This window comes from Lampetra fluviatilis, chromosome 9, assembly GCF_964198595.1.
Source record: "Lampetra fluviatilis chromosome 9, kcLamFluv1.1, whole genome shotgun sequence".
NCBI lineage: Eukaryota > Metazoa > Chordata > Hyperoartia > Petromyzontiformes > Petromyzontidae > Lampetra > Lampetra fluviatilis.
Window position 1 is genome coordinate 12,930,072 of NC_136283.1, and position 60,948 is coordinate 12,991,019.

General features: G+C 49.4%; 3 protein-coding genes across 8 annotated transcripts; 2 read left to right on the plus strand and 1 right to left on the minus strand.

Moving 5' to 3' along the window:
• Positions 1 to 447: 447 nt before the first annotated feature.
• Positions 448 to 21,094, plus strand: LOC144934223 (cGMP-dependent protein kinase 2-like). Of its 3 annotated transcripts, none has more exons than XM_078859830.1 (20): positions 448 to 607; positions 1,391 to 1,453; positions 1,551 to 1,792; positions 3,260 to 3,426; positions 4,521 to 4,634; positions 5,693 to 5,798; positions 7,135 to 7,198; positions 10,143 to 10,220; positions 11,143 to 11,237; positions 12,928 to 12,996; positions 13,231 to 13,317; positions 14,256 to 14,406; positions 14,735 to 14,871; positions 15,690 to 15,779; positions 16,156 to 16,327; positions 16,624 to 16,787; positions 18,108 to 18,230; positions 19,069 to 19,131; positions 19,641 to 19,707; positions 19,849 to 21,094. In XM_078859830.1, the coding sequence occupies exons 1-20, from the start codon at positions 455 to 457 to the stop codon at positions 19,942 to 19,944; spliced, it is 2,301 nt and encodes a 766-aa protein (XP_078715956.1). In that variant the 5' UTR covers positions 448 to 454; the 3' UTR covers positions 19,945 to 21,094. The 3 variants fall into 3 exon arrangements, with proteins under 3 accessions (XP_078715956.1, XP_078715957.1, XP_078715958.1); XM_078859831.1 differs by having other exon boundaries at positions 16,186 to 16,327; XM_078859832.1 differs by lacking the exons at positions 18,108 to 18,230; positions 19,069 to 19,131; positions 19,641 to 19,707; positions 19,849 to 21,094 and having other exon boundaries at positions 16,628 to 16,806.
• Positions 21,095 to 25,785: 4,691 nt separating this feature from the next.
• LIN54 (lin-54 DREAM MuvB core complex component) lies at positions 25,786 to 46,096 on the plus strand. The gene is made up of 15 exons (XM_078859833.1): positions 25,786 to 25,900; positions 27,245 to 28,496; positions 29,696 to 29,801; positions 31,400 to 31,527; positions 31,947 to 32,090; positions 33,549 to 33,693; positions 34,958 to 35,022; positions 38,402 to 38,620; positions 39,258 to 39,361; positions 39,981 to 40,052; positions 40,687 to 40,789; positions 41,948 to 42,085; positions 42,579 to 42,775; positions 43,575 to 43,750; positions 44,232 to 46,096. Exons 2-15 carry the CDS (start codon positions 27,336 to 27,338, stop codon positions 44,240 to 44,242), a joined length of 2,769 nt encoding a protein of 922 aa, XP_078715959.1. The 5' UTR covers positions 25,786 to 25,900; positions 27,245 to 27,335; the 3' UTR covers positions 44,243 to 46,096.
• Positions 46,097 to 46,640: 544 nt separating this feature from the next.
• PRXL2A (peroxiredoxin like 2A) lies at positions 46,641 to 60,425 on the minus strand. Of its 4 annotated transcripts, none has more exons than XM_078859835.1 (6): positions 60,311 to 60,425; positions 50,774 to 50,929; positions 50,005 to 50,096; positions 48,941 to 49,081; positions 48,052 to 48,216; positions 46,641 to 47,514 (listed from the first exon to the last, which is right to left on the minus strand). In XM_078859835.1, the coding sequence occupies exons 2-6, from the start codon at positions 50,922 to 50,924 to the stop codon at positions 47,407 to 47,409; spliced, it is 657 nt and encodes a 218-aa protein (XP_078715961.1). In that variant the 5' UTR covers positions 50,925 to 50,929; positions 60,311 to 60,425; the 3' UTR covers positions 46,641 to 47,406. The 4 variants fall into 4 exon arrangements, with proteins under 4 accessions (XP_078715961.1, XP_078715960.1, XP_078715963.1 ...); XM_078859834.1 differs by having other exon boundaries at positions 50,774 to 50,934; positions 60,311 to 60,422; XM_078859837.1 differs by lacking the exon at positions 60,311 to 60,425 and adding an exon at positions 59,538 to 59,557 and having other exon boundaries at positions 50,774 to 50,934.
• Positions 60,426 to 60,948: the final 523 nt, after the last annotated feature.

Sequence of the window (60,948 nt, forward strand, 5' to 3'; positions counted from 1 at the left end):
TCAGCCCGTTGTGTGCGCCCTTAATAGGCGCTCGCTAACAGCACTCGCCGCAGCAGTCTGTTAAACAGTGTAACACGTAGCAGGCTTTCGCGACCAATGTCATCCACAATAAAGGTATTTTTTTTTTGAGTTAGATCGCCTAAGTATATAAATGTGTCGTTAAGCCCGCCACCACCCGACACAGCCAATCAGTCAGGCTTGACACGTAATCGGAACGTGCCAATCCGTCACTCGTAGAGCACGAGTGTAGTGTATAGTGTAGCATACTCGTACAGCACAGCGGTTGTGTTTGAGAGGCAAGCCACAACATTCACAACCTGACCACTCGGGTGACGTTTGTGTGTTTAGGTGTGGCTGTGTCTCACCGGGACCCCCACAACCCACGTCAACCCACGAGAAGGGGGGATTGGGGGGGCGGGGCTTATCCCGTTGGGGGTGGAGGGGAAGAGGACCAATGGGGAACGGCAGCATGAAGACGCATCCCCTCCGTGACCCCGACGCGGCCTCCATGGCCCCCTCTGGACCCCCGCCGCAGCCCCCCACTGGGGGGCCCGGGAGCCCACAGGGGACGCTGCTGCGTGCCGAGCTGCGACAAAGAGAGGCACAGGTGACCCCCCCCCCCGCCCCCCCTAACGTTTCGGGTTTTATTTTAGTTTTTCTTTTCTGCCACGCGTGAATCCTCATTCGCCACGGCACTCCGAGGTTGTTCTCTGGCTGGAGTCAGTGCCGGATTATCCTCGCAGCAAAAGTAGCTACATATGCAATGGGAACCGCACTTTCAAGGGCCTCACGCTAAATGCGTTCAAGCTATCAATTCCGGTTCAGTGATTCTGCACTTGCTCTATTACTGTAGTACTATACTGCCTTCAACGTTTATGGACGACTGGGTGTTTAAGGTTAACGGTTTGTCGTATTATCTGGCTGTATAGCAAATGAAAAAATACAATTACTTTACTATGCAAGTAAAAAATTAATGTGTTTTAATATTTACGTGTTTTTTTTTATTCAGGGCCCCTTTATAACACCATTGTACAGGCCCCCCGCTAGCTTAGTCCGGCACTGGGCTGGGCCGCTGCTGCAACTGCCTTTGTGGGCGCTTATTCAAAAGTCAAGAAAACAACGAAGCCGAGCATCGTGCTTTAGTTACTTTATACACCCCTGTGCTGTTCGGTTACATCATTGCCCTCCGTGCCACTCTCTCCCTTTGCCGCTCATCTGCTTGCACCCCACACATCGGATCGTTCCCCTGCAGCGTTGGGGCAGTGAGCCCAAGTAGCTCTAGACGGCACCCCCCTCCCACATTTCCAGGCTGTGTTGTTCCCGCTCGTCATGTACTCCCTCTGTGATCTCTGCTGTACAGTGACAAACGAATTGCATTTTATATTTACAGGTGCGGGACCTAGAAGTGCGAGTCCTGGGATTGGAGGCTGAGCTCAGACACCGTACGGTACAGGTGAGCCGAGCGAGACGGCGTCTCCAGGAAGCAGTACGGCACCAAGGTTCCTGACCTACGCCTACGAACGTAACCGTGACCCTTGACCCTTCCACAGGTGCGCAAGCTGCAGGAGGCGATCGGCCACACGTCCGGGGCCCCGACAGGTCCCCTCGGACCCCCGTCATTGCTCCCGGGGTCGGGTTGCCTCCCCAGCCTCCTGCACGCGGTACAGAGGGAGCCGGGCCCCCGGCCGCTGGCCAAAGCCGGAGTCTCGGCGGAGCCGGCGTCCAGTTCCAGCCTCCCGCGGCAGCAGCTGGGGGGCGCCGCTTGCTGGGCCCGCGTCCACAAGAACCCCTGGTGAGGCCCCACGCGAGCCTCTGGGTTGGGCTCTCATCCGTTCGTCCCTCTGTCAATCACTCCAACTGTCGCTTCATCGCCTTGTCCAATCGATGCCTGTTCCTCCCATCAATTTTCATGGCTCTCCATCCATCCCTCGTCTCTCGATCCGTTCATCTTTCTGTTCGTTTGTCCGTCTCTCCGTGCATTTGTCCATCTCCCCATACGTCCATGAGTCCCTCTTCCTGCCATCAGTCCTAAATTCCATACGATTGTCCATAAATCTATCCGTCCGTCTTTCTCTCTGTCTGTCTGCCTGTTCTCCCATTCCTTCGTCCATCAGTTGTGACCATACATACCGCCCGAACGCCACCAGATTTTCCTCGTTTCGCTGCAGGCCACTTCTGTCACTTAAGGAGTTTCCAGTGCCCAGTGCTTTGATGTTGGCTCGCCAGCAGAGGTCGCCGCTTCAGCCAATGGAACCTCAGCACTCGAGCTGAACGATTCAGGGAAAATATCTAATTGCGATTTTTCTAACAGATATTGCGATTTGATTTGCGATTACATTTTTTTAAGTCAAGCTTCAGTTCAATATTCACTGTGTATTAGATTTAAAACATGTGATGGAGCGTTACCACATGATACCATCAAAATATTAACTGCTCGAAATATTCTAATGCAAGGATGAGAACTTAAAAGCTATGAATTGCTTCCAACATGTATTTAGTAAAATGTTTTAATTGAAATAGAACAATAAAACATAGAACAATTGTTAAGTTCAATAACTAAAGTTTTAATAATTAAAAATTCCAATAAGAAAGTAAAAGGCCTTTTCAAATCTCAAAAAATCGCAGCCTTTGCGATTTACTAATCGCATTGTTTCAAATTGCGATTTCGATGGGAAATCGATTAATCGTTCAGCCCTACTCAGCACTCAGCTACTTCACGCTTAATTAGACCCAGCCATACGTGTACAGTTCTTGGGATGTAGTGGTTGTTGCTGTAGCCCTCTCTCGGATGTGGGTCCAGGTTGTACCACGTGTTGTTCAACACAATGTCGGACGTTTCTCTCCACGTGCTGCGAGCTACTTCTGGAAATGAATCCAGTGAAGCACACATTGATGTCAAGGTGACTTCCTGCCCAAATGATAATTTCAGCATTGGTGGCTGAGATCTCCTGTTTATAGCCATGAGCCAGCGGTGGACATATCCACATGCATAAGACAGAGGGGCAAGTCCACCCATATGCCAACCAGCCGTTGACTTCGCCACAAGTTGGTACATATTTGATCAACCCCGGAGGGACGATGGGCTGAGTCAACCACCACAACCAGGATTTGAACTCACGACCTTCCGATTGCGGGCCGCTCGCTCTCGCGATGAAGGCACCGGGCCGGGTAGGCAACACGCACACGGGAGAGAGCTCCCGTCATCGTCACGATTGTCGCGATCGCTGCGATGTCGTCCGTGCGCTACTGTCTCGTGCAGCTCGCAGAGGCTCATCAAAGCCGCGCTGGCCAAGAACGAGTTCCTGCGGCGGCTGGAGGACGGGCGTGTGACCCGCATGGTGGAGTGCATGTACGAGCGCGCGTACTCGCCCGAGCAGGCCGTCGTCCGGGAGGGCGAGGCGGGCAACCACCTGTACGTCCTCGCAGGTACCGCACCCACCGAGACGTCACGCTCTCCTCCGCACCACACACACCGCCATGCTCGCCATACCATGCCGTCACACTCTCCTCACCACACACCGCCATGCTCGCCATACCACGCTGTCACACTCTCCTCCGCAAACGAGAGTTGAGTTGCACGATTTTGAGAGCGATTGGTGGTGCAACCACCGATCGCCCAGCCTAGCGATCCTACTCATTCTAGCAGCCTCGGTCAGACACACAGACTACGATCCCCCGTGTAGCCTGTAACAGACTGTAGGGGCAAGTGCTGTTAGCGAGCACCTATGAAGGCCGGCACGGCACGCGAGGGGGTGGGTGGCCAACACCACGCCCGACCGCCTTTTTCTCCCCTGTGGCGATGTTTACACTCCGCACCAAATACTCATTTGAGGCTGAATCGACCTAGGGGAGACCCAGGACCGGTTGCGATCATCGCCACTGGTGTTGGCCGTGAGCGGGACTTAGACCGCCATATTTGATGATGATGCTGATGAAACATGTTGGTGACACTGCTGATGATGATGATGGTGCTGCTGGTTAATGGCATTTCAAAACTTACTGACCATGATTCTGATGATGATGTTGATGATGAGGATAAGTGATTAGGATGCTTCGGTGACTACTGCTGCTGCAGCTTTTGGTGGTGATGCCTGAGATAAATTATATAAATACCGTTGCTGCTACTGATGATGATGATGATACAAATACTGGTGATGCTAAATGCTGCAGTTCCTGAAGATGCTAATGATGATGCTCCTGCTGCAGTTGCTGACGACGCTGACGATGATGCTGATGCTAATGACGATGCTTATGATGCTAATCAAGTTGATAATGATGAATCTGCTAATGATGCTGCTGCTGCTAATGATGATGCCAATGACGCTGCTGCTAATGATGATGCTAATAACGATGCTGATGATGCTAGCGACGATGCTGATGATGCTAACGACGATGCTAATGACGATGCTAATGAGTATGCAGATGCAAATGATGATGATGCTGATGAGGATGCTGATAATGCTAATGATGATGCTGCTGACGCTGCTGATGATGATGCTAATGACGATGCTAATGGCCAGAGGGTGTGGTGGAGATGCAGCAGAGGGGCACCTGCCTGGGCCACATGCACCCCGGCACCGTGTTTGGGGAACTTGCCATCCTCTACAACTGCAAGCGCACCGCCACCGTCAAAGGTGCCGTCCCCACCAACGCGTGCTCGTCTCTTGCTGCTATTCAGCAGCCCTCTTGCAATCCACTGCTGGATGAATGCCTCCGCATGCCAAGTTGGTAACAGGGTGGTGGGGGGGGGGGGCGGGGGTTGTTTGACTGTACTTCACCACACCGGTTAATGCGGGTTGATGAAGTGCGCTAACTATTGCTCCACTGTTCTACTGTTTATCTCGCCAGTGGCGAGATGTTAACTACCTCGCCTGATATGCAGGAGGTCGTGGGTTCGATTCCGACCCTGACGCCTGCTGCTGTATATTTGGAGTTTGCGTCTCTCACCCCGTGGAGATGTTGACTACCTCGCCTGGTGTGCAGGAGGTCGTGGGTTCGATCCCGACCCTGACGCCTGCTGCTGTATATTTGGAGTTTGCGTGTCTCTCTCCCCGTGAAAAGAGCGACGAGTTTTTACCTCCACAAGTAGAATGAACATCACGCGCTTAGAGTATTTGGCTGCTATCAATTTGCACGTGATAAGCCGCTTCGTGGAGCTGTCGTTTGTGGCCAGGTCGCTTCTAAACAAAGAGCTGTACAGCTCGGTGGGTCTCACCTGGTAATATATATATATTGTTTTTTTAATAGTTTAGTTTATTCCTCGCGAGCTGCCGCACAACGGTCGTGCACTCCTGTGAGAGCCATCGCTTTGGAGGCAAGGGTTGGCGGACCGTGTGTCTTCAAGATGAGCGCTGTCTGTTTTTGCGTGGAGCATCTTCACATCGGCGTTGGTGCACGAAGCAGCACGTAAGACACCGGAGCATGTAGTGCAGTCGCGTACAACGCTTGGCGCCGCTGCACTTGCTCCTGCTGGTGACATCTCCCGCAGCAGCCTGCTCGGTGCTTGGCGGTCGCCCATCGGAGCTCTGTCCAGGCTCAAATGTTGCATCCCAGGTCACCTTCATGTGCTCTCTTAAGTGCCCGGTCTTAAATCAATAACAAATAAAACCCTTGAATGGAAGTGACTGCCCCCCCCCCCCGCCCGCCACCGTCCCGTCCCACCGTTCCGCCCCGCCCCCCCCGCCAACCGCAGCGGTGACGGCGGTGCGCGTCTGGGTGCTCGACCGCCTCACGTTCCAGGCGATCGTCATCCGGGAGGAGCAGGCGCGGCACCAGGAGCACGTGTGCTTCCTGCGCAGGTGTGACGCGTGCCGCGGTGCCGCCGTAGCACACGCCGCCTCCGCCACGCCGCACTTCTTCGCACCGAACCCACGCGCGCGTAACCACACTGCGTATTGTCGCGCTGCTGCCCCCGCACCGAGCCTCCTTGCACCGCACCGCACGGCGCCGCGCCGCCATCGCGCCACGTCACGCTCCAGCGCTACCACGCCGTGCTTCACTCTGACGCACCGCACGGCACCGCGCTCGTAACCGCTCCGTGCTGCTTTTGCAACGCACCGCACCGTGGCCACGCGGCACCGTGAACCACACCGCACGGATACCAGACCGCCACCGCCACGCCGCTACCACATCACGCCATATTACGCAGCGACGCATCAAAGCGTACTGCAACGTGGGGCACTGCTGCTAAACCACGTGGCTCCCAACACCCCTGTTACACCGCATGGCACTACCTCGTGGCACGGGTGTTTCTCTTCACCGACACCGCACGCACGGTGCCGCTTTCAACACAGGCACCAAACCCATCCCTCTGTGCCCGAGCCACAAAGGATCCTCCCGTATTTACCCCGATAGGGCATTGGAGGCAAGTGCTGCCCTTGAGCGCCTACTGAAAGCCGGCATGGCGCACGAGAAAGCGATGTAGTCAAACGCCACGGGATGCCCCACAGCCTCCTTTGTCTCCCCCCCACCCCCGTGCGAGCGGTGGCACGCATTGCGCATGGGCCACTTGATAATTGTTTTTTTACCCTTCTATCTGGCAACAAAACTGACACCTTTTTTTACAAGGAGTCATGTTTACATAGACCACAATACCTGCAGTCATAATGCAAACCAATTATCATATTTTTACTGGCAAATGAGGTTCCAATGGTGTAAACATGGGCCACTTGTTTATTCCGATTAGAATTGAACGAGACGCAGGGCCAGGTTCAGGTTCTTTTTAGTTGCCACTGACGGAGGGCACCGTCGCACCACCTTCCTGCCTCGCCACAAGTTGGCGGTGGGATTCGTACGACGGCGCCGACGTTTGTTCGTTAGTTTGGTTGTTTTTTTTCACTTTCAGAAATAAAAATATTTTGCGGAAAAAAATTGTGGAATGTTTGAAACCTCTACAACCCTCACTTGTCAACATTCGAATTAAATTAGAATGGATGCGATTCGTTCGTTTAATTTGTGGTTTGACAACTCCGGGCATGGCCCACCGTCCCCACCAGTCGATCAGCTAAATGATGAGGTTCTCGCGCGTCTGGCAATGGAAGGCCTGGAGTTCACAGCTTATTGGCTCGGACTCTTTAATTCTCCCATCAATCACTCCCTCCTTCCTCTCTGCACCCCCCCCCACCGTTCCCCCAGCGTGTCTCTGCTCAGACAGCTGCCCGAGGAGAAGCTCGCACGCATCGTGGACTGCATGGAGGTGGTGAGCAGCAATACCCATCTCACACCGCCTCCTCCCCCAACCACATCCCGGATTAAACCCTCATCTGAAGTCCCGTAAATCACGTGGCCCCCTGCCCACCGTCCATGGGTCAGCAAAGTCGATTCAATCGACCGGCCCATCAGTCAAGGAGCAAACTGGCGGTCTCGTGGGCTTCAAACGCACGAGCCGGCAGAGTTGAGAGCCGGCCGCCCTTACAGCGGGAAGCTGCCGTGGTGGAATGGTCAGAACAGTGGTTCGGTTTCATCTCCCGGCACGGCAGCGGAAACAAGTGGCGTGAGTTTCTTGAATCTCCCCCGCTACCCATTGGTAGAAACGGGTATGCCACAATTAATTAAGGTGAAGGTTGCGTTTAATGGGGTAAGTAAAAATGTTGAACTTCTTTCACATCGTACGTAGCCAACCGTGCTAATCGGAGGTGTGGGTACTCACCCCCGCCTCTTCGAAGACATCTGGCCAGTGAGGAAGAGAAGAGCCAAAATACCCTCTAGCGGGGGCTCTGGGTCTCGTGGAGGCCCTTCCGTCAGCAATTACGAAAGAAAAAGAGCCGGGCTGCGCCTATACCCTTTAACCTTCAGCCAGGCGATGTGACCTCCACAGCCGCCAAACCGACAAACTGAAGCCATCTGATGTTGCGGGGCGCATTTTAGTGAAGGAGTTCATTTCTTTCCGTGGTGGGATTGTCACATCGCGTGAAGCATTGACGAGAATTGACAGCGACTTGGAGGTAGAGGACACCGCCTCTTGGTCTGACGAGCCATGGGAGGCAGTCTCCCCACTGATTTCGATAAGTGGAAAATAATTAGAGGTGTTCATGAAACACATCTGCACAATCTCGTGCTTGACACCGTTGCAGCAATTATCCCTCACACGAAGACGCTGGTAAATATATATTTATTTATTTTAAAGAAAAGTTGGTGACTTCATAATTCCAGTGCAATTCATTGTTTTTACTCTTCCATATTACAGAGCCACATTGGTAAAGTCTGTGACTGCGAATTTGCTTACTCTAACAAAACCATTAAATTGAGAATCTAAATATTTCTCTTCATGTGTGGCTCAGAAACACTAATGCGCACATCCCCCGTAAGTGGTATGGATTTTAAAACGTGCCAATTTGAATCCTTTTAAGTCACGGCCGCTGGAGGCGTGAACAATTTCCACCGGCATTCTCTCTCCTCCGGAGCCTCGCGAGAGCCGGGGGTCACCGAGTCCTTGAGTGCCGCTCGGTTTATCTCTGAGCTATTTTTATCCTCCGCTTAGCACGGTGTCACCACCTACCCGCGGTGTGTGCACGTGCGGCTGTCTGCCCGTCTCCTGACTCTGTGGCCACTTCGTATTGCACACGCACACACACGCGCACACACGCGCACACACGCACACACGCGCACACACGCACACGTGCACACGCACACACACACGCGCACACACACGCACACACGCACACACGCGCACACACGCGCACACACGCGCACACACGCACACGTGCACACGCGCACACACGCACACGCACACACACACGCACACACACACGCGCACACACACGCACACACACGTGTGTTTATGTGGGGAGCGGTAGTATAGTGGTTAGCATGCTGCGCTACGAACCCAGCGACCCGGGTTCGATTCCCGCTCACGGCCAACACCACCAGTCACAAATATCTGAACCAGTCCTGGGCCTCCCCTAGGTTGACTCGGCATACCTGGCTTACAATGTGGGGGAGACAAAGGCGGTCGGGCCTGGTGCGGGCTACCCACCCCTCGTGTGCCGTGCCGACCTTAATAGGTACTCGCTAACAGGCACTTTCCCCAACAGTCTATTCAGGCTCTCTGAGTCTTTGTGTCTGACCGAGGCTGCGAGAATGAGTCGATCCGCTGGGCTGGGCTGGGCTGGTCGGGAACCCGAAGGCGGCTCCACACACCTGAGCGATCGCTCTGCGCCACCAATCGCTCTCAAAATCGTGCAACTTCAACGCTCCTTTCGTGACTGCAGGGATTCATCTTCTTGGTTCTTTCGGTAAAGTCACGTAGAATGGAAATAAATAAAATAATAAAAATAAAACATAATAAAATAATTCTCACGACGTTTCGGCCACAACGCAAGCAGCCGTCCTCAGGTGGAGAGCAGGTCTGTCTACTCGACACTTCAGACTCTGTCTACTCGACAGACCTGCTCTCCACCTGAGGACGGCTGCTTGCGTTGTGGCCGAAACGTCGTGAGAATTATTTTATTATGTTTTATTTTTATTATTTTATTATTTCCATTCTATGTGACTTTACCGAAAGAACCAAGAAGATTCAACACTCCTGTGAATGCCTCGGGTTGCAACAAGGCCGTAGCCATGGAGTCAACATTGGGGGGGACCAAATCTTGCGGGGGGGTCTGGGGGTCCCCTCACCAGAAAAAAAATCTAAATTTGAAAACGAATTTCCTGCCATTTCCTGCCTAAAATATTTAAAAAAATTCACGAGCACATAGGATGAACTTTTTATTTATGTTTTACAATAATGTCTAATAGTGTATTGTATTACATTGCTCTGTTTTTTCTTTTTACCTTTTCTTGTTTCATTGTATGTAATGGCACAGATTAGGGATTCATAAAGTACAACCATAACCACAATCATATAAACAGAAATCAATTTTATTGCAATATATTGGGGGGGACATTTTGAGCATATTTCAATATTGGGGGGGGGGGGATGTGTCTCCCCCAATATATATTACAAGTACGGCCTCGTGTTGCACACAGCCGATTCACTCGCAACGCAGTCAAGTTGCCCGACCGATGGCTCAGGTGTGTGGGACCCGTCTCTGGAGCGTCGCAGCTCCCCGATTGTTTTTTGCCCCCCACCCGCCTCGCTTCCGAACCCCCCAAAAACTGTCCTCTCTCCCCGTCACCTCTGCCCTGACTCTTCCCAACGCCAGGAGAGCTACGTCAAGGGCGAGTACATCATCCGACAGGGCGAGGAGGGAAGCACTTTCTTCATCATTGCCCGTGGCTCGGTGAGTGTGTGCGCACGCGCGCCAATGCCTCACGCGCGCGTGCGTGTGTCCGTGTGTGGCCAGCACCACGGCCCGACCGCCTTTGTCCCCCCCAGTAGCGATGTTTTTACACACCGCACCAGGTACTCATTTGAGGCTGAGTCGACCTAGGGGAGGCCCAGGAGCGGTTCATATAATCGTCAACGGTGTTGGCCGTGAGTGAGAATCAATCGAACTCGGGTGACTGGGTTCGTAGCGCAGCGTGCTCACCACTGCCTTTCCGCCCCCCACACACAGACACATTCTCTTGTCTGCTGATGTTACTGTGAATCCACATCGCATTGGATGCGGCTCACAAGTCCCACGATCATCCCATCTCCTACAAAAGCCCCTTCTAGCCTGGCTCTAATTGACCTTCCTGCTTTCACCTCCACCTCCACAATGTCTCCTGTCTCCCTCCACGGACACAGCACTGTCTTCCATCCTGAGCCCCAATTACTGAGCTCCCAAGGCCTCTGCGGTGACGTTAACTACCTCGCCTGATAGGCCCGATCCTGGCCCATCTGGCTCAACACTTGATAAACACGATGAAAATGCGAGCAGCTGATGGGCTAATTTGTTCAGGTTAGGGTCATCGCTAGGGCCAGCATGCTGTGCCCCACACCAGTTTGCCGCTCGCCCGTTTGCCAGGGTTGGCCTTTCCACTTTTCCGTTTGCCCGTCACTTCTGGTGTTCAACGTCTCCCCCTCGTGCCTCTTCTGCCCCTCACCTCTGGTTGTACCCCTCCTCGCAGCTGCCTGTGCGATCGAGTGTCCGACAACTAACGCCCTAACCCTAACGCCCGTGATTCCTCGCGACTCTGCTCCTTTCAAACCTCCCCCCCCCCCACCACCCATCTCGCCAAACATCGGCTCCGCTCCCCCTCACGTCTGGCGGCCTCAAGGTGCGAGTGACGCAGGCCGAGGAGGGACGCGACGAGCCGCGGGACATTGAGGTGTTGGGGGTGGGACGGTACTTTGGGGAGAAGGCCCTCATCAGGTGACGGACGACGGGGCAGACGCTGCCGCCGGCACGCGGACAGTCCGCCGCTGTCGTCACAGAGTGCCCAGTCTCAGATTGCCGTTCTATCGTAGCCCTCTGGGCTTCTTGTTTTATTCGTAATCATCGTTGTTGTCATCGTCATCATCAGCCGTTTCTATCCGATGTAATCTTGTCGATATGGTCATCGGCTGCGTGTCCTCTGGTTGTCCAACATCTGTCCACAGCACCGTACGTAGTCGACCGTGCTCACCTCCGATTAGCACGGTCGACTACGTACGGTGCAAAAGAAGTTCAACATACATACTGTACATACAAAGAGAGTTAAAGGTCCATCTTCTTGGTTCTTTCGGTAAAGTCACGTGACTTTACCGAAAGAACCAAGAAGATGATTCCCTGCAGTCACGAAAGCTTTAAATCGAAATTTGAGTTAAAGGTCCTTAAAATGACAGCAAAGCACCTCGTAAGAGCGCTCCAGTGTCATCGCTCCCGACGTCACATTTTTTAATGTGCACAAACAACATAAATGTTAGGGTCCTCTGTTGCTCATTCATGAAGCCCCTGACTTGTGTAAGTCGGAGCAGGTGACACAGTCCCAGTCATTATCGGTGACATTTCGGGCAATAGCCCGTGTCCCTAGACGCGTGAAGAACGGCCATTGTTCTCGAAATGTCACCTTTTAGAAAATGTTTCCTTTTAACGCCACGGTGTTGTTCGGGTTTTTTTTTACCGTCATTGTCAGTTTGCTGCCTGTGCCTGTAACCCAGCTGACCCACGTGCGTGTGTGTGTGTGTCCGTGTCTCGTAACGCATGTCTCCTCTCGGGTTGTTCCCCCACGTATGATTTCATCCCTTGGTTTCCTTTGCCCTGACTGTTTTACACAACGTCGCATTATTATACCGGAGGTGAGAATGTTTACAATTACTGTGGCTATCGCTGTTACAATCAAGGATTAATTTCAACGAGGTCTGTCTGGGATGGAGCGCATACCCGGCCACACAACATCCAATCCCCTTCATGTCTTGCTCTCTCAATTTGGTGCATTGACGAGCAATAAATGTCGTAGTTGATGTCAACTGAACTGCTTTTCGTGTTTAGTTTGTTGTCCTTCCCCCACGCCTCCGATTAGCACGGTTGGCTACGTACATTGCAAGTTCAAACATGCATACAAATACATACACACATAATACATACAAACATAACTACAGCCACATTGCCACTGCGACTGTGAGTCGACATCTGTAATTTTGAAAGTGTCATTTTATCCTTTCTCTGTCTGATTCGTTTGCATTATTGCTGTTTTGTCTTACTTTCTTCTGTGGTTCTCTTCGACTTCACGCACAATTGCTTAATCTAACCTACCTATTCAACTTCCTTTGTGATGTTTCCGCCATTGTCAACCCCAGCTTGGGGCTGGACAAAGATCTTCATGGCTCATGGGTCCTTCCAGATTAAATCAAACATCAGTGCCTGCGGCTACCCAGTAGCCCTCTCACTATGGCTGTGGCCACTGTGGTCACGTACCGACTACTCCTCACTTAAGCCCTGGTCATCATCATTTTCTTGTACAGAATTGGCTCATCGCTATGATAAAAATATACACACACGAACGTGTCTTCTTTTTGGTTTGTGTTGTGAACGTCGCTCCTGCTGCTGCTGCTGCTCCTGCTGCTGTTGTTGCGTTTAACAGCAAAGACGTCCGCTCGGCGAACATCATCGCGGCGGATGACGCGGTCGAATGCCTCGTCATCGACCACCAGTAAGTGCCCCCCCCACACCCCCCCCGCCCCCCCGCCCCCCCAGCGACTCGGAACTCTTTCCAGCCCCCCCCCCGGACCACATCCCTACTCCCGCACCGGCCGTAACGACTCACGTGGCTGAGCGGGAATCGCGCTCGCCCCCCACCCGCCCCCCCCCAATTTGCATGAAGTCCAGAATTCGATTCCTGCTGCAGCCACCCGCGGTGTTGTCCCCCCCCCCCCCCCCCCCGCAGGACATTTGTGCAGACGGTGGGGACGATGGAGGAGCTGCAGGAGTACGTGGCCCTGCTGGCGCAGAGAGACCAGCAGCGGAGTGCCCCGTGAGCCCCTGTCCGCCGGACCCTGACCCTAACCTCGCTCCAACCTTCACCCGAACCCTGACCCTAACCTCGCTCCAACCTTTACCCTAACCCTGACCCTAACCTCGCTCCAACCTTTATCCTAACCCTGACCTTTACCCTAACCCTGACCCTAACCTCGCTCCAACCTTTACCCTAACCCTGACCCTAACCTCGCTCCAACCTTTACCCGGACCCTGACCCTAACCTCGCTCCAACCTTCACCCGAACCCTGACCCTAACCTCGCTCCAACCTTTACCCTAACCCTGACCCTAACCTCGCTCCAACCTTTACCCGAACCCTGACCTTTACCCTAACCCTGATCCTAACCCTGACTCGTACTCTGAACCTAAGCTGACCTTGACTGTGACCTTGACTTTGACCTTGATCTCAACCCTAACCCTCACTATGACCCTAACCCTCATTTTTATCCTGGCCCTAATGCTGATGTGAAGCCTAACCCTGACTCATAACTTCTCCTTTTCCAGTCCAGCAGACACTCCACACCGATAACAATGCCCAGTCCTGACCACAAAACTAACCCTGACCATGTGTTAGATCCTCAGATTGACCCTCACTCTAACCCGAGCAGTATCCTCTCTGCCAAGCAATATACACCCATGATATTCCTAGCCCTTGGTTTGATCCTAACCCTGACCCTAACACTGACCCTAACTCTATCCCAAACCCGTAACTCGGGGTCTATTCCCCAACCTAAATGAACAATTATCCCTAAACGCTCTTTCTGTCCCTAAACCTTAACCCCTTACCACGAGAAGCCCTGACCCTTATCCTCCCCTTCACTCTATTACCAACAATAGCCCTGACCCCTTGACCTCTCATCCCAATGCTCACCCGTGCTCTCAATGCTAACGCTGTCCCTGACGCGCGTCCCGTGCGCACGTCGCCGTGTTGCTAGGCGACCCCAGTCCCAGCTGAGCCCGGCCACTCTGGACGAGGAGACAACGCGGCTCATGGAGCTGCTCTCCGCCCTGCCGACCTCTGACCCCCGCACCCACATGGACGTCATCGCCACCCTCGGCGTCGGCGGGTTCGGCCGCGTGCAGCTGGTGAGCGCCGCGTTCGGCCGGTCCAATCGTCTCCCGGCTTAACGGCGCACACACACACGCGCGCACGCGTGTGTGTGCGCGCCGTGCGGCCAGGGCTTAATAATCTCACTCAATATTTTCCGCGGGTCACCCAGTGGACTGGAGTAGTGCGGCGTGTGGCCGATAGTCACGCCGTAGAGGTGCGCCGGATGCGTTGCGCCCCGGGTGGCCGACCCAGACAAACGCGGCTGAAATTAATCCTCCGCGTAGATGGTTTGCGCTGCGCCGTCATCGCCGTAACTGTCGCTGTTAATTTGTCACCGTCGGCGGCTGTTGCCGAGTGACGCAGGTGAAGCTGAAGGAGAGCGACGTGACGTTCGCGCTCAAGTGTCTGAAGAAGAAGTTTGTGGTGGAGTCAAAGCAGCAGGAGCACGTGTACTCGGAGAAGCGCATCCTGCAGGAGTGCAGCTCCCCCTTCATCGTGCGGTAAGCGCCCGGGGGGAGGCGTGGGCGGTGGTATTGTTTGAGTGAATAATTTCAACATCATTCTTCTTCTTCTTTCGTACGACTGATGTAGATGCAGAGCAACAACATCATTTTCACATTCTGGTGGTCAAGCCAGATAATAACTGCGTCAGGAGCAGTGTGGTGTGTCGCTGCGATGCCAACTTCGTATTTGTGGATCGGGTATTGCGTCGTTATACGTTGTACGTTCTGTTCGGAATGACCACAGTCACAGATTAATGGGGAGTTTTACATTTTCCATTTGCGCATCAGGTATCCGCATCTGCCATGATTTTTGCAGATGCAGTTTAGGCTGTACCATGAGGATCTTCTGCGTTGGGTCTTTTGATTCATTGCAAACAAACTCTGGACCAGTTTCGATATTCGGTCTCTGCATGGTAAAGTCCGGCTCGCTCAGACCAATGCTGGTGAACTGCCAGATGTTGAGAGGCAAGCAACCCCTTTGTTGGATACGGGTCCTATTGCGACTGAAAACTCTTGCAAACACAATACTAGTAAAATAAAAAATAAAATAAAAATCACGACGTTTCGGAGGCAACACAAGCTTCCGTCTTCAGGTGGAACTGTCACAGCACGAAACGTCGTGATTTTTATTTTATTTTTTATTAATTTACATTTTTTACCTACGTGACTTTACCGACAAAACCTACGAATACGAGAGAGAGCCCAGAGGTGATGATCCTGGCCACCCGCGTAGATGGAGACCGTCGCGTAGCGTAGCGTCACATTGCGTCGTGCGGCCATGGCTGCGGCCGGCTGATCCCTGTGCGCCCCGCCAGGTTCTACCGCACGTTCCGCGACCAAAAGTTCGTGTTCCTGCTCATGGAGGCGTGTCTCGGCGGTGAGCTGTGGAGCGTACTGCGGGACAGGTGAGCACGCACACACGTGGTGTAGCGGTCAGCGCGCCATGAACCCAGCGACCCGCGTTCGATTTCCGCTCACGGTCAACACCAGTGACAAAGTTTAACACGTAGGCTTTCGCGACCAATATCATTCATAATCAACGTTTTTGGGTTAGATCGCGTTATTTATAAATGTGTCGTAACCCTCCACCACCCGACATGGCCAATCATGGGTCTCCCCTAGATCGACTCGGCCTTAAATCAGTACCTGGTGCAGTGTGACAACATCAGCGCCGGGGAAGACAATGGCGGTCGGCCGTGGCACTGGCACCACCCCACCCTCGCGTGCCGCATACCACTAACCGCACTTGCTTCCCGACGGCCTGTGTTGGCTCCACGGCAGGGGGACGTTGTCTCTGTGCGTGTTGTGCAGCGGCGGGTTCCAGGAGGTGAGTGCGCGGTTCTGCGTGGCGTGTGTGGTGGAGGCGCTCGCCTACCTGCATGCCCGCGGGATCCTCTACCGCGACCTCAAGCCCGAGAACCTGCTCCTCGACGCGCGAGGCTACGTCAAAATGGTGAACACGGCCGCCACGCGCCGGCCACCCGGGCTGACGCCGGCGTTGGCACGCACATGCCGCCGAACATTTCTGCTCTTTAATCAACTCCCAAAGATGCCCGCAGTAGTGCGTGACAAAAGCTTGAGGGAATAAATGCTGAACGCTGGGCCCGACCCGGACAGCTTTGATTACAAGCGGTTGCGCAAATGTACGCGTAAAATGAGCCTTACTTCTCGCTGTGAGCCAGGAGTGGGTAACCTTTTTCCTTGCTCTGGGCCGAATGTGACTTTCGGATTGCTTTGGCGTCCCTGCAGGCAGACTTCGGCTTTGCCAAGAAGCTGGCTTGCGGGCGCAAGGCGTGGACGTTCTGCGGCACGCCCGAGTACGTGTGCCCAGAGATGATCGTGAACCGGGGACACGACCGCGGCGCCGACTGCTGGGCGCTGGGGGTACTCGTCTACGAGCTGCTCGCCGGCGTGTGGGTCACACGTGACGGCGCTCGCTCGCTCGCTCGATCGCACTCGATCGCTCGCTCGCTCACGGGGCACTCGCCCGCCCAGCCACCAACGCGCCGGCACAACGCCACGCACCGTCCAGTAAATCCACGCACCGTTTGACCGACGTTGGCATGAGGTTGTGGGAATATTGGACCAACGTTGGCCCAAGGTTCCATGTCGACTGGGCGACTACCCTAAATTCTTTTAAAAAACACAACTATACCTTACGATCATCATTCGTGTCATTTGTGGAGGATTTAAGTATAAAAATAAATAGGCAAACAATACGCCTCCTACCAATGTTTGCCTTTCCAGCTTTCACAGTTGATGCTGTTCTACCATGGATCTCAATGCGCTCGATCTGCCTTTATAGTGTCATAACTCAATAATTGTTTGAACACCGATTAGTTCAGATTTGACTTTGAAGGCTAAACCTTTGATGGGCGCTGGAGTGGCGAGATATTAACTACCTCGCCTGGTATACAGGAGGTCGTGGGTTCGATCCTGACCCTGATGGATTTTTCATCGGGTCCTCCGTTTTTTCCGACATTTAGAAACATCCGTTTAGAGTGCTATAAATTTCCACATTCATTGGGCTATCATTTGTGGCCAGGTCGCTTCTGAAAAATAGCTAATAGCTCAGTGGGCCTTACCTGCTAAAATAACAACAGTTTAGTTTGATACAGTTTAGTTTAGATTCCACTGTGTGGGTTACACGTATCAGCGTTATCCCCACGCTCGCTCACTCACGTCCCCCCACTAAAAGGCACCTGCAAAACTTGGCTCACAAATCACCTAGCAGCTCATATTATTATCATTACTCTTGTGTACCCAGGCAAGTCTCACTGAGCTTCAAATATTTTTTCAGGAGGGTCCTCATTTGTTTTCAGTAGGGGCGATGATTGCTGTGTTTCCCAATGAATTTACCATCTTTGGGAGTGAATTTTCCAAACTTGGCAAATTCTGACCATGATGCCGGCACAGCGTGGCCTACGCTTCTTATTTAATGTCCACTGTTGAAACGGACAGCACATTTTATACGGTTAACACGCACGCAGTATTAACCAGGGCAGCCTGCCGGATTCGACCCGCGAACTTCTGCAACAAGCTGCCAAAGACCTACCGCTGGGCCACCACGTCACAGTCCCGGAGATTCTTAAGCGTGCGCAAGCGAAGTGAAGTCACTCGCACCATTCTGTTGCCACCCCCGTCTGTCATCCACCCTGCACACAAACTCGACCCCCCCCCCCCCCGCTTCACGAGTTCCCCTCTCCGTGTCGTCCACCGTCGCCCTCGCCCAGTCCCCCATTCTCAGGCACAGACCCCATGAAGACGTACAACGCCATCCTGTGGGGCATGGAGAGGGTGCACTTCCCCAATGAGGTGGGGAAGAGGGCCGAGGACATCATCCGCAGGCTGTGCAGGTGGAGGAGGCTCTTTCGCTCTGTCGTACACTCCGTTCGCTCATCCACGCTCACCCGTCCACGCTCAACCATGCGCACCCACCCATCCATCCATGCTCACCCGTCCACACTCACTCGTTCTTGCTGACCCATCCACGCTCACCCATCCAACACGGCGTTGTATGTCTGCTTGTTTGTTATCGGTTTCATATTGGTCGTTTTTTTAAAGAGCTTTGAAACACACACCAAAACAACACCGCCACGCATCGTCATCATCATCATCTTCGTTTATTATTTCTGCATCCTTGTGATGTACAAAGAAATTTGTGAAATATTTTTTTTTATTTCAATTTCAAATATCGCCATTTAAATTCCATGTAAAAAAAACACGTACAATGCGATATAATCAGGCAGAAGATATGAGAGTTTAGTGACGACAGGGGAAGGGAAGGGGGACAGAGAAGCAAAGAGAAGAGAGATTGGTGCTGAACACCCTGATCTGTACCTTTGCAAAAAGAAGAAAGATAATCGGACGCTTTGTCTCCTTTACATATCCATCCCTCCACAAAAAAATAAAAGTATATTTTACACCTCCCGTCAACCACCATTTGGCAGTACATCATTTCAGCAGCATTGGTTCAATGCAAGAAAAGGCTTGACTGGTTTCAACATACATTTTATTATGCATTCCCAGTAGGCCTTGTAGTTGATGGAATATGTAAAAAAATATTTAACTTATTTGGAGGGACAGATAAATTAAGGAGCTATTGTGTCTGATTATTTATCTCGTTGCTTGTATTCTCCACGACAATGCTAACGATTATATTGTGTTGCGTACCTTTTACTGTTGCCTTCCCAGACAGAACCCGTCGGAGAGACTGGGAAACCAAAAGCACGGCGTAGGGGACGTGAGGAAGCACAAGTGAGTCCCTGCAACGTGATCCATCGCCCACATCGCAGTGCCATGCTCCCCACAACGTTTTGTCCATCCGACGACCGCAAACTCGTTTGTATTCCGAACTCTCAATCTACAAGAAGCTGGCATAAATTAGTCACAAACTCCAACGACCTCGCAGCCCTCAACCTGATGGGCACACACACCCCCAGACAACATCATGTGCTACGTCTACCAGGCCTCCCATCGCCAATCTGGCAACATGAAATGGCCCTCATGGAGTATTTCTGTCAAGGTGCCATCCATACTCTCTCCGCCTTAGATGTCACATTTCTCTACATGTTTACAGTGATTTCTACTCGGACAATGTGCATAATTTGTTGGCTCGTCGTATATGACATGTGAGACTTTGTTGGACAAATATATTACTTTATTATCACATGTTGAGACAACTCCTAACCCTGTGGTGTAAAAATGTTCTTTACACTGCACCACTCAATTTCTGAGCTGGTTTACTGCTGTGCCTTTCTCTGCAGGTGGTTCCAGGGGTTTGACTGGGAAGGCCTCCGAGCTAATCAGCTGGCCTCCCCGCTAAAGAGAGAGGCAGGTTCTTGCATTTAGTCAGTTTATGTGGGCAACTCGGCTGACGCTCACGCTAGGAAGTCCACTGTTTTTGTGCAGCATCTCGTGGTGTGGTCGCATTTAGACATAAATGTGGGGTCGTCTGCCTGGTGCTGTATGCAGGTGTCAGGGCCCACAGACTTCAAGAACTTTGACTGGTTTCCTGAAGACCTGGACGTACCCCCAGATGAAACATCGGGCTGGGATCACGACTTCTGACCTCAGGATCGTGTCCAACTCGCACAAACGTTGCGCACACGCTCGCATTACCGCCACGCGCAGCATCAGATTGAGGGCAATGTGACCTGGGCTGCCGGGTTTTTTTCCAACCTTCAACCTTTGCTCGGTGCGAAGTCATTCAATCTCCTCTCCTGCCTCTATTGTCTGTAACTTCCTTCCCCCAGAAATGCATGCTGTCAACACTCTGCCCTGTTCAAGTCTGCCTATGACTGACTGCCATTGTCCATAAAATAAATATGCAGTGATTTTGTACAGCGGGTTCATATGCAGTTGCATTTAAATGCTATAAAATCCAAGTTATATTTTTATGTAAATAAACTAAACTCAAAAGTGCCCCATTTGTTAAAGTGGAGTTCACAAAAGAGCACAATTATTTAAGAGGTTTTTTTTTCTGAATCACATTCCACAACGGCTTACGTAAACGTCCAATTAGTCACAAACTCGCCGAATCTCGCAGCCCTCAACACGATGGGCGCGCACACTCCCAGAGACGGCATCGCGTGCCACGTCTCCCAGGCCAATCTGACAACGTGAAATGGCCCCCATGGAAATTCGTGACAGAGCATTTCTGTCAAAGTGCCATCCATACTCTCTCTGCCAATGAAGACCGATGCCAATGTTGCCATTTGCCCAGGACTTGCCAAGAACACCATGCCATTTGGATCCCATCTATGCCATTGAGATTGTTACGCCACCATCCGAACAAACGCACAGTTTGTCGTTGTATAATCTCGTACATTTGTTCAGTAAAACATTCCATAACGAGCTGTCCCAGTTTGTAGAATGTTGTCGCTGTGTAGTGTCCGCTGTATGGTCCTCTTTGATGTAATACTTTGTTTCTGCTGGCGGTGCAAGTTTTATAATCTCTGTACATTCCCCTGGGTGAGAATGAGATTTACAATTAGAATATACTGTACTGCGCGGTGCTGTGTAAGCTCCCGTTCTTTGTGCCATCGTCAGACGCTATGGGGTTGTCATCGTTTCACTGTCAACAAAACGCCGCGTTTCATCTGTACTGTGAATGTATTTATGATTTTTTTTGTGAAGCTATTTCATACGTGGAAATTCATAATAAAATGTCATCTAAGTCAAGCATATGTTGCCATATTTTTCCAGATGTTAGCGAACTCAAAGGAGATTTTTATAAAAAGCTGTGTCAGGTAAAGGGTGCCTTATCGATCGCTACATCTCATTAAACGTGCAACATTGACCCAACATTTGATGTTTACTGGGGTACTTGTTTTCTGAGAAAGATATGGATGACCACATTAGTTAGGCAATTATATTCACCTATTCCCCCGCAGATTCCAAGGATTATACATTTTCATTCATGATGCAATTCAATGTTTTTTTTTATATCTCCCCTTTGTAGTCCTTTATGTCTCCATGCTTTAAATTATTCCAACAACTCGCCAAAATAAAACAATTGCAGACATTTCATTATTCAAAAATGCAGGCACACCCAAGTTTATACCCAGGATGCGTTCCCCGAAAACCAGGACGTAAAATCGAAGCACAGAGATGGAATGGTGGATCGTAACGTGATACACTACCAAAACAGAAGCTGATCAATATCCCATTGGGCATCTATACTGTACAACCATCAGTGTGAAAAGTAAGTGTATCTTATTGTCTATTATATTACATGTATTATTATTAGTTACTTAAAAAATAGTTTACACCTGCATAAAAAATATAGTTGACATAAATATGGTATGTGGGGAAAAATATATTCATAGAGTATGTGTACACATGAGATTACCGTAGTCTCTTTCATGGCTGGCCATTGAACAAAGACGGTCACTGCTTCACGCGCTTTCAGATGCGCTTCTGTGTCCGTCTGGAACGCTCTTCGTTCCAACATAAGGAATCCACTGGAGCTATGCACTTTGAAATCTAGATTGGAAACTCATTTCTTTAGAACTGCTTTTGTGTTTAATTTCACCTTCCCCCGCACCTCCGATTAGCACGGTTGGCTACGTACGGTGCGAAAGAAGTTCAACATACCGTACAGTACAGTCAGGAATGCTAACGTTTCGGGGCCATCTGGCGTTTGAATGTCGCCGTGCAACGTAAACATTGTGGTCTTCATGGTGAAGCTCGTACGTCTCGAGTACGTGAAGCCGAGGTACCACGGTACGTAAAACGGATTTGGGTATCAATAGTTCAATACGTTGAGTACGTCATAGTGGAAATACGTAAAACGGATTTGGGTATCAATAAATTGAGTACGTCATAGCAGAAGTACGTAAAATGGTATTGGGTATCAATAAGTTGAGTACGTCATAGCAGAAGTACGTAAAATGGTATTGGGTATCAATAAGTTGAGTACGTCATAGCGGAAGTACGCAAACCGGATTGGGTATAAATAAGTTGAGTACGTTATAGCGAAAGTGCATAAAACGGTATTGAGTATCAATAAGTTGAGCACGTTATAGCGGAAGTACGTAAAACGGGATTGGGTGTACATCGGGGTATTATTACTGTCATCGATTCTCATGCATTACACCGAAAAGAGCACACGGATTCGCGATAATTCGACATCAATATGGACTTAAGAGAAGTGGGCTTGGGCAATACACGCCATGGCTAGAAGGGATGATGACTGGTTGAGACTAAGGATGGAGCAGCAGCCAAAGGTGGGAAAGCGCACGCCGCACGCGCCTTGAGTGTTAAAAAGTGCAAGTTACCTGGGGCAGTGGACTGCCAATAGGGGGCGATGTTTGCTGCTATTTGTAATCCCGATTTGTGGTATCACATTTCGTCATTTGTTGTTTCCACTTCCCTCTCTGTCTTGGAGTGCCAACATGCTCAAGTAGTGGACACATCTTTCTGGCACCAATCTCTTTCAGTCGTCATGAAGCCACTCTCTGTTAGGTCTTCCTCTTTCCAGTTCCTTCCATTTTTCCGAACAACAAGACGATGTTGTCCAAATAGTGTCCAATTTGAGGTGTAGTGTTCTCATGCCTGTCAACCCAACACGGTTTACCCCGTATTCTTGTACATGTGTAGTGAGTCCAACCGAGTCGCAGACTTTGTCTTGGGAGCAACACTATTTATTCACCAACTCAACATAACATAACACAACCTACACTTGGGTGTTGAATGCCCATCTAGCTACGCTACGGCAGAACTAGACACGCTTCACTATCCCGGCCCGGACCTCAAGCTGGGTCCCGTGTGGCTAGACCGCTAGAGGCTTCTTTAACCCGACGTGGATCTTCATCACCAGCAACACCGAACCCCCCCCCCCCCCCTTATATTGGCCTGGGCTGGGGCTGGCTCCGCCCCTCGCCCCGCCCACCTTCTAGATCTCTCGAGCTCCTTCCCAAAGGCTCCCGAGAGCTCTTTTAGACCACGTGACCGCCGAGCGGCCCCCGTCCACCGGTGCCCCCCCCCTCCAATATCATCCGGCCACGTGTCAGCAGGTCAACCAGCGTATCATGCCCCAACGTCACCCTGGCTGGCTGACACTCGCTCCCTCACCAGGAGCTCGCACCGCACACTGTACATGGTGCCTCCGCACTGACCAGCGCTCACCCAAGCCCCGCTAGGGCTGCTACTACGCCCAGTAAGCGGGCTACACATAATGCCAACACATTATCCGCCGTGGCTTCATAAGCCCGGCACCACAGTGACATTCAGTCACTACACATGGAAATTTAGTTTTCAGGTCCATACGGCGTACAGCCTTTCAATACGGGCAAATATTTGTTTATTTCTCCCTTTTGATGGGATTTTGTAGGATGGACGTTGAGGTTTATAAGGGCAGGGGGCGACCAATAATGTCTAAATAGGTCTGTAATAAGGTAGGCACTGATAAGGGGTGACAGGTATGTAGTAGTGTATAGTGTAGTGTATAGTGTATAGCACAGTGTATAAAAGTGGATAGCGTAGTGTATAGAAGTGTAAAGAATAAACGTTGAGATTTATAAGGGGCAAGGGGTGACACACGAAGTCTGCATTGGTCTGTAATAAGGTAGGCGCTGATAAGTGGTTGACAGGTGTAATGATCAACTTTGTCAAATTTGGACCCTGACGCCAGCACATAATGGCCTCTAGAGAATGACGTAGTATCATTGTGGTTAGTTTAACACGTCGACTTTCGCCTACATCTAATTACCGGCTAAACGTTGTACTCGAATTGTAAATGTTGTGGGTTTACTCTCCAACACACCGGTGTGTTGAACTCGTACCGAATTGGCTCTTTTTCTTTGCGTGACAAACCTTACCGATTGGCTGTGTCGGGTGGCGGCGGATTTAACGACACATTTATATTCACGCGATCTAACCCAAAAGCCTCGACGGTATGATGGATCATTGTGGTTATTAATGCACCCACGGTAATAACCAGGGCGCCCGCTGGATTTGAACCGGCGAATTGCGCGCTATGGCCAGGTCACCGCCAACATGACAGCCGCGGAGATGGAGCACATCAGCTCGTGTGAGTTAGGCAACAACCTTGGATTCGTTTGCATCGCCAAAAACCGTGGGGATGGAGACGGCCAAAACGTTCCCAAGCTGAGAGAATTTGCCCCCGCAAATTGCTCGAGTGTCGTCGTCCGGCAGTGGCTCGAACGTGGCTGCCGATCACGATATGCTGACCACACGTCAGTCAAAATTCAACCATTTCAATCTGGGCCTCTTTGCAGCCACTGCACCACAAGGGTGGAAAAAAACCGATTTTTTTGCACATTTTATTGGCTTATTGGTTTTATTTTTTTTTATGATTTTGTCGAAAAAAAACATGGTTTTAATCCAAGTCAAGTTGTCGTCAATCGGCGCCAGAGTCATCGGATTCGCTGTCCTCTTCGATCATCTCAATGTTGCTCTTGATGCAGACGACCTTCTCCAACGACTCCACGCTCGGGCTGTTCCTCAGCTTGGAGTGAATGAAGGTCGTGGAGGAGAAGAAGTTCCTCTCGGATGTGGCACTGGACATGGCAATGCTGAACAGCTTGCAGCTCGGGCCACTCACTGCCATGGGACAACCAAGACTCAATCGGCGTCTTGTGACCTTTGACCATCATCTTGTAGCGGAACGTGTTTTTTCGTCTTCTCTTTGGTGGGGGCTATAATTATAGGGATTAACAGGCAATAAAACCGAATAAACCAGGATTTTTGGCCATCTGAGATTATCGTTTTTTTAAATTAAAACCATGAAAAACCCGATGGGAGAAACCCGATGATGCCAGCCTTGCTGCACCATCATCACCCCCAAAAAATCGGAATAATTATTAATATGTTACTTTAAAATTCAACAACTTGTTAAACCTTATATCTGCGTTGGCCACGATGCATAAGCACAATTAAGAAAAATAAAGTCAAAACATCTGTCAATAACACTGGCTTAATTTTTTTTATTATGTACAATAGGCGACGTTTCGGGGAGTCGCCCGTATTCAGAGCGCCTAAAATGTTCCACTCATTTCGCAGTTCACATAAGCGCGGCGGGTTTTATATGCCAGGGCGGAAAGGCGACGTGATGACGTCATGTCACGGTTTGTTCACCGCGCGGAAGAGAAGGTGCGTGACGTCATCGTGCCAGAAGTGTCCAGATGCGGCTTGCCCCCCCTCTCCCATCCCGGCAGAATGACGTAACGCGCCGTGACGTAACGCGCCGTGACGTCACAGCGCGGAACGAGCGAGGACGTGACGCCATCGCGCCACAAGAACCCATCCGCGTTTTGCCCCGCTCTCCCGTCAGGATGACGTTCCGCGCCGTGACGTCCCGCGCGGGAATAACCGATGACGTGACGTCATCGCGCCAGAGCCCAGACGCGCTCGGCAGGATGACGTCACACGCAACGCGGTCACGTGCCTGCGCCGTGACGTCACCGCGCGGGAGAGCGAGGCGCTCCGCCCGCGCGGGAATTTTTCAACAGAAGTCGGCGGCGGCTGCGGCGACGGCGGCGGCGGCGAAGCGGAGCGCTGGGTAAGCCGCCCTCAGTTCCCGCGGCCTCTGCCTCCCGTTGCTACTTTAGAACCTCGCACTCCCTTCGGTTTCTTGTTCGCAGCGGACGCTTCGTAAAGACGGCGCGCCAGGCCGCCGCTGCCGCGGTATCGTTCGCGCTCCCAGTTTATTGAGGTCGTCTCTCCGCCGTTACTCGGCAACCGCGGTACCGCGCGCTGTGTTGCAAGCTCGCGTCTTCTTGTTTATTACACTTCTTGTTCAGAGCGCGGGGCTTAAACCCCAAAAAAATTCTCTCGGTAAAAAAAAACGCGGAGTCAAAAAATCGGGCGGGCGCAGGGGGTTTGTTTTGGAAGTGCGAGACGCCCTGGGGGCGGATCGCGACGCTTGGCTCGCAGAGGCCGTCCGTGTCGGAGGCGCCCCCGGGGCGACTGCGAGAAGCGAAAGTGGCGAGTCTCTCCCCGCCTTTACCTGAACATGGAGGACGGCAGGGGTCGGGCCGAGTAGGCTCCTCCACTGCCAACACTCATCACCAGCAGCAGCAGCGGCAGGGTCAACCACGGCATCTCCACTGCTGGATGAAGGCCCGTGGACTCGTGTCTGCTGTGCCCCCATTTGCCCGCCTAGCCCCTTCAACTAGCCCATGTATACGTTTACGCCAAACTATCTTCCCGGTTGTGGTATGCGTTTCAGATTTCATTTTTTCCTCTCTCCCCATATTTTTGCCACACTTTCGCGACATCTCTTTTTGTTTTTCAATCCAAAACGAACACGTTTTTTCCCGGGTCATCAGAAATGTAATGTCCAGGCCCGATTTGACAATTCGGCACATTAATCTGAAAAGTAGCAAAACCACTCGCACGTGTCTTGTACACCACGAACCCTGCCCCATGTACCTGGCCCTACTACGAGGCCTATATTTTACACCTAATCGAAGTCGCCCAGGAATACACGTTACCCGCTATCGTATGCGCCTTCAGCTGGGGAGAGCTGCTTGGCAAGGTCAGGGGATAATGCCAGACCCCGTGCCGCGAACACCCAAATCTGCAAAGCGAAAACGAGCTCTGACAACAATGTGAAAGATCGGTTTAAGGTTATGGTTAATGCCAATAAGTAGGTTGGTATTATTGGCTAGTTGGCTGTGACTAGTCGCTGATTGGCTAGTACACTGCCATGTGACTAGATGGCTATGCCAGGTAGTGGCTGTTGGCTAGCTAGTGGTAACTACGGGCTGATTGGCTAGTTAATTAGGGCTATGGTTTTTATGTCTGGCGTGCTCACCTCCAAACTGTTTGCCCCTCTTTCCCACTACAAGGTACAGGCGGCCTTAACAGTTTCCCGGCGTGCCTGTCGTTGGTGTGTTCACAGCGCCCCGAGGCCGCACCGTCCTCTCTAATCATCGCGACAACCAACGCAGGACCTCGACCCGAAGCGGAGGGAGTGACCAACAGCCGTCACCATGGACACAGAGGTGGACGGGCTGCTCCCGGATGAGATTATGGAGGTACGACTGGCGGGTGATGACGAGGAAGACGAGGAAGAGCCCATGGCTGTCCCGCAGCACGAGGAGATGATGCTAACGATGGAGCCTGAGGACCACGTGGCCATCATTTCGGTGCAACTCGCTGGCCCTGCGGAGGAGGCAGCGACGGCTCCGGTCGAGGTGATGACGCGGCAGATCGCGGCGCTGTCGGGGAAACCGGCGGCTGTCGAGGCTCCCTCTCGAGCCTCGCTCGCCACCGTTGTTGCTGCAGCTGCTGAACCCACGCCGACCGTTGCGACGCAGACACTTGGGCAGCCACGTTCCTTGGACACTGCACAAGTGCCCGCACGAGTGGCGATCTCTCGCACTGTTACCACTCTTGTAAGCACGGCTACCACGAGCGCTGCCGTGACCACCAGGCCCGTCTCGACGGTGTCGTTTGCCACGAGGCCCGTAACCAGGACAACAGAGCCCGTCATCACCATGACGACTCCCAGCGGTCAGCCCATCACGGCGGTGGCACTGTCGGCCAATCACAAGGGTATGTCAGAAGGAAGCGGTCAGGTGAGTGGAATGGCTCTGGGTGGAGGGCAGCAGGTGCTGCTGGCGATGCTGCCTGGCAGCGACCAGCCCATCCTGCTGACGGTGCAGCCGCGGTCGGAGGCCGTGCAGCAGACGTCGGTGCCGCAGGGCGGAGGCACGTCCACCCCAAGCTTAGCCGCCTCCAAGTCAGAGCCAGCGCCCATGATGCTGACGCTGCAGCAGGGCCACGGGCAGACAGTGCAGAGCTCGCCGGGGCAGGGGAAGCTGGAGCAGGCGGTGCTGTTCAGCACGCAAGGCGGGCGCACGGTAGCGCAGGTGCAGAGTCGGACACAGGTGCGCGGCTTGACCGCCGGCGGGGGGAAAGGTTCCGAACAGCCCATCTTCCTCACGGTGCAGGGTGCACAGGGCAAGGGCAGCGGCGGCGGGGAAGGTCAGCAGATGCTGCTGGCCATGCCCCCCGGCATGACCTCAGCACAGGGCAAAGCCGGGGAGGGACAGTCGGTGGTGCTGGCGATGCATTCTGTGGGCAAGACGGGCACGACGCAGACACCGGCCTCCAGCAGCAGCCTGCCAGGGCAGCTCGGCTCGATGCAGGTAGGTGTGCGCGGCTGATTGGTTGCATACGTTGGCATGGAATAGTGTGGACAGACGTACTGGCTGGCAGCTCGTACACAAATGCATATTGACAATAACTGACGTGTTTAGTAGATATAATGATTCGCATGGGAGCAGTGGTGCAGTGGTTAGCGTACTGCACTGCACTGTGAATTCAAGGACATGGAGTTTGATTTCTGGCCAGGCCACAGCTTGGTGATATCTGAACCGGTCTTGGTACCTCCTCTCCCCTTTACCAACCTGAACTGACCAGCATGGTGAAATGTGGTCCAACAACTCCCTTGACCTACGTGGCGTGGAAAGACCTTTAATCCAGCATGATTTAATTGACGTAAATTATATATGTTTTGCCTTGTGATGCATGTAGGATTTATAGTGGTGTGAATCTATAGAATCTACAGTTGTGTTAAGATAGTGTTATGAACGTAAAGAAATTATAAATAATGGATTCATACATGCATGCATACATTATTCTCATGCTTGTGTTGTAAGCGTAAGAATTTTAAACCATTGTTGCATTCTTGGTACTCAGCATGTCCAGACCTCTGCCACGCACACAAAGCGGTAAATTCAAACGTCAAATTCTTGGCTTTCCTTTAACTGCGACGACGTTGAAAGTTACTTCTGGGAGCATTCCTAAGTTGATTGTGTAAAAAATGTTATGCTGATTTCGTTCTTATTTCTATTTGGCTCGTTATACCATTTCAGGTGAGAAATTATAAATAATTGTTATTGTCTTCGTGTGTGCAGATTTATAAAATAACAAAATAAATAAGAAATGTCTCCTTCAAATTAAATATGTAATATTTAATGCTATTACATTAGTTTTAATTAGCATCAAAACCAATTTGGCCTTTACAAACCAGTATATATAGAACACAATACTTTTTTTACACGAGGAAAACTAACAGATTTTGAACAATACATTTTATTTAAATTTTTCATGTAAAACCAGGTGTATATGACACGTTGAAAAATTGTAACTCACCTATCAGGAGCATTGTTAGTTGTGTGTGTTGAATTTTTTTTAGCGCCATACATATCCAACCGTGCTAAGCACCTGCGACATAGAAAAAACTAAAAAGAGGTGCAACCTAATATTTTTTATGTAAAAAAAGGACTACAAATGGCGCAGTGTGCATATGTTCAAATGAGGCCTGGGGTTTTGCTGCGTGCAGGTGACCAAGATGGCTGGGCCGTCTCACTCGGGGGGCAGTGGGCCTATCATCACCAAGTTCATCATCAAGCCCATGCCCAGCACGGGCCGGGGGACACTGATCAGCGGTAGCCACACACACACATGCGTGCGTGTGCACACAAAAACAAAGATCCACCCCTAAGTCTTAACAGACTCTTGGGGCAGGTGCTGTTTAGTGAGCACCTGTGAAGGCCGGCACGGCACCCAAGCACCATGCCGAGCCACCTTAGTCTCCTGAGTGGCGATGTTTACACACCACACCAGGTGCTCATTTGAGGCGACCTAGGATAGGCCCATAACTGGTTGAGATAATTGTTAGGGTGTTGGCCATGAGTGGGAATTTAATTTGGGTTGCTGGGTTTGTAACGCAGTACGCTAACCACTGCGCTACTACTCCCCACACACGCGCATGTGCACACATACGCACACATGCACTCTTTGCACGTTCTACATGAGCAATCTCCCACCCCTAGCTAATCTGCGGCATGCATGTGCGTGTTTCTACTCTTACAAGGGTTGTGCAGTGCACCATTATGATTAATTGCAGGCATCAAGGAAAATGACTCTCCATACTTAAATGAGAAATTGAGCAATGCATATCTCTTTTGGTGACCTGAAGCCAGTGGTGTCAATTCCACATTCCCACGGCGTGGGCAATCTATACAAAGCCGATTTCGCAGAAAAGGGTATACAATTTACCAAGCCTGAAGGGATGATGGACTGAGTGAAATTCTGCCCGACTGTTGAACTCCCAACCTGATATCGAGTCTAAGTGCCCATGCAGCTACAGGAGATCTATTCGCACATGTATGTCTCGCGTATACACGGTATATCCTCCCTTAACATGTGTTCACGCAACGCGTATTCGCTCGAATTTGGGAACACTTTTTGCACAATGCAGAACACGCCCATTATGACCTGACTCCTGAGCGGTCGGTGAGGAATTACTTTCTTGAGCTGCGTCGCTGAGCGTTGTAGGAATTCTGGGTATACGCCCAAAATTATCGAGTGTGACGGCGTACCCTCAACTCAGTTCTTTGTCCCGCTATGGGATGAATGCAGCTGATTTTACATGGCAAATGTGGTTCAAATTTGCATTATATTTGTTTTTGCCCTGTAATGTATATAGAGTAATTCATTGCTTAACGCTGAACTTATAGGGAACGTATCTACCTCGTTAAACGAGGGATTACTGTAAATGTATATCTGTACAGCATCATCCTCATAACTGATGGTTAATGCCTATTTCTGATTATTTCTACCTGATGTGATCTTCAACATATTTAATTGAGAGTCCTGTACAGCTGAGGGTTGATTATTTAAGACAATATTAAGTTGCAATGCAGATGCGGTGAGCACACCCGTGCATGTAGTGGTGGCGAGATCTTGGTATGCAGGAGGTCGTGGGTTCAATCCTGACCCTGACGCCTGCGGTATATTTGGAGTTTGCATGTTCTCCCCATGGTCGCGTGGATTTTTCAACAGGTCCTCCAGATTTTCCCTCCACATTGAGAAACACGCGTTTAGAGTATTTGGCTGTTATAAATGTCCACGTGATAAGCCACTTTGTTGAACTATTATTTGTGGCCAGGTCGCTTCCAAAAAATAGTTAATAGCTCAGTGGGCCTTACCTGGTAAAATAAAAATTTAGGCTCATCTCTAACCCCATGCCTGGTTTGCATAGGTTCAGGCAGTGCCCCCGGAACGCCCACCAAGACCTTCACCCTGTCCCACGTGACGACCGAGGGCTCTCCTGGGAGACCCCAGCTTGGAGGCAAGATCGCCATCTCCCCACTGAAGTCCCCTTCTAAGGTGTGGTATTATACGTGCACAGCTCGAATTGCCAATGTACGCTGCTGCATGAGGGCTTCCCGACACAATGTGAGTCGTGGGAGTTGTTTGGCCGTAAGCACATTGGTCAGTGCAGGTTGGTGAAGGCAGAGGGCATAGTCATACACTGCAACAATGAATGTTACTACATTGCCCCCTGCTCGTATACTATCTCTGCAGCAGCTTATAAAACCATCAACAGGCTTCAGTCTTGCTTAGCTTCTGAGATCTTGAGGAGATGGGGTGCTTTCCATGTGATTTGTTCATGGGCTAAGGTACATTGTCCACACATGAACAGGAATTCTATATTATGCTGTTCCGATTGCTTGAGCATGTGTGGTTACCAGACTTTGGCTGCGCGCTCCGTGCTCGTTTAAAACATGACCGCGGTGGCTTTGCAGATGACGGTGATGCCCATGTCGCCGGGGCCGGTGAACTCGCCCCAGAAACGCGTCGTCACCGCCATGCCGCTCCCACTGGCGGTCGCTCAGCAGATCCTGCAGCAGCAGCAGCAGGCCGGCTCCCCTGGCAAGCTGTTGACCCAGGTATTCTATTGGTGATAAGTCGCAATGCAGCGCAGCACGGTTAGAATTTTTCTGAACAAATTACGTGGTGATACCACATTGGCAGTGGTGCACAAGCACAATTAACAAAAGAGCTCAATACATTTGTCAGTCACGCTGCCTTAAAGGGAAACGGGCGGTGTTTTTTGGGCAATGAAAGAGAGCAATTTCCCAAAACGTTGCCAAATATATATTTCCTTTTAAGTTAGCGTTATTTTTGAATGCAAGTTTCTCTTAAATGTATTAATGTACAGTGAAGAATATAGGGGTGGTGAGGTGACGCAATGGGTCATGAACTATGCTATGAATCCCAGTGATTTGAGTTTGATTGCCACGGTCAAGGTTAACACGATAGGTGAGTATCTGAATCCGTCCTGAACCTCCCAACCCCCCCCGCCCTCTTCACCAACCCTTGCTGACAAGCTTGGTGAATTATGGTTAAACACCCACCATGGCAAACACAGCGTGGGGGGGGAGCTTTCATCCGCAGTGGATTGACAGAAGACTAAATCTCTCGATTTATGAAAGGAATGCATTCTTTAAAAAAACACGCAAAGAACGACATTTCATCCACCGGAATGGCTTTTCCCATCAATTTAATACAAAAAATTCCGACTTATAAACTAAAAATATACGGTTGGCTACATTTTGTGCAAAATAAGTTGAACATACATAAAATACAAAAATAATAACAAGGAACAAAGAGTAAAACGATTGAATAATAATTTATTTGAATGAAAAATAATGAACATTTTCAGGGAACTCTCCAAAAGATCTGCATGTTGGAATGCTTGCAAAAGTTGATGTGGAGGCGCTACTGTTGCACTGCAGGGATACTGTGACGTCGTCGCGGATGAATACGCAGCCTCCCGCATACTGCTGCTTGTTTGATCTCACGGCGCGTGCCGTAGTGAAATTTCGTTAATGTGGGAATTCGATTTCGATCATCGAAAAGTGTCCATAATTTGTCAATCGCGTGAGCGCAAATTTTTGTTGAACCGAACGTTCGGAAATGGGGAGAGATACCTGTACTCATTATGAACCATCTTGTCCCAGCCTACAACATTGACATGCTGCACCCATGTCCCCTCAAGGTCCCTAAGATCTGGGGCCGCAGATCTTCTCTGCATTCTTCGGTCGAGGTTTCGGTCTATGGGTGACCGAGATTTTTCCCGTGTAGCTCCCAGGCTATGGAACGCTCTTCCACAAGATATAAAGATCTCTGAGCCTGTGGACATTTTTAAAATGCGCCATTAAACCTATTTATACATTTCCGCTTATTAAACTTTTGGTTCATTTAGTAAATGTTTCTTAAAATGTATTTATATTTTTATGCCGAGTGTCTGTTGCTGCTGTGTCCTGTGCATCGTTTTGAGGTCCTTGATGAAAAGCGGGATATAAATGTAATTATTGTTAATCGTGTGCGTGTGTGTTTTACAGGTGAAGACAAGTGCACAGCCGGGCGGCGTGAAGCCTCTCTCGATGCCCATGTCCACCATGCAGCCCATATCGGTGCCAGGCAGCAAATTCCACTACGTGCGTCTCGTGACGCCAGTCAGCACACACACCACGCAGGGCCTGCCAGGTGACAGCACGCGGGCACCCCACCCACATTGCACCACCCTCTGCAGCACCGCACGCCAGTGTCGTCTCTCACAGCACCACACCGTCTTAATAAGCGACACGTGGCATTGCTTTCACAAGTACTTGCAATTCAGAAGTGCTTTTAATGCCTCTATCAATGACTTTTGAGAATATGTTGGTCCTTTTTCCCATTGGATACGAGGCTCCATCTTACATTTTAGACTTTCGGAGGAATGTTTTCGTAGCTGAACCACCTAATCGGACCACATATATATAAATTGTGGTGCTCCTTCTCATCACAGCATATCTCCAATGAGCAGAGAGATGAGATATGGAATTTGATGGACTCCAGTGTTAAATCTATCCCACGCAGTTTCTTACCTGTTTTGTTGTATTTTTATGTTAACGTAAATAACATAAAAAAATAGTCGTAATGCAACTACTAGTAGAGCTGAACTAAATAAAGATGATAATGAGCACGATGGCAATCAATCCTACAAGGTCACATTTCGGTGTCATCAGTTTGTGTCGTCCATTTGATTTGTTATCGGCCAAGGTTGCACTGTCAGCAACAGCGACTGGAGACTTCCAGCATTAAAATATAAATGGCAAAAGCAGACGGTGAATAGTTGGGAAATGTGATCTTGTAGGATTGATTTTCCATCATTTTCGTAATTATCTTTATTTGTAATGCATTAATTTACAACCCAGGTGCCAATGTGCAGTCACCAAAAAAAACATGTTTACCATTGAATGTATGAGTTACGAATCGGTGATACGATTTTACATGTTTTACAAATATTGAGTTTGAACGCAAAACAGATAAACAAATGAATAGCATTGAGTTTTAATTCAAATTCATACGGCATTCACAGCTCTTCACTCTCTCATAAGTTTAAACACTTCCCCCTTCCCCGCCCACCCCCCTCTCCCGCCCTCCTCTTGTGTTTATTAAGAGAAAAGAATGGCCAAACCCCGTGTGATATTGTAAGCGTAGGCTTAGTAATGAAGCACAAGTACTCCCTGTAGCTTCGAGCACTCTGTTTATTGCTGGTAATATACCATGCGACAGTAAATGCAAATAACAAATGTTCTTTTTTTTTTAAGCCAGACTGCATGGCGAAGTATATTCAGAGTATTTTAAGTGGCCACGTGTACCGTGTATGTAGATGTGGGTTTTATGTATTCAAAAATGTGCCACTGGATGTACAAGTTTGGTGTGTAAATGTGTGTACGTTTACTTGTGTGTGTGTGTGTGTATGCAGCGAAGCCGGTAAGCAGCACACTTCAGTTGCGGCCTCCCATTCCCATTGCTCCGGCTCAGAGACAGGTGATGACCTCCCTCGGTCAATCAACCAATGAAAGACTTAATTTAGCCCATTGAGGCAAGCTTTGTTCTATGTATGTTGAAATACTTTCGCATCATATGTAGCCAACCGTGCTAATAAGAAGTGCGGGGAAAGGACAACAAACTAAACATAACAAGCAGTTATAAATAACTAACTCTTCGCTATGAGTTGGGAACCTATTCCTTACTTTACTCCGAGGTTCAAATAGGATTGTCGGATACCTTTGGCAGGCCACACTTCATAAAAAAACAACACCTTCATGTTATCGAATAATAATAATGCTAAATGTATTATCGCTCACCTTTAGAGGTGCCTATGTTTTCAAAGTTACAGCTCTTTTTCAATTCACTGCTGAATGAACGCCTGTCCATACCATGCCATGTGACTTGAGTATGATATAATTATAAACATAGTGTTGTGGTAAAAAAGATTGCCTTATAGTAATTACGGTTAAACACATTAACATGATCCTGTGTTAAATTATATGAATCCAGACTGCATGGCAAGTATTTAAGTGCCCATGTGTGCAGTGAACCCTCGGTTTAACGGACTAATAGGGGGGAAGGGGGTGTCCGTAGAATCCAATTGTCCGTTAAAGGCCACATGACGTATTTTGAGCGCTAAATCACACCCTATCACACGCAAACTACTTACTAATAGTTCAGTAATGATAATTATAATTATATAATATCTTCATAATAAAAAAATAAATGAATACGTTAATAATAGTGTAATAATACAGTTAATGCGTTACAGTACTAATACTGTAATACAGTACTGTACATTTACATAATCTAGGTTTTTTTTGGTCAGATCGCGTTATTTATAAATGTGTCGTAACCCTCCACCACCCGACACGGCCAAACAGTAAAAAATGTGTCATGTTTTTCAAAGGACAAAATAATTCACTTTAGCCCACCGGTGTGCTAAAGAGAGAATCAACAGCATTTTAAAATCTGAATAGTACGACGTTTCGCTGATAATTACAATCAGCTTCATCGGGCAAGAATGGTGAAGCTCTCCTGTTGCTTCCGGTCTTAAGTAGAGCAGCATCAGGGTGACCTCATCATTTAATTCAATTCAATCTGGTGCAGTGATCCGAGGCAAAGAGCGGGAGGGTATTGTAATTATATAGATTGGTAATCAAACAATTGTTATTCATTGATATGTTTCTCTTATAAGGAATTGTAATTATTTAATAATACGCTTCTAGGTCACACTAAGCTTGTAGCTGTCAGAGCGATTGAAGTTATTTCTGTTACTCTCAATTTCAATGGATTCTCTAATTAGTCTTGGCCAGTATTAATTAGTTTTACACAACACTTCAACGTTATCAAAATCAATTGAGTGTCCTTGTTGACAAGCATGCTTTGCCACTGCCGACAGTTGTGTTTTAGATAATTTAATGTTTCTTTGGTGTTCTTTTAATCTTACGCTGATGTTACGTCCCGTCTGTCCAATATAGCATCTGCCACATAAACAATTCATCCGATATACACCTTCTGTTGATAATTTAGGCAATTCGTCTTTAGTGCCAGATACCAGTTTTTGAATTTTGTGCACTGTACCACATCTTACTTTAATGTTTTGCTTTTGCAAAACCCGGGCTAATGTGTCAGTTACTCCTGAGATGTATAGTATAGTATCGCTTTCAGCAGTGTTGCTTTGCGTTCGTGTTTTGGCCTTCAGTGCTCTGTTAATTTGAGCATTATTGTAGCCATTCTGTCTTAGTGCTTCTTTAACATGTTTCATCTCTCTCACTAGACTCTCACCATCTGACACTGTTTTAGCCCGATGTATGAGTGTTTTGATAAGAGACGATTTATGAGGTGGGTGATGATGTGAATCTGCATTCAGATAGGCATCAGTGTGCGTTTGCTTTCGGTAAACGCTGTGTGTTATTTTGCCATTAATTTTGCCATGTTCTTTTAATCTTACGCTGGTGCTACGTCCCGTCTGTCCAATATAGATTAAAAGAACACCAAAGAAACATTAAATTATCTCAAACACAACTGTCGGCAGTGGCAGAGCATGCTTGTCAACAAGGACACTCAATTGATTTTGATAACGTTGAAGTGTTGTGTAAAACTAATTATTACTGGCCAAGACTAATTAGAGAATCCATTGAAATTGAGAGAAACAGAAATAACTTCAATCGCTCTGACAGCTACAGGCTTAGTGCGGCCTGGATGCGTATTATTAAATAAATACAATTACAATTCCTTATAAGGGAAACAAATACCAATGAATAACAATTGATTGATTACCAATGTATATAATTACAATACCCTCCCCCTCTTTGCCTCGAATCACTGCACCAGATTGAATAGAATTAAATGATGACGTCACCCTGATACTGCTCTATTTAAGACCGGAAGCAACAGGAGAGCTTCACCATTCTTGCCCGATGAAGCTGATTGTAATTATCAGCGAAACGTCGTACTACTCAAATTTAAAAATGCTGTTGATTCTCTCTTCAGCACACCGGTGGGCTAAAGAAGTGAATTATTTTGTCCTTTGAAAAACGTGACACATTTTTTGCTGTTTGGCCATGTCGGGTGGTGGAGGGTTACGACACATTTATAAATAACGCGATCTGACCCAAAAAAACCTATATTATGAATAATATTGGTCGCGAAAGCCTACGTGTTAAATTGGACATTTACACTTGAATGTACAGTACTGCACACCCATCATAAAATGTTAAACATTCATAAAGTTCACACCGAGATAAACAGTTGTTCAGTACTGTACAACACGTACCAAGTATGGGAGGTTTTTTAACACCATACCAACCCGTTCTGTTGAAACTGGTCCCAGCGTCAAGCAATCACTGTTCACCTTAGTCTTGATATTATGTACACGATACTGTACTGTAAAATATTTCTAAATACCAAAATACTGTAAATGTATTGTACAACAAATGTTCTACTTTTATTTCTCCTATTTTGACCTATTTTAAGGCAAAAAACATGTAGTGTAATACATACTGAACCCATTAAGGGGCAGAAACGAATGTTGACCTGACTGATTTCCCCATTACCGGACTTGGTCCGTTGTTTGGGGCAAAGTCCGTTGTTGTCTGATCTTCGAACAAAACTCTGAATCAGAAGATTTTGCCCATTAAATCCGAGATCCGTTGAATGGGGGTCCGTTAAATCTAGGGTTTACTGTACTGTGTATGTAGTGTGGCTAAGATGCTTGCAGTAATGGATACATGTCGTTTGATGGGTCCTTACAGAGTAGCGGAGTAGGCCTCGTGCAACCGCGGTCTGTAAGTAATGAAGTCACGGACCAGATACGGCTTACCGGGCCGAGTCTCCGACATCTACCGATGCACGTGTGCCACTTTGCACGCAGGTGGTAGCCAGGCTGGGAGCGCCGAGCCCTCACCTGGTGAGCGGCGGGGGGTCCGTGGTGAGCCCAGTGGTGGGCTCCATGGTGACCCGTGGACAGACCCCACACCGACTCATCATGCCCGCGTCGTCGCTGCGGCCGAGCCTGCCCGGCCTGCCCCCCGGCACGCTGCTCACGCCCGCTGCTGGCTACACCATGATGCCCGCGCAGTACATCACACAAGTGAGGGCACGGCGGCCCAGCGGCAGACGCCGCTCGTGCGGCCGCATTTAGCAGGGCTGACGTGGTGGTGTCTTGTGTGTAACCCAGTTCCAATATATCACCAGTGCGAGGTCGCCTGCCTGCCAACTGCTGAGACGTTGCACATCGTTGGCTCGATACTCTGCGAGGTTCTGGCTTGCTAGGTGGGTGTCTGGTGGAATTTTGCCATGTCTCTCTTCGATTGACTCCGCCTACCAAGTTTTCTTCCTGCTCGGACACTTGTGCAGCCGCAAGACCTCTTGGCAGTAGGAGTGACAAAGCCGTTGTTGCGAGATCGGATTGGAAGGGGAGCTCATTTCGGAGATTGTAACCAACTTGGGTTGATGTCAAATGGTCGATGATGTTATACACGATGATTAGGCAACGTCTCCCACTCTTATGCAAGTACACGCACCGCATGAACTCATACCATGACTAATTAAAGCTGCGGTATATCGTACTGATGTTGTAATAATGACTGCCTTTATTTATCTACCCCCCCCCTGCCATGTGAACCACTGAGTTAAAACACCTACAATTAGAGTTGATGTAAATGTGTAATTGGGTCAATTGACCCTGTGGTGTAAATTGTGTTTTTCGTCGCTCTCTGTTTCTCCAGCTGCAGCAGGCACAGCCATGTGTCTCCGTGAGCATCAGCAAGTTGGCGCCCCTCGCGGCTGCTGCCACCGTTCCTTCCACGCAAACCCGCATCCCCGTCAACGGGTACGTTCGCACACGTGCACCAGCGGGGCAGCTCGCCACTCTGCCCAGGCGTTGCCTCCAACCATGAGCCTGCGCAAACAGCAAACAGCTTATCCGGTCATCCAATCGTACACAGCCTTTCCCAGGTGTCCTGTTAGCCAGCTAGCCTAGAAACATATCCAGCCAAGCTCTACCTACCAGGCAAACTCGCCAGCCTATGAAACATAAATCCCATGCAAACCCATGAGTGAGCCAACATACTGGGCATGCATCCCCACAAGCCATTAAATTCACCAGCCTAGCATTATTAAAGCCATCTAGTTCAACAGCCAGCCAGCTGGCTGTACAAGAGCAGCGCAAGAAAGTTCTTGTTGTATGGCGGAAGGCTCATTGCTATGAATGTGAGCATTCAGATTTTTTTCGACAGCTCATTTCTAAAACGTACAACTGATGGCGGTGCACCACACGACCAAAGGTGGCTCTTGATCCCACCACACGTTGCCACACGTGAATTGAGCAGTGTTCACAGAGCAAGAGCGACCTTTGACCGTCTAAATGTCTGACCGCCTGCCCACCCGCCCGCCTGCCTGCCCGCCCGCCTGCCTGCATGATTTGTTGCCGTGTGTTGGTGTGCGTGCAGCATCACGACGACGGACTCGGCTTCCCGGCCCCGGAAACCATGCAACTGCACCAAGTCTCAGTGCCTCAAGCTGTGAGTACCAGTCAACCAATCAACTTCCAGCAATTAGTCTGGCTTGAGGCTCATTGCTTCTTGTTCGATGAATGAGTATTGAGCTGAGAAATAACAAGACTCTACACACGCAATTGGAGAAGGCTTTTTTAACACCCTCACGATGTTTGTTCGTTAAAGGCACAGTGCAGCCGATATAACAAATGCCTCTTGTTTTGTAGATACATGCCCGGACTGTGTTCATGCAGATAGGCCAATATGAGTTGTAAACTTTGTTCATGAAAGAAAAAAAAACATTTAAGCTACTTTCAAGGTCACCTTGATCGTGCTTTAATGACGTCACTGTAGTGTAACTCCTGTACTTTGTTATTACAATGTGACTGAAGCTCTAACGTGGCACTTTTGAAAGTCACTCCAGTCTTTGTTTTCTTCTTCCTGTGTCAATAATGAAACTTCAAACTTGTGCTGGAGAGCCCAGACACACAACCTTGGCGCGTACTCGAGTTTAATGTAATGTGTAGCACATTTTTGCTCCTTCACCTCTCCCAGCTTAACTTTACCCTGCGAGTACGAGTGTTCTGCTGAACAATGTCAATGTTGGAACACGAGTCTTGACATTGGCCATTTCCAAGTCGATTGTTTTTATTGCTTACAGGTACTGCGAGTGCTTTGCCAATGGCGAATTCTGCTACAACTGCAACTGTCGCAACTGCTCAAACAACCTGGTGCATGAGTCGGAAAGGCAGCGAGCGATCAAGGTGCGTGCTTGGTTCATGCGATTGGTGCGCATTCATTTGCAAGTGTGTGCGTGGCTCCCTAGATTCATCGTGAGCCTGCCTCCGGCAGTGCAACACATCACCAGGTGTTAAAGATCGTCTCTGCGTGCTTGTCTTATTATATGTGGGGAGCGTTGGTACAGTGGTTAGCACCAGTGAACTACGAAATCCTGCGACCCAAGTTTGATTCTCGCTCGTGACCAACATCAGTGGCAAATATCTCAACCGCTCTTAGGCCTCATCCAGGTGGACTCAGGCTTGAATGAGTACCTGGTGTGGTGTGTAAACATCGATTCTAGATTTGAAGCTTTCGGTAACGTCACCTACGTGACTTTACCGAAAAAACCTAAGAATATGTAAACATCGACACTAGGGAAAACAAAGCGTGCCGGGTGTGGTGTTGGCCACCCACTTGTGCAGTGGTTAGCACTTTGCGCTAAAATCCCCACCTACCTAGATTTGAGTCCCGGCCATGGATCACATCAGTGGCAAATAATATCTGAAGCTGCATCGACCCTGGCTAAAATGGGTTCTTCTTCTTGGTTCTTTCGGTAAAGTCACGTAGAATGGAAATAATAAAATAATAAAAATAAAACATAATAAAATAATTCTCACGACGTTTCGGCCACAACGCAAGCAACCGTCCTCAGGTGAAGACCAAGTCTCCCCGACAGACCTGGTCTCCACCTGAGGAGGGCTTGGCTTGCGTTGTGGCCGAAACGTCGTAAGAATTATTTTATTATGTTTTATTTTATTATTTCCATTCTACGTGATTTTACCGAAAGAACCAAGAAGATGAATCCCTGCAGTCACGAAAGCTTTAAATGGGTTCTTCTTGTCGTGTGTAAATATTAGTACTTGGGAGACATGTGCTGTTACGGCCTTGTTATAGCAGGGCCTGTGCCGTAACCTTCCAGCAAGTATTCTCCACTTCACATGACTCCACAGCGCACCTAGCCTGGTCCAAGCGCAGTGGTAACACCATCGCCACTAATTGTCAAATGGCGACAGCTGTTGCAGATTTTGTTCTATTGTCGAGCTAAGGTTCGGGCGGGGCGGGGGGGGCGAGCATGTGTTGAAGAGCATGTGTATATGCGCGTGTGTCTGTGCTCGTACGCACATGCGCTGTTTCGGTTGCAGTCGTGCTTGGACCGGAATCCGGAAGCGTTCCGCCCCAAAATTGGAAAGGGCAAGGAGGGCGAGGCGGAGCGGCGGCACAACAAGGGCTGCCACTGCAAGCGCTCGGGCTGCCTCAAGAACTACTGCGAGTGCTACGAGGTGACGGGAACACGGGGCGGGGGGACTGGGGGGGCACCCCCAGCAACTTGCACCCACCTGCTAGAGACACCTCTTGAGCCTCAACTTATCCTCCGCTAAGTCCACACAACACCGAGAGGCATTTTTGCACCTTTTCCAGCGTGTGTTGTATTTAAGGGGATTTAAAGTCTAATCTCGACGAGGGTGCTGGTTGCTGATGTTAAGACTTCATTTTGCAAGATTCTTTCAAAAGTTTATTACAAGCATTGTTTCGCGCAATGCCCTTTCATAACGCACAGAAGCCAGAGGGATAGAATGGCACTCTACAGAAGGGACATTTATTTTACCAGGTAAAGCCCGCTGAGCTCTACGGCTCTTTAGAAGTGACCTGGCCATCACAAATGATAGCCCAACTTTAGTGGCACCCACGACCTCCTGCGTACCAGGCGGAGTAGTTAACATCTCGCCACCACGGCGCCCCGACCTTTGCCTGCGTGTGTGCAACGGGTGCCAGGCCAAGATCATGTGCTCCTCGATGTGCAAGTGCGTCGGCTGCAAGAACTTTGAGGAGAGCCCGGAGCGCAAGACGCTCATGCACCTGGCAGACGCGGCCGAGGTTCGCGTGCTGCAGCAGACGGCCGCCAAGACCAAGCTGTCGAGCCAGATCTCGGACCTGCCCACACGGCCGCCAGCCAATGGCACCGGGGAGAGGTGAGGAGCATCGGGAGAGGAGGGAGCAGCGAGGGCGACTGCGTTACGACGCGTTGAAAAACTAAGGGAGGGGGGGTGGGGTGGGGATCGCGTAAATATAAATGTGTTGTGAAACCACCCCGACACAGCCGATTAGTAAGGTTTGTCACGTGAGCAAAATGTGCCTATTAGCTATTACTTCAGCACATGGACGCATTTATATTTATGCGATCTAGCCCAGAAAACCTTAATTATGAGTAATATTGGTCGCGAAAGCTGTGTTGAATTAAGGGGGTGACATTGCGGATCTTGGGAGAAAGGGGGAAAAAGAGGGCGGCCGTTTTCATGCCTTTTTACAACGAAGGTTGAGAGTATTAATGCCTTAGCTCTGTCTACGACCACGACGGAGAGGACCTACAACTCATTATTTAAGTGGATTTCCACCTAAGAAGAGGACTGCACTACTTACAGTTGCTTCATCAAATATGACCCAAGTGTTAGTTTGACGAATTTGGCATTTAAAGAGTCGGTGTTGAGTTATGACCAGGGTTTTATCTGCTCGCCGAGAAACGAGGTACATGATTTAGTAGCCGCGGCCATTGCATGAGGCATGCCGGATGTGGTGTGCCAGGTGTGGACATATTTTCCGAGTCGCCAACCCAGACAGACCTGGCTCGCATCAACCCCTGCCAACGACTTGATCCATCCTCCACGTGGGATCGGCAAAGCGGGAACTTTCCCTGCTTCCCCCGGGGCTTCTCTAACCCCCACCCCCTCCACTGCCCCCGTGCCCTCTCCGCTCTGCCCGCTGCCCCCTCAGGCTGCCCTTCAACTTCGTGACGCGCGAAGTGGCCGAGGCGACGTGCGACTGCCTCCTGACGGTGGTGGACGAGGTCCTGGGAGCCGGGGAGACGCGCGCCGTTGCCGAACGCCGCGTTCTGCAGGAGTTTGGCCGTTGCCTCCAGCAGATCATCAACTCGGCCGGGAAAGTACGAGGTACGTTCGCCGTGTGATGTGCGCGCGCGTTTGTTTCATTAGCGCCTTCCGAGCTAGATCGAAAGCGTTATTACGCTGACTCTGTCCTTCTGTCGTCTGTCTGTCCCTAACGGAGCGTCATGGTAAGTCTGGTGAAGATGTTCTAAAATCAATTAAATGTTTGCATGAAGTTGTGTTGCTTTTAGGGTACGTTTACAATTAAACGGTCATTATTTTCCACTTCTACAGTAACTCTAGAGCAGTACCTCGGCTCCTTTAGTGCCCCTGAACCAATTGTGGAGATTCCACATGTCGATGACTGGAGCTACTACTGAGAAATGACGAAGGCATGCTGTACATTTTTATTAAAAAATTACTGGTATTTTGTTGCTCATTCTGAATAACGCCACGAATACCAAGGACGAATAAAAGTAAACTTTACAAAATGAAACGCGCGGTGATTTGTCATTACTGACGCTGTCATGTTCGTTTTTCTCACCAGGCAACAGATGAAATTACTTCAAGCCTCCGCAAAGCGTCATCTGTATTGTCTTGGAAACCAAATGACTTCCGCCGCAGCGGTAACCAGGGTTACGCCTGAACCGCTGGGTGGAGAGAGATGCTGGCCTTCACTGCAAGGCTTTTAACATTTTTAACAATTGTTTCACGAACTGAAGTGTAGATTAAACGGAGACTCTATATCATGTAAATGATATATGTCCGTACTCGCGTAATGCATGAACGCTAATTGTAAAGGCAGGCGAGGCTTTGAGTCCAGCGACTCGATTGTCCGCTCTGCGCTCCCCACGCTGTACAATTGCCACGACGTACTGTGTAAATGGTGGATTGTAGGTATTGTTATTTTTACCCGTAATCTTTGCAAGCAACGTGTAATTATTTTGAGCGTTTTTCTGTCATCTGTACACACTGAGAACTGTTAACAGGCCACACCCTGCTGATGAGACTAGATGAAGTCAAAACCACTCCAGGGTTTTGCCTTGTTTAAACGCACGCTGCAGAGAGGCACTGATCTGGGAGGGCCCCCGCAAGGTGGATGGATCGAATATTCTTGTCGGGTTTTGTTCCCGACGTCCCGTATTTAAACACCAGACGGCACCGTGTAAAGACGAGCATGTTTGAGAGAGAGAGACGATATGGTTGTGTACGTATGTGTGTATGCACGTGTAGATATAGGGGTGGGAGGAAGAGGGTTCGTTTTGTCTGTACAGGTTACCCGCGTAGACGCCAATACTATATGGTGCTGTATCTAATGTACATTTTCCGAAAGATGTACTGCCTGGCACAAAAGAGATGGACTGGTGTGGTTCAGGATGTGGAGCTGATTGGATTTTCCGATGACTGGAATCGGCAGTGTCCAGATGGGCCTCTGGAGGTTCATGAAGGGCGCTGCTCGGGAGTTTGCGGCAATGGCCCTCCACCAATAACGTAGAGCAGAGGAGTGATGCTCACAATGAGTAGAGTGCCAGCGGCTGAAAACGTAGAAGGTTCGCACGGTGGGGAACACGTTTGGTGCATCGAGCAGTGATCTATCAACCCATGGCACCTGGATCTGTTCCGTGACCTGCCAGCAGGCCTTCAGCACTTCACGTGGCCTCAGTGCACCTAGCATGGCACAAACGCCGCAGTGATGTCACCACCACTAAGTGCTAAACAGTGGTTGTTGTTGCTCATGCGCTGGTCGGCTGGGGGAGTGAATGAGAGGTGGTGTATCTTGGCAGCAAACGGCACACTTCTGGACGTCTCCGTGTGAAAGGCTGGAGAGAGCCAAGAGTAGTCAACATGCGAGTGAGCGCCTCTTGTCGTGTCGATCCGTCGCTCGATTGAAAGTTCAGTATTTTGGTAGGAAAAAGCAAGAGGTTTTTTATTTAACTATTGTATAAAACCCTCCCCTTCCCCAATACGTTCCCCATGGGAGAAATGTGTTTTTGCAAATTTTACCCACCCTAGACCCCCCCACAAAGCCTTTTATACGAGTCCTGAATGCACGCGTGTGGGACCGCCAATAAACAGCACTGCAGGACTGGTTCGCAAGTTGGTGTATTTCTAGATTTGAAGTTTTCGTGACCGCAAGGATCCATACTCTTTGGTTTTTTCGGTGAAGTCACGTAGGTAAAAAAACAAATCAATTAAATCACGACGTTTTGGGCGCAACACAAGCATCCTTCGTCAGGTGGGGACAATGTCACGAAAGCACATGCTTTCGCTACGTTTTTGTTTTTTACCTACGTGACTTTACTGAAAAAACCAAAGAGTAAGTTGGTGTATAATTGTGAGTGGAGACCAATGCAACATGTATTCCTGTGCGTGTCTGGAAGTGTGTCTCAAGAGGGTACGGTGTCTGTACAGGTTACTGTGATGGTTCAGATAAATTAAAGTATTGAGTGCTCTATCCATTATTGGATGAAATTTCTGCTCAAATTGTAACTGCAGTAACTTGTATGGCAATGTGCTGTGTCACTTCTATTGGAAGCCAGTTAAACGCAACGCAAAGTAGCCGTTTTAGATTGGCTATGTCAAGAGCTCTGACACCTGACGTTTCATGAAGAAGAAAATATATAAATTGAATGCTCTAGTGATGTCTCTCCTGTACTGTCACGAGAGCACTACAGTGGTAAGCCATCACCACTATCTCGTTGGACCTCCGTATGCAACCCTAGCTATAAGAAAAACCCGATATGCTGATTAGGCTGCACCTGCAAGGTAACATTACCTCTGCTGTGCAGAGGCAAATGGCCCAAGTCCACACCAAGATGTCAGTCCCTGATGGAACAGATTATATATTGAGAATGGACAGGACTCATGGAGTAAGTGTTCAAACTTCTGGCAACTACACTGTCCGTTTAGCATTGTTTAATGTGCGCACGTGTAATGACCAGGCAACCACACTAGGCAGTGTTAATGCTTATTTATTCACATTGCAGGCACCTCCTCTGCCTCCCCCCCCCCCACATCTTCTGCTAATACTCAGAACCGGTCCTGTAAATTTAGGGCACAAGCTCGTCATTAACACACAAGATACAAGGGAACGGAGCGAACACAAGCAGGCTTGGGTGTGCATGGACACTTGAGAAACAACAATGATACCACCTTGCCCTCCCCAAGGGTGGGCCCCTGTTGAAGTCAGTCCAAACCCCAGCGATAATTACCCCTTTGCGGCTAGGCGTCATTGATACAGGAGCGCACGGTCTTGTAGAGCTGCTGTTGGTACCATAGCGAATTTCTGGTCTGCAGAGTGTGTGTGCACGTTCTGCCTGCACGGGAAAAATCCCTGACGTTCAGTTAATACTAACTTGGCATTAGATAATTAACTAATATTAATTACAATATCTGGGTAAATATTTTAGACCACTTTGCTGAGACAAAAAGCATGTATTGTGCACTAGCGTACAGCATTGCAAAGCGACCCAGTATAGGGGTGCAAATTACATTATTGGCAGATTTATAATTGCAGTATCCTTACGTAGTGGACAGTTTATCAACACCGTGTCTATATTCATGCTGAGATATTATTGAACCAGTGGATGGCCTCCAGAAATAGCGTGTTAAATACCGGAAATGCTGCCAGTGTATGAAAATTGCATTGGTGCGAATGGAGTTCTAGATCAGTTCAGCTGGTGATTTGGAGGATGCGCCTGTTAACGCCCGTATATTTGTAGTTATTTTAGTTTTTTGAGGATGGGCTGGATTTTGCGCACCGCATCCATCACAGCCGTCTTGTTGACGATGTCTCCAAACTGACGCTCCTTATGATCCAGCAAGACGCCCTAGGGGGGAGGGGGGAGCAATGGTGGAAGGGAAGGAGCAGAGGGAAAAAATGCAGTGGCAGAAAGAATTTTGAAATACATTTGTATCTTGGAACATGTAACTTTTTTTTATTTAAACATTTCTAATGCCTCGTGGACAAGACTGGCGATGGAATGGCATCGACATAAAAGAACTTGGCCAATAGGATGAGCACTGCGGACGTGGGGTAATTACATCAGCTTCATGTGCAGAAGATGGATTAAAGCATCCCAGCGTTGTGAGGACAGTGTGGGAAGGCCTTTATCCAGGCGTGAAAAGACGAGCTTGATAATGCAAATACTGATCGCTCTAATCTGGTTGTTGCAGGCTTATCTCAACAGCACGTGAGTTGTCAATCTTGAATGTAACATACATTCAAGGTGACGCTGAATTAAAAAAAAAAACTCCCAACTTCAATGTAGTTTCTTCTTGAAAGCAAAGCGTCTTCTATATTTAGGCTCTTCTGAATAAATAGATCACATCGCTATGATTCACAAAACTCCACAGGCCGAGCTCACCTGGTCTCCGGCACCAATGACGTAGACTCCACCCAGGATGCGCCCCTCGCCCAGCATGTTCCCCTGGAAGCCGCCCTCCCTCGCGCGCATGAAGTTACGCCACACACTCAGGCGCACGAAGCCCAGCCAGAACATCCAGCGTTCCTTGGGTCCATAGAACCTCCGCTGCGAGAAATAATACAGAGTAAGTATTACAGATGGCCATTGTCTAAATTCGATTTAATCGAATTGCATTTGCGATGGTATCTAAATAGCAGGACGCTACCACGCTGCACTTGCAATAAAGAAGTAATTGGTTTGATTCATCCTCCCAGCGTTGCAGTTGAAACTATGGTGAAAGGTAAATAACCCCATACTCTGTTTTTTCGGTAAGGTCACGTAGGTAAAAAAGAAAATAAAAATAAATAAATCACGACGTTTCGGAGGCAACACAAACTGTATCAAGTGATACAGTAGTTTTGCTGTGACGGTGCCAACTGAAGACGGAAGCTTGTGTTGCCTCCGAAACGTGATTTATTCATTTTATTTTTTACCTACGTGACTTTACCGAAAAAACCACAGAGTATGGACCCTTGCAGTCACCAAAACTTCAAATCTAGAAGTAAATAACCCCCTCGACCCTCTATCCGCCCAGCAGTATAAATGGGTTCACCACGGCCAATGGGCAGGTTGCATGTGGAGGGAGAAAAGTATGGTTGCTCTGAGCACTTCCATGATGTTGGGCCAACATGGAAGAGTAGGCCAAAATACCCTGTGGAGAGGCTCCAGTGCTCCCTCCTAGTGGAGGCCCTCCTGCCAGCAGTGGCATGGGTAAGCATTTGCAAGGCTGTTCTTTTATGTTTTCCTAGCATGACTCAAAACCCTCTCCACGCCCCCATCACCGCCAAACCTCCTGGTCGAGGTAGACCTGGCCCTGGAAGAATGGCCGGAAGTCCTTGATCTCGGTTCCCACGTCCTCGTGCACCACAGCTGCCAGTGGCACGTCGTGCTCCGAGAGGAACGGGGCCAGTGCAGAGAGGAGGCTCGCCTCCTGCAGAGCACAAACGCCGCACACGGCACGTGCCACTCACCATCCTTCCTCCTATCAGCACCGTTGGCTATGTACGGTGCGAAAGAAGTTCATGCAAACATTCGGCGCCGAACCAAATCTATTGGCCACTCACCAAAAACACTTGCATGCATGACTGCGACTAAGAGCCTTTGCTTGCCTGAGGGTTTGTAGTAATTTACCCCTCTGTTCTGAAATGAAATGTGGTCATAACTTGACTCACAATTATTTGAATGTGAATAATCCTCGTTATTCAGCCAGTAAAGCTTCACTGCGTTTCAAAAATGGGATTTTTCAGGACTGTCCGACATTGGGATGTTAGGACAATTAATTTGCGAGTGGCACGTGGCAGGAAACCGGAGTGCCCGTGGACAATGCGCGCACTCGCAGACAACATCCTTCGCACACGAGAAATTCCACACGGATGGATAGAAGAATCCGTCGTTTCTATGTAATCTAGCCGCCTCGCAGCTCAAGCTGTGGGGCGTCAACAACAGTGTTCGTGTTTGCATTCCTAGACAGTCTTCCAACCAATTACTACCAGGCTTAACTCTGATTAACTTCGGGGTGATTGGGTCACAGGCAATGACAGGGCATGGAAAATCTCAAGTGCTGTAAGGTTTTTCCCCGCGTGAATCTTTAGCGTACACTGTGAAGCGGAGAGCGTGTCAACGTGGTTATTACACCCGCAGTAATAATCAGGGCGGCCACTGAAATTAAAATTACGAACGTCCGCGACAAGTGGTGAACGTGCGAGCCGCTGGGCCATGCCACGGCCCCCAATGTGATGCAAGTTCTCATCAGGCGTAGGGCTCAATGGTTCGTTACGCGTCTCTTGTGAAATAACATCGTCCCGTCACTCACGCTCGAGGGGGGTGAAAATGACGTGCACCTGTGGCGTGTACCTCTCTGCACAAAAATCATCCGGGACGCCGCACGGCCATCACCACGGCACCTTTATCCCGCCACAGCTCCCCCGCACGGAACTTGCGCGACTCTGCACGTGGTGGGTCCGCACGGGCATGAAGTCACCCACAAACATGCAACAGGCAGCGGTTAATGCGCACGCAGGCGTGTACTTAAAGCCATATATGTGCGCATTGAATTGGTGAGTGAGTGAGTGGATGTGAATGCGTGACTGGGTGAATTGGTCAGTGAGTGAGTGGATGTGAATGCGTGACTGGGTGATTAAGCAGATGAGAGAATGAAAACGCTTGGCGAAAGATTGAATCGGGTGACTGAATTAAGTGAGTGCGTGAGCGAGTAAGTGACTGAGTGATTAAGTAGGTGACTAAGAGAGTGGGTAGATGATGGAGTTAGTGACCCAGTAGGCGATTGAGTGAAACGGCGAGTGGATAATTGAGTGATAGGTGGGTGAGTGAGCGAGTGGACCGAATGCTGTCAGTATCTTTTTATTTTTCGATTTAAAGCTTTCGTGACTGCAGGGATTAATCTTCTTGGTTCTTTTGGTAAAGTCACGTAGGAGGGAAATAATAAAATAATAAAAATAAAACATAATAAAATAATTCTCACGACGTTTCGGCTGCTTGCGTTGTGGCTGAAACGTCGTGAGAATTATTTTATTATGTAGTATTTTTATTATTTTATTATTTCCCTCCTACGTGACTGTCAGTATCTGTTGCTAGGTTCGTTGTTGCCAGCGGTTTGACTTACCTCCATCGAGCGAGCTGAGCGGCGCATCTGCCAGGTAGACCAGTTTTGCCGGCTCGGCCTGCGGAAGCAGCCAGTCTGTGTTGGCGAGGATCAGGCTGGCCAAGGCTGCCCCCATCCCGCCCAGCGACAGCACCACCAGGGAGCACCCCATCACGTCTGCCCTGGGAGCAAAGACAAAGATCCCCCCCCATCCCGTATAGCCGTCATAGACTGTTGGGGCAAGTGCTGTTAGCGAGCACCTATGAAGGCCGGCCACGGCACACGAGGGGGTGGGTGGCCAGCACCTCGCCCGATAGTATTTGTCTCCCCAGTGGCAAATTTTACACATTACGATGATAAAGGCACATGGGAACATACCTGCCCAGAGACAATGTGATAAGGCGAGCACAAATTTTGGAGATAGGAGGGAATCAGAATATGTATTTATACTGGAGGAATCCGATGAAATATAACGCTCTTTTTCAATGTTTACACATTGCATCAGGTACTCATTTGAGACTGAGTCGACCTAGGGGAAGCCCAGGACCGGTTCAGATAATGGTCACTGGTGTTGGCCGTGCGCGGGAATCGAACTCGGGTCGCTGGGTTCGTAGTGCTGCACGCTAACCGCTGCACCACCACTCGCACACACACAAGTGGGAACAGAGGTAGGACGTTTACTCTCTCAACCATGTCCGTGTGATCCGATTAGCCGAGTAATCAAACTGATAATAGGTCGAATAATGAATTAGCTTAAATAGTCGAACAGTTCAGCTCTCGATTTAAAGCTTTCGTGACTGCAGGGATTCATCTTCTTGGTTCTTGTCGGTAAAGTCACGTAGAAGGGAAATAATAAATTAATAAAAATAAAACATAATAAAATAATTCTCACGACGTTTCGGCCACAACGCAAGCAGCCGTCCTCAGGTGAAGACCAGGTCTGTCGGGGAGACAGCGTCTCATTCAGACGTATCTCGAATTAAAGCGCCCTGTAATCCAGCCCTTTGAAGAAGAGGATCGGTGTGGCATGGCTATCGAGAGTGCAGGCAGCGCTACTGCACCGTGGCCAGGCTACAGAGACGGGGGGGGAAGGCGGACGGGGATGGGATCCATTTCATTCCACGCAGCAGGTCCCACGCCAACCACTGGGCTGCGAGGTGGCCAACAGGTGGAACTACAGTCCGTCCTCCTGGAACGCCATCGAGTTTTCGCAACGTGAATCAGATACATCGCGTTTTTTTGTTTTGCAACGCGGATGCGAATTGGATAGAACGCGATCGAGTGGACAGAGCTACGTCGCAGCGTGAGCAGGAATAGGCGGCGGGTGTACGGCTGCCTCGGCCTAGCAGCAGCAGCAGTAGCAGCAGTAGCAGCAGCAGTAGCAGCAGCATCAGCGTCACACCACAAGGCGTTGGGATGCTGCTGGATGCTTCTAGATGCTACCCACTGCGCCTCAAATCTTTGCTCAGCCTACGTACGCATCTCACGTGCTATCGTGGACTGTGCTTTACCCCCCTATGTTATATATTACTTATAATGACGCGAGATTTCCATAACGCGGTGTTTCTTCAGGAACACAACTACTTGACCGTTATCGGAGAACACGGCTGTACATCGAGTGGGTTCCTGACCTGTATCTGCATACCATTTGAGCTGTTATGCCTTTACGCTAGTTTTCTACTTCAACCCTAGTTTACTTCCACACGTGAAATGCTACTTCGCGAGGAATTATCGGCCAAACATGCCAAATGCAGGAGCCTCCCGAAAAATGTTTCGAGGCTCGTGAGATTTTTAGGGTGAACACCAAACTCTGGGGGTCCGAATTCTCGGCAGCGGTTATTTCAGGCCGATTAAGCCCCATGGCTCTTTGGATTACCCACTTCTGGTGGCTGAAGCAGTTAGTGGTTCCTGGCACGCTGGCACAACGCCTGTAATCTGGGGTAGAGAAGCAGTTTGCATAATGCAGCATGGCACGTAGTTTGACCTTTGTACAGACTGTTATCCTAGCAACCGCATGGATCTTCTGAAAATTGCTCCGATCATTCAGGAACTGACCAAACATCTGAATGAAGAAAAGCTCACGAAAATAGATGGCATTTCATTGACACACACACACTGGCGGAGCCAGTGGGGGGGGGGGGGGGGTGGCACGTGCCCCCCCCCAATGATCCGATCGAAATCCTTAATTTCGATCGGATCATTGGAGTGTATTAGTAATAAATCGGCATTTTGCGACCCCCACTGCCACTGTGTAGCATATTATTACGTGCCAGGGACTCTATGAGATGATAGGACAATAGTCCGAGTCCATAATTGGAAATAAGTAACGGCAAAGCAGTTAGAAGTGACTCACAGAATTGTGCGCAGTGTTGTACACAGTACACGACTTCCCTGAAGGCATTCGCCTTCAGCGAGCGCGATGCCGATCACACATGGTTCGAATTCGACCCTCGATCGATGGCTGCGCCATCGCCGCACACGCGGCAAATAAAAAGCAAGGGACAAGTCCTTACTTACTAACAACTCCTTACTCACTAACAACTCCTTACTTACTAACAACTCCTCTATCATGTTTCATTGCTGGAGGGATTGCTCCCCTCCCTACCTGAAAATCCTGGCTCCACCATCACACACACAATGACCACAATGCTACATTGTTATTAACTGATCGAGTCACATGTAAGTCTGATGACCATTAAAATACATGTAACTATAAAATGCCTCTCTATCCATACAGTTTACACAGCTCAGGGCAATAATAATAATCCGCAGACACCATGTATAAGAAAATAGAGCAGCACTGGCTTAGGCTGTACTGCTAAAGGCACAAAGCTATACCTCTAATGGCCCATATATCCTAAATTAATGTAAACGCAAGCCCTGTCACTCAGACACGTATAACTAAGATTTGCCACACAGCTGTGAAGCGCGCGTGTAACTCACCTGCCAACGAAACTGTGCGCTGTAACCGCACGCCTCTTTGTGCCGACGGCGTGTTGCGTGTGTCAGTTTTGTTGGCAGATAAAAGGGTAAAAAAACAATTATCATATTTTGCTCCTGGCAAAGGAGGTTCCAATGGCGTGTTGCGTAACCTTCACTGGAATCTGCAGCAACAAACTCATCTCTCCAGACTTTGTCCCCCCCCCCAATTACCCCAGAGTCACTCCCCACCCATCGACTGATGCGACTGCCCCCTTCGCCGCAGCCAAACCCTCCAAATGCGGAGCTCACGATCAGACCACTACGGCGGCGCTGTGAACGGCGAAAGTGAAGAGCGAACCAAGAAAAATTTTAAGTGGGTAGGGCAAAGAGCTAGTGCCTGGTTAGATGGTGTGGTTATAGTAATGGCAAGGGCTGGTGTCTGGTTGGATGGTGTGGTTATAGTAATGGCAAGGGCTAGTGCCTGGTTGGATGATGTGGTTATAGTAATGGCAAGGGCTGGAGGCTGGTTGGATGGTGTGGTTATAGTAATGGCAAGGGCGGGAGGCTGGTTTGATGGTGTGGTTATAGTAATGGCAAGGGCTGGAGGCTGGTTGGATGGTGTGGTTATAGTAATGGCAAGGGCGGGAGGCTGGTTTGATGGTGTGGTTATAGTAATGGCAAGGGCTGGTGTCTGGTTGGATGGTGTGGTTATAGTAATGGCAAGGGCTAGTGCCTGGTTGGATGGTGTGGTTATAGTAATGGCAAGGGCGGGAGGCTGGTTTGATGGTGTGGTTATAGTAATGGCAAGGGCTGGAGGCTGGTTGGATGGTGTGGTTATAGTAATGGCAAGGGCGGGAGGCTGTTTGATGGTGTGGTTATAGTAATGGCAAGGGCTGGAGGCTGGTTGGATGGTGTGGTTATAGTAATGGCAAGGGCTAGTGCCTGGTTGGATGGTGTGGTTATAGTAATGGCAAGGGCGGGAGGCTGGTTGTATGGTGTGGTTATAGTAATGGCAAGGGCTGGTGTCTGGTTGGATGGTGTGGTTATAGTAATGGCAAGGGCTAGTGCCTGGTTGGATGGTGTGGTTATAGTAATGGCAAGGGCTGGAGGCTGGTTGGATGGTGTGGTTATAGTAATGGCAAGGGTGAGTGTCTGGTTGGATGGTGTGGTTATAGTAATGGCAAGGGTCAGTGTCTGGTTGGATGGTGTGGTTATAGTAATGGCAAGGGTTAGTGCCTGGTTGGATGGTGTGGTTATAGTAATGGCAAGGGTCAGTGTCTGGTTGGATGGTGTGGTTATAGTAATGGCAAGGGTTAGTGTCTGGTTGGATGGTGTGGTTATAGTAATGGCAAGGGCTGGAGGCTGGTTGGATGGTGTGGTTATAGTAATGGCAAGGGCTGGAGGCTGGTTGGATGGTGTGGTTATAGTAATGGCAAGGGTGAGTGTCTGGTTGGATGGTGTGGTTATAGTAATGGCAAGGGCTGGAGGCTGGTTGGATTGTGTGGTTATAGTAATGGCAAGGGTTAGTGTCTGGTTGGATGGTGTGGTTATAGTAATGGCAAGGGTTAGTGTCTGGTTGGATGGTGTGGTTATAGTAATGGCAAGGGCTGGAGGCTGGTTGGATGGTGTGGTTATAGTAATGGCAAGGGTGAGTGTCTGGTTGGATGGTGTGGTTATAGTAATGGCAAGGGTTAGTGCCTGGTTGGATGGTGTGGTTATAGTAATGGCAAGGGTTAGTGCCTGGTTGGATGGTGTGGTTATAGTAATGGCAAGGGTCAGTGTCTGGTTGGATGGTGTGGTTATAGTAATGGCAAGGGTTAGTGTCTGGTTGGATGGTGTGGTTATAGTAATGGCAAGGGCTGGAGGCTGGTTGGATGGTGTGGTTATAGTAATGGCAAGGGCTGGAGGCTGGTTGGATGGTGTGGTTATAGTAATGGCAAGGGCTGGAGGCTGGTTGGATGGTGTGGTTATAGTAATGGCAAGGGCAGGAGGCTGTTTGGGTGGTTTTCGTAATGACAAGGGCGGGAGGCTAATTGGATGGTGTGGTTATAGTAATGGCAAGGGTCAGTGTCTGGTTGGATGGTGTGGTTATAGTAATGGTAAGGGTGAGTGTCTGGTTGGATGGTGTGGTTATAGTAATGGCAAGGGTTAGTGTCTGGTTGGATGGTGTGGTTATAGTAATGGCAAGGGCTGGAGGCTGGTTGGATGGTGTGGTTATAGTAATGGCAAGGGCTGGAGGCTGGTTGGATGGTGTGGTTATAGTAATGGCAAGGGTGAGTGTCTGGTTGGATGGTGTGGTTATAGTAATGGCAAGGGCTGGAGGCTGGTTGGATTGTGTGGTTATAGTAATGGCAAGGGATAGTGCCTGGTTGGATGGTGTGGTTATAGTAATGGCAAGGGTTAGTGCCTGGTTGGATGGTGTGGTTATAGTAATGGCAAGGGTCAGTGTCTGGTTGGATGGTGTGGTTATAGTAATGGCAAGGGTTAGTGTCTGGTTGGATGGTGTGGTTATAGTAATGGCAAGGGCTGGAGGCTGGTTGGATGGTGTGGTTATAGTAATGGCAAGGGCTGGAGGCTGGTTGGATGGTGTGGTTATAGTAATGGCAAGGGCTGGAGGCTGGTTGGATGGTGTGGTTATAGTAATGGCAAGGGCAGGAGGCTGTTTGGGTGGTTTTCGTAATGACAAGGGCGGGAGGCTAATTGGATGGTGTGGTTATAGTAATGGCAAGGGTCAGTGTCTGGTTGGATGGTGTGGTTATAGTAATGGTAAGGGTGAGTGTCTGGTTGGATGGTGTGGTTATAGTAATGGCAAGGGTTAGTGTCTGGTTGGATGGTGTGGTTATAGTAATGGCAAGGGCTGGAGGCTGGTTGGATGGTGTGGTTATAGTAATGGCAAGGGCGGGAGGCTGTTTGGGTGGTTTTCGTAATGACAAGGGCGGGAGGCTAATTGGATGGTGTGGTTTTGGTTCCTATAGGGCTCCTGTTTGTCTGTTCTGGTTTGAATTACGGCTGATGTTTGGTCCAAGTAGGGTTAGAGGTACTGCCTGGTTGGATGTTATGGCGTCAGCACTCATGTAGAGTTCATGCGGGAGCACGTCAAGATTTTAACTTTCAACTATCCCAAGAACTAGAAAAAGAATTGGCGAATTTGCAGAACCGGCGTTTTGGAACAACCCCGTTTCCTCGCTTAACATCGTAAACCTTCAAAAAATATCCCGAAGCAGATTAGTGCTGGATGTGATTTGTAACTTTCATCCTCACCCATATATCGATAGTTTAATTTTAATGTGCAATTTATTGAGGGACTGTGTGTGTTGTCTCTTGGTCTGGTTTTGCTGTTCTTTTGCTCCCTTGCCCAAGCTTGGGAATTGGTGTACTTAATTTGAACTTATAAACTCATTTTTGTGTGATCTGTTTACCTTTCCTATTCTCTGCACTGCTATCGTGTGTTTGTGCCGTTTGTCGTTGTAACTTTCTGACCCTCCCCTACTGAACATCTGTGATAAAGAACTTCATAGCTTTGATTTAAAGCTTTCGTGACTGCAGGGATTCATATTCTTGGTTCTTTCGTTAAAGTCACGTAGAAGGGAAAAAATAAAAAATGTATTTCCCTTCTACGTGACTTTACTGAAAGAACCAAGAATATATAACTTCATAGCTCATCGGATTTCTCCACGATAAAAATAAGATTCTGAGGATTGAAGTGTGGGGGTCATGCAAAGGACAGGGGGGGCACACGACCAGAGAGGAATATTAAAGAAGGGCGCTGGTAAGGAAGGCGTGAAAAAATGGTGATTGGGGGAAAACCTCTAAAGGATACAGATTGGCAAAAAAGAGGGGAGGAAGGAGAGGGTATACAAGTTGGTGTGAGACAGAGTGCTGAAGAGAAAGGCTGATCGTCAACAAGTCTGTTCGTGCCCCACAAGTGTCGGTGTTGATCAAAACAAACAGGACCCTGCGGGGTGGGCTGGTAGGAACGAATAACCAAATAATATAAACATAATGTATTATTACACTTGTTTAGCCAGGAAAGCCCCACTGAGTCAAAAGGTTTTTGTAGGGTCCTGCCAATTGTTTGCAGTAGGGGGCGATGTTGATACACGGACGGACGGACGATATAATCTATTGGTGGTCTGGTCCACTTCGTTCCTACCAGTATAAAGTTCCCTTTCCAGGATGACTCGTGTCCGTACGGTTGGCGATGGCGAACCACCCACTGATATTTGTATTACCCCTTGCCCCATTTCCAAGCGTAGATGTTTCACTTCTTTTCAACTTCTGATATCCAGACACCATCACAAACCACACTTACTGCTGCTTCCCCTTTCAATGTGTCATAATAGTGAAACACAAAGGTGGTCAATTTGCCAAGTGGCTCAGAGGTCAGAGTAGTGAGCTGGCACCACTGATTTACATTGCCTCTAATTCGGACAACTGCCAGCGATTAAAACAACTTCTCAAGTGGAGGGAGTTGGTGTTCTTAGCCTCGACACCAATGACTACAAAAAACAAAGATCCCCCGTATAGCATGGACAGACTGTTGGGGCAAGTGCTGTGAGTGAGCACCTCTCAAGGCCGGCACGGCACACGAGGGGGTGTATGACCAACACCACGCCCGGCCGCCTTTGTCTCCCTAGTGGCGATGTTTACACACCGCACCAGGTACTCATTTGAGACTGAGTCGACCTAGGGGAGGCCCATGGCCAGTTTAGATAATCGCCACTGGTTCGTAGCGCAGCACGCGAACCGGTGCGCTACGCTCCCCACAATGACTGCGCGCACACAAACACTCGATTTGGCTAAATGTCAGCTCTTAGTGGGCAGAACAGTTGGGGAATGCCTCCCCCGATTATCGAACAAAGGTCACTTAACGATATTTGCGATATCCCCTTTCCATTGGCTGTATTAGAAGCACCCACCCAACCGACACTGCTGCAACAAAAACCCCGACGGGCGATATTAACACAGCACGGTTTGCATTTTCTGCACGCAAAAAATATTTATCTTTTACGATTTCCACTCCGCATTCCGCAGTCTGGAGGGTAATTGATTCCATTCGCGCACGGGACTCAGAGAGTTGCTGTAACTGTGACACTTTTGGGTTGCTCATGTCGATTTCAAAATTTTCTCCACGGTGGCAATGGCTGGCTGCTTTCAGACAAATCGACACAGCGTGTTTGTTCAATGAGACGGTCTCTAAACACCAAGAAATGCCGTTAAGCCTCCTGAGAATAGCAATGGTAGCAAATATACAAATCCACAATGTGTCATTGCTGCCTTTTACCAAAAAGCAAAGGCGGCTATTCGTTTGTGGATACTCCACTGAAATAATTTGACCGGAGTGCAGATACAACGATGGTATTTTATAAAGCCTCTACACGTCTACAAGCAATCTTAGTCCACATTGCGTATGTTAACTCTCTCCACGATAAGACGTGGAGCCATGTGGCGTGCACAATATTCAATCGCATCGCAGCATCAACAGGCCGTCTTGTACATCCCCATCACACATGGACAATTACAGACGAGGCACAGCGCGCAACTGCAGTGCGATTGTGGTCGTGCAAACCAAACACGAACTCTGCTCTGAAGCCCTCTCTCGTTGTGGCCAGCAGATCGCAGGCATTGGCATTTAGCTCCCGAGAACAATGCCAAACGCAACAATAGATTTGACGTTTTCGTGACTGCAGGGACCCATACTCTTTGGTTCTTTCGGTAAAGTCACGTAGGTAGAAAATAAAATTAATAAAATCAAGACGTTTCGGTAGTAGAACATGTTAATTAGCGGGCTATTATAACACCAGCAGAGTATCGATGAACGGATAACCACACGAGCCAAGCAAACACCCACCAGCAGCCTCACCTCTCACCACACCTGCCCACGGCTGGAGGAGACTTTATTCAACTTTACTTCGTTAAGGTGTCCGCATTGGCTCATTAAAAAGATCCGTATCACATCACATCACGGCGGCGGCGGCGACTGGCAGAACGGCGCTTGGCACCGGGGTCGAAAGCTCCGTTCGTAGCGCGTTAACGAAAGACGCCACCGCGAAAACTAAACGCATAACTCAGCAACTCGTCCAGACGACACGGGGAGGGCCCTTTAAGCCAACCACGAGCTCGCAACAAAGTGGGCAGATCGAGGACGCAGCTTTTACATTTCGGGGTTGAAGTAATCGGGCGTCGGGTGCTTAGCGGCGAAGAGCAATTTGGAAGCGGTGGGGGGGGTTACGATCTCGTTTGGCATCGAACTCGGCACGGCGTAACGTAGGCAGAGAGGGAGACTTTTTTTTACTTTTAAACCACTTCTATTGATGCCAGCAGCAACAGCACTGGAGACAATTTCAATGCGAGAGAGAGAGAGGTGGGGTGGGTGGTGGGGTGGGGCGCGATTTGCCGATGAACGTCCAGAAATGCAGTCCTCTGGCTTGTGTATCGATCGAAACGTCGTGATCTTCTACCAACGCGACTCTACCCAAAAAAACAAACAGCGCACTTTGGTCAGTTCGCGCGTGCGGAGGGCGATAGTTTACGAGCCTCGGCTATAACTCGCCCATGAGAGCGGTTACCAGCTATTGATTTCTTCTAGCTCCGTGACTTCACCGAGAGAATCAAAGGGTAACGATGACGACTCACCGCTTGGGACGCGAGGCGAACCGGCAGCCTGCAATCGAACTGAGGACCGGGCAGCGACGCTAACCGCTGCGCCACCGCTCAACCGAGTTAAGCCCCGCCCTTGTCACGTGGCCTCCAGCTGCTCGCCTGGGACGTCATCGCCCCGCGTGCAATTCGGAGGGCCATCTTGCGCAGGGGGTAAGGGGCCGTCCATAAATGACGTCACGCACCGAGGGGGGGTGGGGTCAGACATTTGTGACGATGTGTGACGAGGGGGGCGGGTGAGAAATGTGACGTCACATCAAAATGCGCGACTTTTAATTAATTTAGACAACGCGTTCTACTTAATTAATTAGACTTTTAATGTTTTCTCCTACAACATCAGAGTGCAGAGCCACATTAAATACGCACTACAATGCCAATAGTTTAAAGCGATTTGAAGCATGTTTTATTTGGGGGGGAGGCAGAGCTGTGACGTCATATTTGAGGGGGGGGGGGTCTGATTGTTGTGACGAAAAAAATCGTCAAAAATCGCGTGACGTCATTTATGGACGGCCCCTAAGGTGGGTGTCCGAAACGTCGGCCAACCAATGCAGGGTTGGGCGAGTGAGGCTTGAACAAAGTTGTTTTGATTTGGCGGCGGCGGCGGCTCCACAGGG

Coding starts and splice junctions, on each gene's coding strand:
- LOC144934223 (XM_078859830.1), top strand. CDS start 455: ATGGGGAACGGCAGCATGAAGACGCATCCCCTCCGTGACCCCGACGCG. Junction 7,199..10,142: donor TCGTGGACTGCATGGAGGTG/GTGAGCAGCAAT, acceptor TCCCAACGCCAG/GAGAGCTACGTCAAGGGCGA. Junction 18,231..19,068: donor ATCATCCGCAGGCTGTGCAG/GTGGAGGAGGCT, acceptor TTGCCTTCCCAG/ACAGAACCCGTCGGAGAGAC.
- LIN54 (XM_078859833.1), top strand. CDS start 27,336: ATGGACACAGAGGTGGACGGGCTGCTCCCGGATGAGATTATGGAGGTA. Junction 28,497..29,695: donor GGCAGCTCGGCTCGATGCAG/GTAGGTGTGCGC, acceptor TGCTGCGTGCAG/GTGACCAAGATGGCTGGGCC. Junction 42,086..42,578: donor ACTACTGCGAGTGCTACGAG/GTGACGGGAACA, acceptor AACGGGTGCCAG/GCCAAGATCATGTGCTCCTC.